The sequence below is a fragment of the Mixophyes fleayi genome, chromosome 7 (genome assembly GCF_038048845.1).
Source record: "Mixophyes fleayi isolate aMixFle1 chromosome 7, aMixFle1.hap1, whole genome shotgun sequence".
NCBI classification, from domain to species: Eukaryota; Metazoa; Chordata; class Amphibia; order Anura; family Limnodynastidae; genus Mixophyes; species Mixophyes fleayi.
Window position 1 is genome coordinate 97864888 of NC_134408.1, and position 72089 is coordinate 97936976.

Below are 72089 nucleotides of genomic sequence, written 5' to 3' on the forward strand. Positions count from 1 at the left end.
GGACCGAAATGCTAGACCGGACTAGGACCGAATTGCTGGACCTGAAATGCTGGACCAGACTGGAACCAGATTGCTCGACCAGACTGGAACCGGAAAGCTTGAGCGAATTGGAACCGGATTGCTGGACCATACTGGAACCGAAATGCTGGACCGGATTGCTGGACCAGACTAAAGTGTCTGGGCAGACTGCAAAATGCTGGGAACCTGGTTGGCTGAAGACTCAATGTTGCACTGGCAACAGGTTAGGGCTCCAGGAAGTCCTTTTATACTAACTGTTGTCATCTGATTGGAGACTGCGGTCAGCTGGGCTGAAGCAGCATTCTGACTGGCTGAGAGGAATCAGGTGACTTGATCCAAGAAGGTAGCCCCCAGGAACTGGTTTTGGAGGGATCCTTGGAGTGGAGACAGACTGGGCAGCATCCTGCAGAGTGATCTGAGACCAGCAGAGCCTGCAACTGCAGGGACAGCTTAGAAATACAGCAAAGGAATAAGTAACAGGACCTGAGAGCCTTGTGCGTGACATGAACGTCTCCTGGCATGTTTACGTAGCAGGCAAACTTATGCGAATCAATAGGCTGCTTTTTTCTTCTCGTTACTGATATAATTAGGTGATAGACTGAGTATTCAGTCCATAATACAGGTCAGGGAACAGAGCTCAAGGCTTATGAATGTGCTTGCACTCATTTTTTTAAGCAAGTGAGACTTTTCAATATTCTGATTGGCTCTCAGGGCATGTATTGGCGTAAGCACGTCAGTCGCAGATCCTTTCTATACCATATATAAAGTGGCTGAATTCATCTCACCAGTCCATAATGGAGTCATTCTATCATGATAGTCAGCCGTAGCCAGGCAATTAGGGGTGTTACCATGGCTAGCCGTTCACACACAACCAATCACAGAAGAAAACGCTGCTATATATACTATTTAACAGATGAAGAGTCAAACATTGAGCCCTGCCATATGTGATTCAAATCTATTATTTTACTGAATCCTACAGCTCCTAATTCCTTCCAATTTCGCCCTTTCTGTGTTGTATCAAGGATTTGCTTCAAGTGGTGGATACAAGGATATATGTGGGATGTATAGTACAGTGAGTATACAATTAGAGATGAGAGGTTCAGATTATGTGAAATCTGATGAAATCCGTTGTTGGGGATCCGAGTTAAACCGAGACGTGACTCGGTTTCTCCAGCCAAACTCGGATCTCAAAACGAGGCAAAACGTCATTTACAATAACAATTCCTTCCAGTTTCTCATTTTCTGTGTTGCCTCAAGAATTTGCTTTGAGGGGTGAGTAAAAGGACGGGGCAGCACGGTGGCTAAATGGCTAGCACTTCTGTCTCACAGCGCTGTGGTCATGAGTTCAATTCTCGACCATGGCCTTATCTGTGTGGAGTTTGAATGTTCTCCCTGTGTTTGCGTGTGTTTCCTCCAGGTGCTCCAGGTTTCCTCCCACACTCCAAAAACATACTAGTAGGTTAATTGGCTGCTATCAAAATTGACCCTAGTCTCTCTCTGTCTGTCTGTGTATGTTAGGAAATTTAAACTGTAAGCTCCAGTGGGGCAGGGACTCATGTGAATGAGTTCTCTGTACAATGCTGCACAATGCTCAGTGGCGCTATATAAATAAATGGTGCCAATGATGATGATATGTGGGACATACAGTCAAGTCCATAAATATTGGGACATCAACACAATTCTCATATTTTGGGCTCTATACACCACCACAATGGATTTGAAATGAAACTAACAAGATGTGCTTTAACTGCAGACTTTAAGCTTTAATTTGAGAGCATTTATATCCAAATCAGGTGAACGGTGTAGGAATTACAACGGTTTCAATATGTGCATCTCACTTTTTAAGGGACCAAAAGTAATGGGACAATCGACTCAAAACCTATTTCATGGACATGTGTGGGCTATTCCCTCGTTATTTCATCATCAATTAAGCAGGTAAAAGGTCTGGAGTTGATTCTAGGTGTGATATTTGCATTCTGTTGCTGTCGATTCTCAGTATGAGATCCAAAGAGCTGTCACTATCAGTGAAGCAAGCCATCATTAGGCTGAAAAATAAAAACAAACCCATCAGAGAGATAGCAAAAACATTAGGTGTGGCCAAATCAACTGTTTGGAATATTCTTAAAAAGAAAGAAGACACCAGAGAGCTCAGCAACACCAAAAGACCCGGAAGGCCACAGAAAACAACTGTGGTGGATGACAGAAGATTTTTTTCCGTGGTGAAGAAAAACCCCTTCACAACAGTTGGCCAAATCAAGAACACTCTCCAGGAGGTAGGTGTATATGTGTCAAAGTAAAAAATCAAGAGAAGACTTCACAAGAGTGAATATAGAGGGTTCACCACAAGATGAAAACCATTTGTTAGCCACAAAAACAGAAAGACCAGATTAAAGTTTGGCAAACAACATCTAAAAACGCCATTACAGTTCTGGAACAACATCCTATTGCCAGATGAGACAAATATCAACTTGTACCTGAGTGATGGGAAGAGAAGATTATGGAGAAGGAAAGGAACTGCTCATGACCCAAAACATGCCACCTGATCAGTGAATCATTGTGGTGGTAGTGTCATGGAGTGGGCATGTATGGCTGCCAATGGAACTGGTTCCCTTGTATTTAATGACTGCTGACAAAAGCGGCAGGAGGAATTCTGAAGTGTTTTGGGCAATATTATCTGCTCATATTCAGTCAAATGCTTCAGAACTCATTGGATCGCGCTTCAGAGTGCAGATGGACAATGACCCGAAGCATACTGCAAAAGCAACCAAAGAGTTTTTTAAGCCTAACAAGTGGAATGTTATGCAATGGCCAAGTCAATCAACTGACCTGAATCTAATTGAACATGCATTTCACTTGATGCAGACAAAACTGAAGGGAAAATGCCCCAAGAACAAGCAAGAACTGAACACATTTGCAGTAGAGGCCTGGCAGAGCATTACCAGGGATGAAACACAGCGTCTGGTGATGTCTATGCCTTCCAGACTTTAGGCTGTAATTGACTGCAAAGGATTTGCAACAAAGTATTAAAAAGTGAAAGTTTGATGTAGGATTGTTTAGTTTGTCCCATTACTTTTGGTCTCTTAAAAAGTGGGAGGCACATATAGAAACCGCTGTAATTCCTACACCGTTCACCTGACTTGGATGTAAATTTCATCAAATTAAAGCTGAAAGTCTGCAGTTAAAGCACATCTTGTTTTTTGTTTTTTTCATTTCAAATCCATTGTGGTGGTGTATAGAGCCCAAAATATGAGAATTGTGTTGATGTCCCAATATTTATGGACTTGACTGTATAACAATCAGCCACAACATTAAAACCACCTGCCTAATATTGTGCAGGACCCCTAATCCCACCAAAACTGCTCTAACCTGTCGAGGCATGGACTCCACAAGACCTCTGAAGGTGTCCTATTGTATCTCGCATGAAAACGTTTGCAGCTGATCTTTTATGTCCTGTAAGTTGCGAGGTGGGGCCTCCATTGCTCGGACTTGTTTTTTTAGCACATCCCTTAGATGCTCAATCGGATTGAGATATGGGGAATTTGGAGGCCAAATCAACACCTTGAACTCTTTGTCTAGTTCCTCAAACTATTTCTTAACAATTTTTGCAGTGTGGCAGGGTGCATTATCCTGCTGAAAGAGGGCACTGCCATTAGGGAATAGCATTGCCTTGAAGGGGTGTACATGGTCTGCAACTATGTTTAGGTAGGTGGTATGTGTCAAAGTAACATTCACATGAATGCCAGCAGAACAGTGCATAGAACATCACACTGCCTCCTCCAGCTTGCCTTATTGCCATAGTGCATCCTGGTGCCATTTCTTTCCCTGGTAAATGACGCACATGCACCCAGCCATCCATAATCGACACACATGCACCTGGCCATCCACAGGATGTTAAAGAAAATATGATTCATCAGACTAGGCCTCCTTCTTCCATTGCTACATTGTCCAGTTTTGGTGCTCATATGCCCATTGTAGGTGCCATCGCAGTGGACAGGGGTCAGCATGGGCCCGGCACTCTGATCGGTCTGCAGTTACAAAGCCCCATACTCAGCAAGCTGTTATGCACTGTGTGTTTTAACACCTTTCTATAACAGCCAGCACTAACTTTTTCAGCAATTTGTGCTTCAGTAGCTCTTCTGTGGGATTGGACCAGACGGTCTAACCTTTGTTCCACATGTGCATCAATGAGCCTTGGGAACCTATGACCCAGTTGCCGGTTTACCAGTTGTCTTTTCTTAGACCACTTTTGGTAGGTACTACCACTGCCTACTAGGAACACCCCACAAGATCTGTCATTTTGGAAATGTTCTGACCCAGTTGTCTAGCCTTCACAATTTGGCCCTAATCAAAGTCGCTCAGACTCTTAAGCTTGCTACTTACAACACAACTTCAAGAATTGACTGTTCACTTGCTGCCTAATGTATCCCACCCCTTGACAGGTGCCATTGTAACAAGATAATCAATGCTATTTACTTCACTGGCCAGTGGTTTTAATGTTGTGGATGATCAGTGTATAGTAGAGTGAATATACAATAAAAAAACTTTTTAATAATTGCTGCCTTTTTTCCTGTTTAGGATTGTTTGGTGATGGCTGCACCAGAGCAACCTGACTAAAGCCAAGGCTCAGGATCCACCTCGTTTAAGCGGAGAAAGCCCAATATCTGTGCCAGATAGGTAGAAGTGTTGGCAGAGCTAGCAGTGGAGATGCTGCATATTAGCAGCCTACTGCTTTCTTCCCCAAGTAAACAGCATGCATGGAAGGATATCAGGGTGCAGGTCAAGGCCATGGCTGCAATTAGAAGATTGGTGACTGAGGTAAAAAAACGGCCATCAATGGCTTTTTAAATTAAATTGTGCTCTGCATAGCTAGTACAGTTCTTCTAAAATTTGTCTAACCCTAAAAACATTGTCCAAGGAATGGCAGACCAACATCTTTAATTCATTTAAAAACTTGTACATTATCAATCCTATTTTGCAACTTTTTTAAGTCTTACAAAATGCTTATTTCTGGGTAGTATGTGAGCTTTAGGCATTTAAGGTTCATCTCAAGAACAAGTTGAGGGACCACAACCGACATGCTAATGGCACCAGCAGTGGTCCTTGGACCCAAGTCCCCTGGTGACCACGGAATTGGCCTGCATCAAAGATCAGTTGATCAGAAATATGGAAAGGTTTTACAAATATACACTTGCATTTTTATCACTTGTCAATTTGAATGTAAATCAAACTCCAAAATTCTTTGGACTTATACTGAAAACTATAATACAAAAAGCTACACAACCTCTTGTATAATTTACAGATTCATAGATTTATTAAATGCCAAAAAAAAATGATAAATTACATAAAAAGACTTCATTAAAAAAAGGCAGGTTCTTGTTCCATACTTTCAAGCATAATCATAAAACAGAGAGAAAATTCTTAGAATAAAATTAACTCAATATAATTTATATATCATATAAAATGCATAAGTTAATTCTAATAGCATATAAAACGGAACAGTTCAGAAATAACACACACTCTACCAGATTGTGTGTTATTCTATGGAGCAATAAAGGTATGCCATATTGCATAAAATAGTTAGTATTGTTAGTCCACAAGTCCAATCTGATTTTCATAAAATTCTCTCTCTCCAGGAACAGTTCTATTTATCTAAGTATCTTTATCACTTACAGAGCTCCGGACTGTGCTCTCTCCAAGGTAGATAGCATTACTCCTCGCGTGCGTTCTACCTCATCTTTCTGAAAAGCATGTGTATTTCCTGTTGTGAGCACAACTTCTGGTAATCGCTGTCGCTCAATTCAAAGGCCAATCAAATTGTTCCAATGCGTTTCATCACTCAAGGACTTTCTCAAGGGATTAAATATAGAATTTGATATTAAGGGGTACAATTACTAAACTGCAGGTTTGAAAAAGTGGAGATGTTGCCTATATCAACCAATCAGATTCAAGTTATAATTTATTTAGTACATTCTACAAAATGACAGCTAGAATCTGATTGGTTTCAATAAGCAACATCTCCACTTTTACAAACCCGCAATTTAGTAAATATACTGCTAAATCTAAAAGCTCTACTCTTTGTTTGCTAATATTTGCTGTAAACTTCTAACTTGTTTCTGTTGATATAATTGATGAAAATATTGTGCTTGTGGTTTACTTGTGGTATCTTTGCTGATGATACAAAATTATGTAACAAGGTTGATATCCCAAAAGGGGTAAAATAAATGAGTAGTGACTATACAAGTATACAAGCTTAAATGTTATACATCAAAATGCAAAACAGTGCATGTGGGATACAAAAATGTGAGAGCAAAGCACGAAATTAATGTTGATGTTGTGTCAGCAACATAAAAGAAATGAGACCTTGGAGTTATAATTTTATATAGCATGAAGGCAAGCAAGCAGTGCAGTCAAGCAGTGGGGAAAACACAAGCAGGAAAAGGGAGGATATTGCCGCTTTATAGGTCACTGGTAAGATCTCACCATAAATATTGTGTACACATCTAGAAGCCCTAACTCCAAAAGGCATTAATACAATATAAAATAATCAGACAACCGCTACTAAAATGGTGCATGGGCTAAATAATAATACTTCAATAATTGCACATGTACTGGAGAAAAGAGTCATATGTGACATGATAGATATATTCAAGTAAATCAAAAGTATTAATATAGTTCAGGAAGTCAATATTTTTTAAAATATGAGGATTTCTAGAACAAGGGGACTTTGAAATTAGATGGATGAACATTGAAAGGTAACGTAAGAAACTTTTTTACAGAAAGGGGGATAGCTCCATGGAATAGTCTTCCAGCAGTTGTGGTGAGAACTCATACAGTGGAAAACATCAAGGGTACATATATATTACTCCTGTTAAGACTTAAAGAATTAAATATGAGGTATGGTCACTAGAAGAAGCATCAAAGGAACCTGCAACAGATCAAATGCAAGACGAATAACATTGTATGCACTTAAGATTGTGTTCGTATTTAGCAGACTTCTGGCACTTAGCAGACCCCCTCATCTCTTGGGTATCTTGTTCCATTATCCTAGATGTAGGAAAGATGAAAAAAACACCAGGCCAGCCATAGATCAAGTGCCAAACAACGTTATTGTAGATTAAAATACAAATCTATAGCACTTTACATTTTTTGTAAAGCTTATGGTAGCCCTGAACCAGTGTCACACGCTGCTCATTTGGCTTCCACAGACAAAGACTGAGACACTCACAGGTGTCTCATTAACAGACTTCAAACCTCCAAGTTCTGATCTGCACAGGTGCAGACTGATTACCTGTCTACTTCTAATTAAGATTCCTATTGGTTCGTGCATTGGCTCCAGACTTGAAAAGGCACTTTCTTCCTTTCCTCTGGGCCTGTTGATCAAAATACCAGTCTGATTAGGTTCGTACCTATCCTGTGAGCTCTCACCTGGATCATCAAGCTGCTTGTGTTGCTGTTAAAGACCATACAGATCAAACTGCAACTGTCTCTGCTGTGTACTATTACACAGACTATTCAGATGATGCTGCAACTATCTCTGCTGTATGACACTCCACAGGTCGTATCATCAAGCTGCTTGTTGTTCTTTTCTCTGGCTGAACTGTTCATGTATTATTGAAAGCATTAAGGCATTATTTGGTTCCTGATTCATGCCGCATCTATTGTGCATATACTGCTACCTGGACAGTTAATCTCTCCTCTGATGTGGGCTGCTCAACTGTGATACCATATACCTGCTGCCTTATTCTTTCCACCTTATTGCTGGACTGTGCATTCAAAACCATATCTAATTACATGCTGATTGTTCATATTGCATATGATATTGCCGGTGGCTCCGCCCACCTTGTACTACGCTCCTAGTGTGTGTATATATATATATATATATACATATATCAAGACTTTCCTGTATATTCATCCAGTCATCATTAAACCTCTGATTGTACTTTTATCCTGCATCTGGCATCTATTGAACCTCAGGCTATCATTACCACTTACCAGTGTACTACCATATTCTCACTCCCCGAGGATCTGTTCCCACAACATCTATGAACAGATCCAGAGTCCAAAATACCAAACTGTGACAACCAGGTATATAACGGGTGACCTGTATCCAATAAGATCCTTAGAACATATTTCTTTTGCACAGTACAGTTTTGAGTTTAAGCAAATTAATTAAGATCACAGAAAAGTGCAACACAAAGAACCTCATTTGATTGATGCAAAACAACTGAGGTGCAGTGATGGCACAAGCCTCGATTGACAGTGTTGTTACTAAGTTTCCGTTAAAGTGTATTGATTGACAGAACAAGAGGTAGTAGCATTGGCCAGTGGGAGGGATTGGGCGGTGAGAGGTCCTTTACTACTAAATATGGAGTAGGCTCACTAGTTTTGCAGAACTGTGGAAAGCCAGATTATATTTTGAGGATCTGTGAAACTTTTGCTGGTCTAATGGAGTCACTTACTTGGCGTGCCATGATGTTGTGTGGTACCCCATTCGCTGTCGTCCTCCTCTTTTGCTCCTACTATGGTGTGGATGTGGCATCTGGGCTAGAACGTCTTTGAATACTCAGGAGTTTAACCACAGGTATAATGTGGACTGAACACTAGTGGCAGTGCAGTGTAGTTGAAATTTATTTGGGCGCCAGGCCATCTCAGTTCAAACAAGGCGAAAACTTTATTCAGACTCCTTCTCTTCCAGCACAATAACATAACAGTTACCATATAGTTACATTCTATATCACCAACTCCTCCAGCGCATGCTTAGTAAACATAAGACCAAACTAGCCGTTCCCATACCTGGTGTTATGGGTGTAGAAGTTTGCAGACAGAAACAATCACACATACAGGAAGACAGAGGTTTTTTCTCTCCAAAATCTAGAAGCTCTCCTTATTCGTGCACTCCATCCCCTACACTAGGGACCCTCCTCTACCACTTCAGCAGTGACCCCCCCCCCCTTACAGTATAGAAGTACCTTCCAAGGAGGTTCTCCTACTGCTGCTGTACAGACTGTATGCCAAACATCTAGGGAACTTCCTTTATCAGTCTGGTGAAGGTGGCTGCTTTTCAAGGAACACCACCAGATTGCTTTCAGACCAAACATCCCAGTCGCCAGGGATCCTCTCACTACAGATTTACAGATTATCACAGAACTCCCTTGACTGCAAGGTCCAACCATGCTGCTCTATATTATCACATCTCACCCTTAAAGGACATAATAATTCTTAGCTCACTTCCCTGGCATCTGAACAGGAATTCTCTTTCAGCATGCTAATATTTCAGTTACTTAATCCAGGAGCTATCTCTTCCTCCTTTTTACACACAATGAGCCTGATTTATTAGGGCACGTATCTGCTGATTGTGATCGTATCAAATGCAAAATCACTCTGCACATCCCCGGAACCAGCAGAAAAGGAAGTGAATGCAAGCCTTTTGCGTGCGCTGATGAGCGCAAGGGTCACTTACTACAGCCTACATTGTTTGAGAGTGGTCGGGTCAGGGAAGGGGTATATGGCCGCTGTGAATGTACATTGTGGGCATGCCAAACTTGATCGCACGCAGCCACGGCCGTAGCAAGCTCTAGGACTAGTCTAGTCTAACTTTAGCCAGCGGGTCGGGCGGGATTACAGCTCCAACAGACACAAAGTTTACACTGTAGGGGGTTTTCCCACGCTGTCATGGTTTTTCCATTCTGCGGCAGGTGATCTTCCATAGAAGATCAAAGTGCGGTTGTTCTTAATGATTTCTTGTTTTGCCAAACCAGATCCTGTGGAATATTTTAGGAATTTTTTTAATATTTAATATTTCTATGACTGAAGACAAGATTCTTTTCAAGCACATTTGGAATATTTTTGGGGGTTTATATTTATTTGACTACTCCAGAACCTGGAATGTTATTTATTTGGACAGCAACAGAACCTTTGGAATATTATGGTTTTTGTTATGGTTGGTTTCAAGCATTATCGGAGTAAAAGCTAGCAAGATTGAATCGTTTACAGATAAAGACATCAGATGGTAAATATATGGGAATGTATTATTTCTAATAATTATATGGGGTTTAAACAAGGTGTCTGGTTTAATTTAGTGGTTTTATTAATTTTATTAAAGTATTGTGGTTAAAAAGATGATTGTGTGATTTATTTAAATTTTACCTTGTGGAACTACATGACTCAACGGGCCCTGAGTGTCAGGGCATGGAGGCACTTGTGGTTCTCCAAGTGCCAGCATGGCCTGGCTGCCATGGATATGCTGGTACTTGTAGTTCTAAAAGCACCAGCATGCCCAGATTGTTAATGGGGCTGGCTGGAACCTGTAGTTCCACAAAGTAAAATAGTGTTTTCTCACTCTTTCTTTCTTTTCTTTAAAAGCCCTGCATATTTGTTTTGCTAACATCATTCCCTAGGGAATTCAGCCCTGTGCTGAACAGCCTGGGGATAGTTTATCATTATAGCGAGGGACCCCTGCCACATGCACCCTCTATAGTGCCAACAACTCCGGCTGGTTGACCTAACTCTGGTTTTTGTGAAATCGAGGGAACCCCTTTCTTCTCCCGATTTTGCGGCAACCTGCACTAGCTTGGCAGCACTAGGGTTAATACTGTTTAGAAGTGGGATCCCATAAAAAAAAATTTCTCTTTTAAAATAATAGTCAGTGGGTCGGGCAGCTGTAATACTACCAGACCTGCAGGCTACTACAGGCACTGGCATGTACATACATACCTGCAGCACCTGTGTATTAGAGGACAGAGCAAGCGGCCCTGCGCCCAAATTCAACATGCCACGGATCTTGAGATCCGTAGCTTGATAAATTTGGTCGCACACAAAGCTGAAATCAGTACAGCAAATACTCAGCACAGGTAGCGCTCAGATTGCCTGCCCTAATGAATCAAGCTCAATGTTGTTCTGTGGCAGCCGTCAAACTCATGCCTCTCTGGTGACTTCTTATTGGGAATATCTTCCTTCTCAGCTTCTATTTTGCTCCTGGTGAGCGTCCTCTGGGGCAACTCAGTGGTGGGAATCCCCCCTCCCGCTGCCTCTACAACTCTCTACTGTGGGGCCTGAATCTGCTGTGCACCCACCATTTTCTGCCTCCTCTGGCTATTATATTTAATGGGGTTCTCTTCCCCGGCCCTTTATCCATATAGGTTCTACTAAATATTTATGCCTCGCGACAAGAGCCGTACACCCCCCTTGCTGTAGACCTGGGACCACCCTCCTCCATCCCAGGTCCCAGCTTCTAAAATTGATGTTTCCTGATTAGATGCAGGAAACTGCAGCCAATCACGCTCTGTGCTTTCGCAGCTGTCATCACCGTCCATCTCCCATCAAGAGGCTTTCTCCTCTTTTACAATAGTATTCCCCCAGTGACCTCGCCTGATGTCACAGGGAGGAGGGGGCATCTATCAGTAATGCTATATGCTTTACAGATCAAGGTTATTAAAATGAGATAAAGTGATGGAGAAGAATATTTTTAGGGTTATTCCTTTCCTTGCAGAGGGGTGCATGCCCATTTTTCTTCAGAAAGACATTTGAATTTTCCACAAGCTTAGAGCTTTCATTTCTAAGTAGGGGTGTGCACCGCCCACTTTTGGTGTTTTGGGTTTTGGGTTCTGATTAGTTTTGCCAAAACACCCCACGAAAGGTTTTGGTTCTGATTTTGGGTTTTGGGTTCTTATTTTTTTTTAAAAAATCATAAAAGGTGCTAAAATCCATATTTTGTTTTTTTTCTCCACTCCTACACTATTATTAACCTCAATAACATTCATTTCCACTAATTTCCAGTCTATTGTGAACACCTCACACCTCACAATATTGTTTTTAGTCCAAAAGGTTGCACCGAGGTAGCTGGATGCCTAAGCTAAGCGACACAAGTGGACGGCACAAACACGTGGCCCATCGTATGTGGCTGTGTAGGCTTGAATGGCCTTTTGCTGCTCCTCCATCCTCTGCAGCATATAGAGGGTGGAGTTCAAGCGCGTCACTACCTCTTGTTTTAGTTGATGGCAGGGCAGGTTCATGCTTTTTTGATGTAGCAGGAACAGTGAACGTAGTTTAATATCTGATACTAATATTTCTGCACTGCAGGAACAGTGAACGTAGTTTAATTTCTGATACTAATATTTCTGCACTACAGGAACAGTGAACGTAGTTTAATATCTGATACTAATATTTCTGCACTGCAGGAACAGTGAACGTAGTTTAATATCTGATATTAATATTTCTGGACTGCCTATTGAAGTGGAATTTCGGCGGGATTTGGTACCGGGGACACAATACCTCCATCAACCCTCTAAATTCCACTCCACTGATGGCGGACACCGGACGCACATCTAACACCAACATAGCTGTTACGGCCGCAGTTATCCGCTTTGCAATAGGGTGACTACTGTCGTACTTTGTGCTCATGGCAAACGACTGTTGGACGGTCAACTGTTTGGTGAAAGACGTAGCGTTCTTACGACTTCCCCTCTGGGAAGATGACCGACTACCAGCAGCAACAGCAGCAGCGGCAGTAGTAGGCGTACCGCTGCAGGATTCCCCGGAAGAATCCCGGATTGAAGAGGACTCAGTCATGCCGGTGACATGGCCTGCAGGACTATCTCTGATGGAGATCGTGGAGGAAGTTGACGAGGATGGTGGTGTGTATACAACAGGACCAAGGGATTTAGGTGTCCCTGGACTGCTGACGGTCCTAGCCACAGGTCCTGAACTAAACACTGAATTATGAAGGTTCTTCAGGTGACGTATAAGGGAGGATGTCCCTAGGTGGCCAAGATCCTTACCCCTGCTTATTTGAGCTTTACATAAGCTACATATGGCCATACATTTGTTGTCCGGATTGGGATAAAAATAACTCCAGACCGAAGAGGTGCATTTTTTGGTCTTCTGACCAGGCATGACGATGGGCTTTTTCATCCCATGGACAACAACTATTTCCCCCACTGGTGCCTCATTTAAGATAACCACATCAGCATCCTCCTCGTCAAGTTCCTCCTCAGCACCAGCTACATCAATATCCTCTTGCCGGTGTACAACATTCACACCTTCATTAGCCAAATCTGTAACTGGACTGTGGGTGACCCTTCCAGCATATGCAGAGGGCGTGCTGCAAATGGTGGAAGGAGCCACCTCTTCCCGTACAGTGATGGGAAGGTCAGGCTTATTTTTGTATGTTTTTTTTAATTTTTTTATTTTATAACTTTTTAATAATTTGGAAATAACTATGCCCTTAGCAGAACATAGCACAGGACACAGGCAGCACTACTGGACTCACAAAGGAGAGAAACCACTGAAACCAAAAGCAGGACAGGAGCTCCCTAACTACAACCTCCCTCACGAGTTTTCGCAGCCAGAATGAAGATGGCGGCCGCGAGCGGTGAATTTATGACGTCCGAGTCTCGCGAGATCCGATGCGAGACTTGGATGTCATAGCCTCGTTTCGGATTTTTTTCCCGGGCAGAAGTACCCGAACAGTGCTCGGATCCCGTTGGATCCGCACTGTTCGGGTGGGCTCGGATTAGCGAAATCCGAGCCCGCTAATCATTATTTCTAAGTGCATTTCTGAGCACACTTTTAACAATTCTAAAGAAAAGAAGAATCGATACATGCAAAAGTATCACATGTCATAAACAGTCCAAATGTCTCCTCACTCTCAGCCACATGATTAATTTAATTCATAAAGGAGGATATACCAAGCAGTATTTTTTATTTGTTTTTTTATTTTTTTTGTAAAGAACTATTTGTTTCCGGAGAAGAAATTATAAAACAACAGGTGCCAGTAATCAAAATGACAACAATTATATAAGCAGTTAAATATGATACACAGTTAACGGGTAGAAACCAGATTTTGGGTTTGGTAACTTAAGATGCAGCACAAAGTAGTGTCACAAGTACGTATGTTTGTGACCGGCTTTAATAAAAAAGGCAAAAGGAAGTTGAGAAGTTATAGGGATGGGAGGGAAGGGAGGAGTGGGTAGAAGGCCGGACCCCTGGGACCCACAATTCCGAAAAGCTTGTACAGGCTAAAAATCTGCTATAAATTTTGAAACTTAGTTTTGGCTATAAGAGTAGTTCTAAAAATCCCAAATGAAGGATCTCTTTTGGGTGAGTGAATTGTTGTAAATAGACATTGACATTCACACAAAATTTGTGGATTTATTATTTCAGTATGCAGACATTTTCTCCATCATTGCCAGGTGTCACATTTTATTAAGGAACCTTTGCTGAGAAGGTGAACATGGCATTTTCCATCAAAATGCAATCAGATGCCTGGTTACATTAAGGATTTGCATGGAAAGTTTACCAGAGTTCTTATCCAACCCACCCAGATAGAGGCCAAGGAGGAAAGACCAGGGACACTTAGTAATTGGAACTTTGGTAATGTCGCTGATAAGCCTGGCAACAATATCCCAGAACCAGTCTTGAGGCTGGACCACCAGATGTGTACATAGGGGGGTATTCAATTGTTAGCGAGTTTGGAAGTTCGAGCGTGCAAAGTCATTTTTTTGCTATTTTACCTTATTTTCGAGCGCGAAAACTTCTCACGCAATTCTAATATTTATTTATTTTTACCGAAACTGTGTTATCGCGCTCCAAGCGTTTGTCAATGTTAAAGTATAGGCTGGCTGCGAACCCTTAGCGGAAAAAGCTATTTAATTGTTTTTTAACGCCGAGTGTGAAAAAGGCAAATATGCTGTTTTATCTCGCACCTCCATGGTCTGCTCAAAGAAATTTTTTTTTTTATTAAGTTAAGAAAAATATACATTAAACTGAGAAAATAGGTGTAAAAGTTCATAAAAGAAACCTAAAAAAAGAAAAGTACTTAAAAAAGTGTATAATAATTAATAATTTTTGGAAATTTCCCCCTTTAGAAAAAACCATAGTGGTGCATGTATTTAAACTTTTTTATATTATTTTTTTGTTTTTAAGGGGGGGGGGGGGGGGGAGTTGTGCCAAAAAGTATCATGTTTTTTTTATATTTTTTTTTAAACGCAAAATCGTTTGCTCCCCACTCTATTTAGTCTTTGTCCTAGTGCTGGCAGGCTATTGATGTGTGAAAAATTTGACGTAGGGTTTCCCCTAATTTTATTGAACCAGCACTAGGCAAACCAGCTGGGGTGATAGGCACTATAACAGGGGGGGGGGACGCAGTTTGGGTCCCACGGCCATAATGACTAAACACCCACAGACTGTTCAGCGCTGGCCTGGATTCCCTAGGGATTGTGGTCCGCTGAAAAATGTAAGCGGGCCACCCCCCTAGGGACACCCAGACCAGTGCCGATAGCACTAGGGCTCTTCCTACTACCCCTGGGCTATGGGTAGTAGGGTAATAAATGGGGATTATGGATAAAAAATAAAATTTGATTTGTGGAACTACATGTCCCAGCCAGCCATGTTGTCCGAAATAGCGTGGGCATGCTGCTACTTGTCTAACTACAAGCACCAGCGTACCCATAGCACCCAGGGCATGTTTGCACTTGTAGTAGAACCACAAGTGCCAACATGCTCTTAAACCCACGGCTGGCTGTGATCTGTAGTTCCACAAAGCAAAATGTTAAATAAAAGCACAACACCCTCATTCCAACCACAAATCTTTATTAAAAATAATAAAACTCCAAGAAATACAGTAAACACCCTCATGTACACCATAGATTTTTATTGAAAAAAACAAAAAACAAAATGCTCACCATGGACGAAATCCTCAGTTTTATGATGCTTTACCTACACACACTAATTTACGCAAAGTCCCAAAAATTATTTTGTACCTTCAAAGAAATGTCCGGCTTGCCCACTGTCCCACAAATATTTGTACCTTACAAATGTCCATGCTTGGCCAGTGTTCAAGAAATGTTTGTAAATTTCAAAAAAATTACCTCCTTGTAAAATCTTTAATTCTGCTGTACCCCCCCCCCCCCCCTGGCCATTGTTGCTTGCAGTGCTGGGGCCCTTCTTGATTGCAGTGTAGGGGCCCAATCTCCTTTGCAGTGCTGGGACCATTCTTGATTTCATTAATTTACTTTTATTTTTTTATAGTAAAATGAGTGCCTTAACCACTCCTCATTTCAAACTCGCTAGGACCAATAATAGAGCGCGAGGGGGTGCATGCAAAAAAACAATTGAATTGAGGGTTTGTTTTTTTTAAACGAGCGCAGGTTTTTTTTTTTTTTTCGAGCGCAAAATTTTAACGCATCTCGCTAACAATTGAATACCCCCCATAGACTCCAGTCTTGCTGCAAATTATCCAATACTCATCTGAGGCCGTACCATGGATCGTCTTTAATATTTTGGGAACCAGATGCCACTTATAATACACCAATAGGCATTTTACAAAAGCAGTGTTTAGGAAAAAAAACGGAAACATTTAATTCAATGAATGAGGGTGTTCTAAAGTGGTAAAGAGTTGTGACATTAATATTTTTGCACAGTTCCACTCTTCAGTTTTTGGCTAATGACGGTATGAATTTTAAATGTAGATTAAGACTGACAGTCTTTTTGAGCTTATACATATTGCCATCCACAATGCCAATGAGTATAGACACCTTAATACAAGTCCTGCTTACGTTGTATGTTATGAGTTATTTTTCCATCTCTAGATCCTTGTGATCTGTATTAAAATACAGCTCACCTCCACACCCGTGGTGATTAATGGCGAGTCACTGTTCTTGAAGACTAAAGTGTTCTCCCTGGGGACCCTACAGGTTGATAAAGAAATGAATCTGTTCGATGAATAATTCCCCGAGTGGAGTTTTTTGTTTAATAACTCTTTTGTCAGTGATCGATCGGATAGTGTTGGTATGTGTATGTGTGTGTGCGCTGCATATTTCAGTGAATAATCTTCAGTTAGCAGCCAAGGTGGGGGAAGTAAGCCCGTTTGATATTAATACACTGCCACTCTTTAGCACTCAGGGAACACAATAAATCAATAAATAAAACTCAAGATCACTTAATCTTTTTCTTTACCTTTTTGAGCAGAAGCTGATTATACGCAAATCAACTGTGAGCATTATTTTAGAAACATTTATTTTTGCACCTTCAGGATCCCCAATCGTTACGGGGGAGGTGAAAATACATTTAAGAAAAGATGGCAATGCATTCATCAACAGAAAATGTATTCATGGTGTATGTGTGTTTGTCTGTGTGTCATCCACAAACATTTTTCTCTCTTCAGTGAGAAAGAAATTCTTGATTATTTGCATATAAACTGTTAACCTCCATATAGCAGAAGGTATTTTTTACAATAATTATGATAATATTAACAAACTGAGGAGGATGAAAATTCTCCTGAATATTTACCACTGTGCTCAGATGTTGCAGATAGACATCAATTGGAAAGAGACGCTAGGAATGTAATACAATTTCAACAATGCAATGTGCTGAAATAACTGGCTGTTGAACTTCCAGTATATTTTATATAAAGTCAAATGCTTCATGTACAGAGATCAGGGGTTAATCTAAAAATTGCATTCAAAGCATTATAGACAATTCATTGCATAGATAATTTTATAATATATATCATACTTGCCAACTCTCCCAGAATGTCCGGGAGATTTCCGCATTTCAGGTGAGTCTCACGGACTCCTGGGAGAGTGTGACAATCTCCCGCATCTGCCCACTTCCTAATTAAGTGGGCAGAATTGGGCAGAATTAGGGCCAAAATGCCGCAATTCTCGGGGAATCGCTGCATTCCGTCACGGGGGCGGGTTTTGATAGAGTGAAATTAGTTTTAGATACATTTTAACACTGTATCGTATAATATAAAACATATTAAATGATGCAAGGCTATCCACCCTGTGTCCCCCACCTCTCCTGTGTCTAATTACCTTTCCTCTGTGTTTCTGACCAACATTGTTGTGTGACGGGTTCATTTAGCTTATGAGTCACTTTTACCTTTGCGGTCTGGCTGGGCCAAATTGCAAAATGTAGACTTAACCTCATGTGTCAATCTCCCATTGTCCTATAGATTGTAAGCTTGCGAGCAGGGCCTTCTCACCTCTTTGTCTGTTTTACCCAGTTTGTTTATTAGTTTATTATGTTTGTCCCCAATTGTAAAGTGCTACGGAATATGTTGGTGCTATATAAATAAATGATGATGATGATATCATGCACTACCAGCTAAAGACCAAGTTTTTATTAAGTAATTACATTTTTTTTCTGTACATCTGTTTCAACATTATTCTTTGAGCAGCCACAACATGTTAAAAGAGAGACAATGTTTTGACTAATCTCTTCCACAAATGTATAATAAAATGTTCATTTCTTTTTATAGTGCAACATATAACATTGATTGCATTTGGGCTTGTCCTGGAGAAAGAAAGGAGTAGTTTACTAAAGAGTGGTTTTGTATGCAAACCACCACACACCTCATGTGGTTTTCAGAGCTGAAAGCTGAAGAATTTATTATCCAGCAGCTTGGAGGCTAAAAACTCAAACCACACGTGATGTGTTGCAGTTAACAAACCCCTAAACTACATGAGGTTCAGGCCAAAACGCATGCGGTTTAGGCCAAACCATATGTAAAACCGAATGGAAAAAATTCAGTTTTACTCTTTCCATTTTCTCAAGGCGCAGTATTACTCAGCATCAGGGACGCCGAGAGGGGGGAGCGAATACTATTTACCCGGGCCCAGACATGCCAGGGGGCCTGGCCCAGGCCCTCACCACTGAATTTTTTTAAAATTTTTTACATTTTCTTTATTTGCAATTTTTTTTTCACTTCTTTTTTTTCCTCCGGGGGAGGGGGTTGGGTGGCTGCAGGAGTGTCTTTGACCCATTCGTTGGTGGGGGGAGCTGGATGATTAAAAAAAAAAGTTACATACTCACGTGATCGCGGCGCTGCCATTCCTCCTCTCTGTTCCGTTCATACTGAATGACGGGCGTGACGTCATCAAGTCACGCCCGACAATTAGTGAGGAGCGCCGCAGAGAGGACCAAGCAAGAAGAAAGAAGAGAAGACAGAAGAGAACAAAGAAGCTAACAAAAGGTAAGTAAAAGAACGGATAGGCAAAGGGAGGAAAGCGGAGAGGGCACAGAGTGATAAAGAAGGGGGGAAGAGAGAGGCACAGAGTGATAAAGAAGGAGGGGGGAGAGAGGCACAAAATGATAAAGAAGGAGGGGGGAGAGGCACAGAGTGATAAAGAAGGGGGGGAGGCGCAGAGTGATAAAGAAGGGGGGGGAGAGGCACAGAGTGATAAAGAAGGGGGGAGGCAGAGAGTGATGAAGGGAGGAGAGAGGCACAGTGTGATATAGAAGGAGGGGAGAGAGAGGCACAGAGATAAAGAAGGGGGAGGCACAGTATGATAAAGGGGGAGAGGCACATTGTCATAAAGAAGGTGGGGTGGCACAGCGTGATAAAGAAGGGGGGGAGAGAGGCACAGTGTGATATAGAACGGGGAAAAGCAGCATGGAGGACACAGTTTGATCATAAGGCACAACGTAGTCGTGATAAAGGGGCACAGTAATGTGTGTGTGTGTGTGTGTGATGGCACGGGGGCTTGTGGCAATGTAATGTTTGTGAGGTAGGTGGTGTCTAATTAGTGGGTGCTATTTTGTTTGTGGGGTGATGGTGAGGCAATTTAATAGTGGGGACTATTAATTTAAGATGGGTTGGTTTGGGGGTTATTGAATGTGGGGGTGTGTTTAGGGAGAATGAGGTCTCTTTATTAAATATGACAATGAATTATTTAATGGCAGTGATGGTTGCGGGAAATAGGTATATTTCTGAAATGTAAATACTATTAATTTATTGCTGGGGCTGTTTGCAGGGAGAGAAATAGGTTTATTTATTAAATGGGAATACTATTATTTTAATGTTGGGGCTGGAGGAAGGCCTAATTATTACTCGTGGGTGCTATTGATTTAACATTGGGGCTGGTTGTAATTTTCTAAATGTACCAATTTTTTTTCCAAATAGGGCCCCCAACATTCCAGTATCCAGACAAGTCGCAACTAAAGAAAGCAGAAGCCACAGGTGGTGAAAGTGAGAAGAACAAGTATAAGAGAGTAGAAGAGTGTGTGAAATATTGTGATTCTAGTGGGACAATCCCAATTTTTGGTGAGTGTTCTGCCCAATGTAAGGGGCAGGCCAAGACTGTGAACTGTTTATATTAGAGATGGGCGGGCTTGGTTCCCCGAGATCCGAATCCATCCGAATTTCGCCTATCTGAGTACCGAGCCGAGCAGGCTCGGTACTCTCCCGCCCATTCAGAATCGAAATCGAGGCAAAACGTCATCGTGACGTATTCGTATTTCTGAGCTCGGTTCTCGCGAGATTTGAAAAACATAAATACCAGCCTCCACAGCAATCCATCGCCATTTGACAGAGGGAGAGAGCAGGGTTAGGTCACAGGCTATATTAGCGCAGGGACAGAGCAATAATTGGACACATAATTGTTTCTATTCTATTCTATACAATTGTAATATTAATACTAGTTGTATTAGCAATTGTTAGAGCAGTAAGAGAGGAGGATAGAGAAGGCTTTTTTTTAAAAATTTTGGCACTCCAAGTGCTTTTGGGGTGTCCCATATTCCCCAGTGTGAAACACTAATTTTTCTGGCTGTTAAAAGTCATATTTGTCAGCAGTATCTATCTAATACAGTTTTGGCACTACAAGTGCTTTGGGCTCATTAAAATGGATTCAAAGCAGTCCACATATGAGCAGATTCAGCAACCCGGTTCTGTCACCAGTCCTAATAGTAGTGTTCCCAGTACGTCATCTGGGAAAGGCAATGTCAAAGTACATAGTCTTTTTAAATCGGAAAAAAACACACACCAAAATTTTTTTTACCATGTTGAAGCGAAAAAGAAGTGTAACTGAGGAAAAGTGCAGATAAAAAAAAAATTGCCAACATGCCATTCTACAAAAGCAGTGGCAAAGAAAGAATGAGGCCTTCGCCTTCCTCTATTAGTGGCAGATCCAAAAATGTTACCGAGCCTTCTTCTTGTACAGTCACTCGTGACCAAGCAAGACCAAGTATTTTGGAGTCTAAAAGTGGTGCACAACTACTGTTAGGCGTCAAAGCCGAGCTACAAGAAAACAGTCAGGCATTAGAGGATAATGTATGCTCTGAATCAGAAATGACACCAATCCCGGTGGAGAGTCCATCCACCAGTGGTATGTCTAATCGTGAGCATTCTGTTAGTGACAGTGTACCCATAAAGAAGGGTCCTTTCAGCAGTTCTGCTGATGTGTGCCTTAACAGCCCGAGTGTAGCCGGTGATACACCAATTGAGGATGCCACTTTGGAATTAGAAGAGGATGAGGGGGAGATTTGTGTAGGCGACGAGGGCACTAATGATGATGTTGATGATTATGATGCAGACAGATACCAAATTGCCTTTCTCAATTTCTATTTATATTCTAGACTCTGAATAACGGCTGAATAGTTTTCTATTTTACTCCTAGTGGAGAGGGTGTCTGATGCAGACAGAGACCAAACTGCCTTTGTCCATTAATTTTTATAATCTAATTCTATAGTCTATGCAGGCTGCTTTTTTTTCTATTCAACTACAAGTGGAGGAGGGGGCACTGCACCCTTGTGTTAATGGTGTACACAACAATGCAGGGGATTTTTTTCACCTGCCCCAATGATGCATAGCAGCACCCCAAAAGCATGACCACACCAACATAAAAAATTTTGCCGCAGCAGACCAGCGGCGCAAATGTTTTTAGCTATAAGGGGTGCCCCATGAAGTTGTTGTGCCCTGAATTCCTCTTGGTAGCCCTGCTCAGCATTGGGTCTGGTCCAGGGCTGGACTGACCATCAGGCACTTCTGGCATTTGCCGTTTTGATTCCCTGCGCTCCCAGTCATGCAGCTTTTTTTTGTTTTTTTTTACTTGCGCGGCCACGCAATGTGACATCGGTCTGTTGAGGGCGCAGAGTGTTGAGGTAAGTTGGTGTGCTCTTTTTCTTTGCATTCCGTCCAGGGGATAGTGACAGGTACTGCAGGGGTAGAGGAGAATAAGTCAAAATAACTGCACAGGGGAAGGGGGGGAGTGATTGAAAATGTCTGCAGGGAGAAGGGGTGTGATTGAAAATGTGTGCAGGGGGAAGAGGGGTGATTGAAAATGTCTGCAGGGGGGTGATTAATTATGTCTGCAAGGGGAAGGGGGGGTGATTGAAAATGTCTGTAGGGAGAAGGAGGTGATTGAAAATGTCTGTAGGGTGAAGGGGGGGGTGAGTGAAAATGTCTACGGGGGGGTGAGTGAAAATGTCTGCATGGGTAAGGGGGGGTGAGTGAAAATGTCTGCAGGGGGAAGGGGGGTGAGTGAAAATGTCTGCACTGCATGGGGAAAAGGGCGGTGAGTAAAAATGTCTGCAGGGGGAAAGGGGGGGATGAGTGAAAATGTCTGCACTGCAGGGGAAAAGAGGGGTGAGTGAAAATGTCTGCAGGGGAAAGGGGGGGTGAGTGAAAATGTCTGCAGGGGGAAGGGGGGGTGAGTGAAAATGTCTGCAGGGGGAGGGGGTGAGTGAAAATGTCTGCAGGGGGAAGGGGGGGAGTGAAAATGTCTGCAGGAGGGGGAAAATAAAAATGGCCAATGTGTGTGGGGGACAGTATATGACTATAATGTGTGTGGGGGACAATATATGACTATAATGTGTTCTATTAAGTGAATGTGGGGCTGTTTGGGGAAAATGTGGTCTATTTATTAAATGTGATTATGAATTATTTAATGCCTGGGATGGTTGTGGGAAATGGTTACTTTTATTAAACATAAATGCTATTTAATTTCTTGCTGTGGTTGTTTGAAGGGAGGGAAATAGGTTTATTTATTAAATGGGAATTCTATTAATTTAATGTTGGGGCTGGTTGTAGGGAAATAGGTCTATTTATTAAATGTATATACTATTTAATTCCAGGGATAGTTTTATGGAAATAGATGTATTTATCAAATGTGCATACTATTATTTTAATGTTGGGGCTCGAGTGAGGCCTTATTTTAAAACGTGGGTGCTATATTGATTTAACACTGGTGCTGGTTGGAGTTTTCTAAATTTCATGTACCCATTTTTCTTCCCAAATAGGGACCCCAACATTCCAGGATCCAGACAAGCAACAACTAATCTAAAGACACCAGCAGCCACAAGTGGTGACAATGACAAGACAGGTAAAAGAGACCAGGACTGTCTGACAACTGTCCTGAATTTGGTGGGTGACTGTACCGCTTTGTCAGGATTTGGTCTGACTGCAAGGACAGTTGGGAGGTATGTCCTACTTCACATTGTACTGCTTGTGAAGACAGAACTGTGTGCACCTAACAGTAGTGCTCACAGTATTGCCTGTGTATTTGTTGAAAATGTGTCTAATAACCATATTACATCATAGAAGCCCCCCTGTCTTAAGTGCCTAGGGCCCGCAAGCCTTAATCCAGCTCTGGTTAGCAGGAGGGAGCTACTTCCAGTCACTAGATAGGACACAGCCTGCAGAGCAAGCCAAGGAGCTCTAAGTCTCATGAGATTTATTAATCTTGTGAAACTAAGAGCTCACACGATTAATAATGTGTTGTAATGTGTTTCTGTGGTGAGGGGTGGCATGATAGGGATGGCTTGATAAATGTAATGTTTTATTATAATGTATGTATCAATGCCCCATGTTGACCACGCCCCCAACATAATGTGGCCACGCCCTTGGCGGCGGCGCTGCTATGCAGCGGCACACAGGTTTTTTTCCTGCTCATCAACAGAGATGGGCCTGCATGCTTGAAATGCCAGGCTGATTTTTAGTCCCAGTTCAGCCCTGGTCTGATATACGTAAGGGGTCTGCCTAGAGAACTTCAACCCAATGTTGAATAGCCTTAGGCTTCTCTTGGTAGCCCTGACTTGTGAGTAACAGGGTAAAAATTTCAACATAGAGTGCACCAGTGCATCTTCCACTTTTAGTGCCACAAAGCATGCACTTTGTCGTCTGTTGTCCTGCCCTGTCCCATTAGTTTCTAAGAAAATATTAGTACCCCCAGTACTTTGAAATTAAAGTTTATTGCAATTTTACACAGTGCCATTTAAAAAAATGTGCTTTCGATGTGCGGTTTGGCTTTAGCAAATTGCATGATTTACAAACCTAAAAGAGCATGAAAGTAACCCTCCCCAAGGGAGAGAGAAGAGAATGTTCATGGGTGCTCTTTAGAAATTTAAAACTATACTGGGTAAATAAAGGACATTTGACAGATCCATCTTTGTCACTGTCATGGTGGGCAAATTAATTTAACTTTCTTTAGCCAAGTTAAATCTAGCTACAGCACTGCAAAGCGCTTTCGAAATGTCACTTTTGGCAATGAAAATAATTTGTGAAGATCACCTTTTTCTAAAGTCATCCCATCTTCCTCAGAGTTTAATGACCATGTTCTCAGCCTGCAGACTCAGAGCCCAGAGCACAACCCATAACTCACTAGGTTATGGCCAGCATTTCCTGCGTATCATTATGTGTAAATGAACTACAAATGCCTCTATCTCCGGTTAGAGCTCTATTGAGCTCTATTTCTTATGTAATTTGTGCTATTAAATAGAGAAGCACGTGTGAAAACTAAAGAAATAATTTTATAACAAGTACTTCTGGGAGGTAGAGGTTCAGCCAAAGTTTGTTCTGGGGCTTAAAGTATAAGATATTACATATCAACACAAAGGAATACCAATAGAATGTCCTATTTTTCACTAGTTCCAATTCACCTGCTAAATAAAACCTTCATGCCATATAGATACTGAAGGCTGACGTTGTGCTAGATCAGTGGCTGTTTTTGTCTGGGATCCAAATTATGCCTGTGAATTACATTTGCAATGCATGGTTTTGTTCTAAATTAATAATGGACTGGCTTTTAATTACCCTAATTTTGTCTACATACTAAATAACCACTAAACACAAGGAAAGACCAATTTAATATAAATGTATTTGTTGCAATATATTAACCTTTCCATCTGCACCTACCACCATGACATGCTGAGGACACATTGTAACCAGAAGGCCATTTTTGCCTTTTGATTGAGAGTTTCCAGAGCTAATTGTATACAGTATTCTCATCCTTTTTTGGGGGGGTTGAGGAGACTGGCTTTTATTTGGTTTGGTGACTCCAGCTAAAGAAAGGTTTCCAGGCTAGAAATGAAAAACAGGCCACCCACTTCCTAATAAGCCCCTGTACTACAATAGGAACAGGTGGAGTGTTAGGTACTTTGTGAAAAGTGTTTAAAGTTAGTATCATTTTTGTTTAAATATAATAGTGTTCAATTATAAGTAAATTACTATTTTGAAACAATATGAACACTATTTGTAGGTAGTCAATGCATTTGTAAAGAGAAGGCCATTTGGATCCACGTTGTTAGGCATGGTTAGTAATGTTTTGAGGTTAAGAGTACCTGTACTAAGGAAACAGTAATAGATACTAGTGACATCCCAGCCTGACCTTAGAGACTTTATGTAAAAACTAGATGTATAGACACTTTAGTGTCTTGTTTACATATCAGCAGTAATTCATTTTGAATTAAATTTACTTACACCACTTTTAAATTCTCTCTAGCTTCTGGTGCAATGGTCACTTAAAGTTTTGTAACTAAGGATAGATGTGGTCAAAGTAGATCTACCATAATTTTATATTAAAATCCTGATAAACCCGTCTTTTCACAATTCAAAGCATCACAGAATATGTTTCGTAAAGTACCAGTTTGTTTTATATTAATTTAAAGGTTTCATTTACAAATGGAGATCTCTAGGATGTTTCCAGCACTTGAGTCAGTGTTACATAGTTAGTGAACATTAAGATCAACCTTTCATAAATTTAAATTGTGTTGATCCAAAATAAAGCAAAACTAAATGCCCAGTAAAACAGTTGCCAATTTAACCTCACTAGGGCAAAACTCCTAGGGCTAAATTTACTAAGCTGCGGGTTTGAAAAAGTGGGGATGTTGCCTATAGCAACCAATCAGATTCTAGCTTTCATTTATTTAGTACCTTCTACAAAATGACAGATAGAATCTGATTGGTTGCTATAGGCAACATCCCCACTTTTTCAAACCAGCAACTTAGTAAATCTAGCCCCTAGTCTAACTTAATATACATTATTAAAGGAATATTAAACTAAACAAGGTTGTTGTTGTTAATTGTCCTCAACAGTATAAATTTGTTTATAATTAGCACAATAAAAATATTTTTGTATTAGTACCATATGTTGTCCAAGAACATGCAAATTTGTAGCCCAATGTCCATGGTCCATGTTTTTTACCAGCACTACACTCAATCTATGTACAAAATATTGCAGTTACAATGATGTGCCTTCATAACTAAACAAGATAAAAAGTGGCAAAAAAGCCTTTTTACACCAAACCAAATAACCATTTATAAGTTGACTAGATCATAGCTACAAAAGACAGCATTTTCAAGTAAAAAGTGGATGAAGTATGTCAACAATCAGTGTTACCATGTTCCTTACCATTGTATATTTGTAAATATCAGACATGATTCATTAAGGAAAGTCAGACAAAAAAGGAGTTTTCTCCTGGACACTAAACATAAAAAGAACTAAAACGGCGCTGATTGGCATCCAAAGCTTCAATGGAAATATTAATTAGTATACACCTAGCTGTAGCTGCTACTCCAAGAATGGCAATCTACTGTAATTGCCATATAGGATAAAGTGTAATGTAAAGGAAGTGCTGCTGCAGTATAGGTATTTATTAATGTATAAATATATAAAGACAAATAATACATACATGATGATAAATGATAAAAATGGTAAGGGTATTTATGATACGCACTATACCGGTATAGGGGTAACCTGCAGATATTGTATGGAGTCACATGAACTCATGTAATTAGCCTACATAGTGTACATACTTTCCAATTTGTTCCTCATGGAACATAAGTAAATAGTCAATAAATCAATACTGATGATACAATATATATTACAAATATCAAGCCAACTTGTTGAGATTTGTGCATAAAGATATAGCTACTGCGCTATTAAAAAAATAAATATAAATGCACTTTAGTGAGCGCTCACAATTGATAATCTTAGTAGACAGGCTTATGAAACATGCAGTAATGGTGGACTTGATGGATCCAACTTAGTTTCCAAAATAAACTGTGGGTCTTGTGTAGACCAATAATCGTAGATGAATAGTCCAAATGTCAATCAATTAGAACTGATGCATACATATATGTCCAATGCACTGATCAAAAAGTATGTAAAGATCCACCTTTAAGTGAGTTATCACAAATTGGCATTCCTAGTGGATTATCTAGAGGCGGAAAAACGCGTTTGTGACGTCATCACTACTGGCTACTGGTGTTCCTGCATGCTGCCTGTTTTACACAAGATAAGGATTTTTTATACCTTCTTTGGGATTACACTGAAATTTAAAGTTGATCTAGGACATGCCCTACCCCAACTATAAAACTGTCACACATTTTAACACACATTTTAAATTTACCTCCCCTCTAATGCAACATGGTTTTGCCAAGGTGCACAGTTACTCCTTTTTTTGACTTACTCTTCTTAATGAATCAGCCCCATCTAGTATGTTAAAAAAGATATATATTAATGCTTCTACTAACAAATGAATGAAGCGCTAAACTGAAAATAAATATTTCATATGTTGTAGAGGGAGGTAAACTATATTATTTACCTTATGATGAAAGTCATAACAGCTCTGGTTAATTATAAAACGAATAAGAAGTTGCTCTCTGAGTGATATCGATAATTGTATGCGTTTGTAAACGTCGGTCCCCAGTTTTGAGTCACTAAGGCTTATTTCCATACCACAAAATCTGGGGATTCCTTGTATGCAGAAATTTCTTGTCTGGCTTATATCAGGGTGCATGCCTTGAAAAACAACCACATAAAACCTGCGGTTAGTTTTTCAGGTGGGCTGATGCCCCAAAAAAGGCTCTGGGTGGAAACGGCAAAAACATTGCACCAAAATCTACCTGACAACCACTTTAGGACCACCCCTTTATTCATTTTAGCGTTGTTTTTCTCCTAAAATGTTACTTGGTTTAGCCTTGCTTATGGGTTAAACTACTTTGGAACAAAAAGATCAATTTGCCATTTATTTCCTCGAAAAAAAATTCATTTTGAAACCAGAAATAGTGATATTGTGATTGCTGTCTTTGCAGTTATTGTATTTTTCTACTTTTAAAAAATAATCTATACGGATTATGACAGGTGTATATATCTTTTAAATGCAAATCTATACAGTTTGGACATTAATGTGTAATTTTGAAGGAAAATATTTAAAAATATACTTTAAATGACAATTTTGATAGCTATAAATGCACAGTACACAACAGTGAAAATGTGGTTAGAGCAGAAAAAACAGGCTGTAAAATGAAAAGTAGTATATCAAGCAAAATAATAATGTCTGTAGCACAATATATTAATATTGCTAGAGGGGCCACAATGCATTATGGGACAGTAATATATATAAATCGAACAAAAGAGTTTAAATGGTGGTAAAACCTCAGACAGGATATGTCAGCTGTACTTCTAATTTATAAAAAAAATACATGTCTCCTTTGTCTTGCTGGTTTTGTTCTGAAAATAATGTCTCTCACTTGCAGATAGTCACACAGGTTGACCACAGACAGCTGGTTATATATTTCTTCACTTAACCCCAAAGGGAAAACAACTGTTTCTCTCTACAAAGAAACGTGACTTGGTGCAGGCTACCCACCCCCTCCAGGCAGCAGCCGTATCCCCTTCTAGATCAATCATAGCCCTATTAACTAGCTGATCAGACCGCTTATGAAGGACCGATCCCATTGTCCAGCAAAGCCTGACAACTGCATAAAAATGAAGAATTTCACACTTCTTTCCTACATTTCTCTTAATCACTTAAAGAGCGGATTTCACATTTTCTTCTACCTTCATCAGAAATATTTCATTTTATCTGTAATTATTCCATTTCTTTCTATATTTACCATTTCAAATAAGAAAGAAACACCATCCATTTTTTGGAGGATTTAAAATATTGTGCTTTTGGAGAGTATCTAAATAAATGTTTGATATTTGTACTGTTAAAATGTAATTCTAAATTAACTAAAATACTCCAATGTCCTATACAGTATTAATAGATGCAAAAATCATTTTTAAAAGTACACACATATCTTTATCTCCAGATCATTCCTGTTTACCCTGATTTGAAGTAGACAGACACAGTACAACAGATCGTCAGTATGTTCACTGCGGCACAGATTATTTCAGTGACATGTATGTGTTCAACTTGTGGGTGCCATTGACTTGCCCACTTATTTGAATATGTTAGGGAGGATATGACTGCATGCAATGGGACAATGACATGATCACAAACTGAAAAGATTATCTGTCAACATACATTTAGGAGGTCCAATCCACCAAGACCTTTCAATTTAATAGACATTTCATTCTTTCTCTAAAAATACTGGCTTAGCCTTATTTATGCCTTAAATAAATCATTGGGAATAAAATAGACCCCAGGTACAGTGTACTGCTTAAAATTAATTTAAAAAAAAAGAGATAGCAACCCCTCTAATCCTCAACCAACTCAAGGTCCACATGCTATTGTGGAACCAGTTCGAGGCTGGAAAGTGCCTCTACAAGACCTGCATTGTGTTAACCAGAGTAATTAACAATTGGGACTCCTGAAGTTGCAGCTTTGCTATCTCAGTGGTCCCAATATAATGGACAGGGGTTCGTAAAACCCCTGCACATTATACAAATACAGTTAAAAAAAAGACTCATTCACACTTTTCAAATAAACTGTATTAGAATAAATGTCTTCACTAAACTCTTGTTCTTGCATCGCAGTCTAAATGGAAATTAAATTCTTCTTTTCTTCCTTCTCCTTTATTGATCCATCATAGGGCAAATGGGAAATAAATCCTATAAAAGACCCACACACACATGCAATGACTGATCTACACAAAATGATCAAAGCTAGAGCTAAACAAAATGATCAAAGCTAGAATTCACCAGGACTTCACCACTAGCCAATCACAAGCACCATCTCGTCCCCATAGAAACATCAGCCCTATGCTGGCCAGATTTTGTCTGATTTTCACTATAGCAGAGGCACCCCATGCTCATGGTCTCTATGTTGTAATAGAAATTGTTGCCAAGCCCTGGGAGTGGTTGAGGTTTTGGGGAAGTGGCATGCCACTCATTTTATTTTGGTTTTTATATACTGCACCGTGAATGCCTTCACTCATCCCAACTCAGCCCATCTCCTCTCTTCTATCTGTGTATGTTTCTGCTCCTCTGCAATTGAGGCCATCTTGCTCCATAAACATCTGCACCCTGGCAGAACTCTAGATGCACTTGTGCAAATTGAGGAGCACAGCAGGTTGAAAGTTACATTTGCACTGTTGAACTGCTATTTTGCACTTCATAATTTATAAAGTACAATGGATTTAATTTGAACTTTTTTCTTTATAAATTTCCAGGAACACATATAAAATATGTCCTATATAATAATCTTATTTCTCTTCATATAAATGGGAACATGTTGTTGGCATTGAACACTGAGATATTGCAATACACTCCAATGGAACAATAGCACCTAATAGCTATATTATTACATGGCAGAACATTTGTTTTGCTTTATTAAACTTTAACTTTTGTAACATGTTCAGAAACCCAAGTATATGTGTCTTATTAACCATGATGCACCAGTAATATCTCCCTGTAAGTGAAATAAAGGTCACCAAAAGAAACACACCCTTGAGAGGCTTTATCAGGTCATTGCTGACATAATCTGTTCCTTAAAATGGCTATGCTGTACATCCATTTATACATTACGGGCCAGATTCATTAAGCACACAAATTAACACAAATTGTGCTTTATTTTAAAACGTATATAAATTGGCCATAAACACATCTCTATTCAACTACAAATGGATCTGAACAAATGTCTCTAGTTGAATACAGGTCTAGGGGTGCTCTGGTTTGGCAGACACAATACACTGCAGGATATGTCTAATACATATATGGAACACAATGCCCCAGCAGAACGCACAGAAAAAAATTAATAATAATTATTGTCACCTGTTAATAATAAAGTCATTAATGATAACACATTAAAAAAAAGGATTTTTGTTTTTCATTTGTTTTCCCCATGAAATTTAAGTATCATGATGTCATGAATCTCTACAGTACATAAAATGCATTTTTACAGTTGCTCCTGATTGCAAACACATGGTCTAGAATGCATAGGTTACTGTCATCATTATCAGGGCCGCCGAGAGGGGGGGGGCGGGTACTTATTACCCGGGCATGCCAAGTGGCCTGGCCCGGGCCCTCGCGCCGACGTTTTTTTCTTTTTTCTTTGTTTTTTTTTCAAAACTATTTTTTTTGTTGTTGTTTTTTTTTTTTTTGCGGTGGGGGTGGAGGGGGGCTCGGTTGTTGGTGGGGGGAGCAGGGTAGTAAAAAAGAAAAAATTCATACTCACGTGATCGCGGCGCCGGCGTCCCTCCTCTCTGCTGCTCTGTGCTCCATTCAGACTGTCTGAATGCCGGGTGTGACGTCATCATGTCACGCCCAGCATTCAGTCAGTCTGGAGCAATGGAGCACAGAGCAGCAGAGAGGACCAAGAGAGAAGAAAAGGAAAAGGTAAGTAAAGGGAGGAAAACAGGGAGGGCCTGTCATAGAGGGGTTAAAAAATGAGGGGGGGCTGTCATAAAGGGGTTCAAAAATGATGGGGGGGGCTGGCACAGAGGGGTTAAAAAAACGACGGGGGTCTGTCGTAGAGGGGTTAAAAAGAGCCTATTGATTTTGATGTGTTAGCCACGCCCCAATGGCGCATTTGCCACGCCCCCAAATGCATGACCACACATCCGAAAAATTTTGCGCCGCCGGCAGGCGCCGCAAGATTTTTTACCATACTCCACTAAAAGGGGGGCCCCATTAATTTGTTGTACCGGGGCCCTGAATTCCTCTTGGCAGCCCTGATCATTATCAATAAGCAGTTACACATGCCCTGTAGCTGGAACAAAAGATACGTCTGAAAAACAAGTACTTTTAAGATGCCCAGAGCTTGGAACGGATGCTGTTGTGTGCACTCACGATTGGCATGCCGTTATTCTGCATTTACTACGGGAAAGCGCCCCTTCCCCACCCCGCTCACTTCTTGAATTCATATGCTTTACTTTGCGCTCAAAGATGAATTGAATCATAAAACAGTGTGAAAATCAAAACAAGCAAGGTAAGTGCATTTTTACATGGCTGGATCATAAATATCAGCAAAAATAATCTGATGCCCGCTCAGCTGAAATTCCTATGAGTACACATAGATACAGCAAAATACAAAGCATCAGTGTCTCAAGACAGATTACAAACGATTCAACAGTTTGCTTATCTAGTCCAATCACAGTTGTAATTCCTACTGAGAGAGTGTTTCAGATTTCTAGGAATGCTCTCCTCAGCCATAGGTGTTTTTCCATGGGCTAGTTGGCACACAAGGAAGTTACAACTAGAGCTACTCCAAGCAGGGGGCATAGCATGTGCCAAACAGGGGCTCCGGGTGGCAGAGAAAGATGGTGAGCACTGGCATTGACAGACTTGTCATGACTAGCAGCCATTTTATTTCTAATAGACAGTGCAGAAATTAGGCATTTGTGTCATTTGCATACATTGCATTTTGTGGGTGACAGCGGGAACTCCATCATTGCTGTGAACAACTGGCCACTCACTTTATCCAGAGGGTGAAATCTCTTTTTATGCACAGCAGCACAGTGCACATGCTAGCCCCATGACTTCTGCTCCTCCTCCACCACCTTCCTGAGGACCTCTGCTCCTCCCTCTGCTTCCTTGACTGTGCCACTATACGCAATCCACCCTCCCCCAGAAGGTATATTCAAATTACCCTTGTTTTTGACTCCACAGTCTATTTGCCTCTCTGTATGTGCACCTATCTCCCCCCATGTGTACCTCAGCCCCTCCCCCCCTTTGTGTATATGTGCATATGTGTCTCGTCTTTGTGTGTGTGTACCTGTCTCCCTCTTTGTGTGTCTGTCTATAATTTTGTTTCTACATGTATGTCCCTCCACCTATCTCTCTTTGCTGTTTCCCCATTGTGTTTATGTGTCTCTGCAATGTGAGTGTCTCTCCTTTTCTTTTTTCCTTTTTGTGCCCGTCTCCCTTTACCATAGGCAAACCGAGGAGGGGGGATTTAGTGCCTGGAAACCCCCTCCAAGCCTGGGGCACTGTATAATTGAGGTGGCTGGACCCTGCTCCCGCTTCACACGGCTCTGCTTGAAAAGGGAGAGCTGCGTATACCTAACAGTAGTGCACGTAGCATTGTCCTTGTATATTATGGGGATATGAAGAGTTGGAGAGCAGCCAAGCACTGTCTAAAAATTATAGCCACGCCCCCATGCATGCTGGTCACACCCACTGGTGGTGTGGTGTGGAAACCTCCCTCTACAAATCCTGCATTTGCCCCTGTTTACCCCTTTTATTGTATCAAATCTCAACCACCTTCTTCTACCATGCCGCCCACCACCCACTTCTCCACCTTTTCTCTCGCAACCCACTTTACCTCTTGCCCTGCACTTTCTCCCACATCCCTCCATCCCCTCACCCCTTACCTTACACTGCTGGTTGCCGATCAGAAGGGATGTGGACCAACCTGGGGATGCAGGTCAGCACAATCTTCTGATTTTAATAATTTTTACCCTATTTCTCTGCTATCAACAGTGGAAAGATTTGACGGCTGCCACCCGGGAAAGGTTGCCCCAGGCAAACTGCACTAGTATTATAGTGGTACATGCTGCAATCACAATGCCTTTTCTGTTAACAGATAAACAGATTAAAATAATTTAGTCATTTAAGAAAATGCTTTGCATTTTTAATGTAGAAAGTTTTTAAAATATTTTTTACATTATTTTAAAATACATTTTATCTATTACATCTTTGAAGTGGAGAATAATTCTAGTTTAGACAAACGGTATCAAAGTTACTTTACTATAGTAAACAGTAATAATCATTAATTCCTTTTTTAAAATGTAGCTCCACTGATGTGTCTTTTTTTAGCATAGTAAGGGACCTTAAAATATCAGTCTTGTGAGTACATAGCATTTTTACTTTGTATGGTAATACAAGCTTTCCATGTTAATAGATTCTGCTTCCCTGCACTTCTCCAGAGAAGTTATAGGGGTGAAGCAGGCAGGCCAGAAAACAAGGTGCAATGTTAGTGGGCCCTCAGTCAGTGACACTTTACTTTTATCAGTGCCTCTGGCTCTTCAGTGTGGTGTAACTACAAAGCACAGTATGTCCTGCCAGAAGACTAGCTGGAACTTGTCATTTCCAAATAACTTTAGAGCCAAAGGATACAGCCAGCCACATAATACACAAACACTGTTTCATTGTCAAATTGAGTCCTTCAAACCTTAGTCTGACACTGCCACTGCTGGGTTTTTTCCACTTAAACTTGCCCCCCATATAAAGACCACACCCCTCTCCTGCCTCCTACATTTTGGTCACTCCCCCTATCTCGGCTCCACGCAACACCTCTGACTCCAACGATGAGTTTGCAATCCAAAATCTCAGAGGCATTTTGTAAGACTTTAAACACCTTAAGGTCTCTAAACTGGTGGCAAGATCCAACATTGAATGAAAGAGGAATCCTCTCAGAACCAGAATAAATGGTGATAACAACAGATTCAAGATCCAAAGGATGTGGAGCAGATCTGAGCATAGAAATTCAGTACAATAGTAGCATTCATAAAAAGACAATAAGGCACCAAGAGCAAGGGTATGATGGCAGAAATGTAGAGAATGATGACATGGGCACAGAACAACCTAACGTCCCCCTCGGTATTTCATGTAGCAAGGAAAGACAACAAGGTGGCAGATTATTTCGAGCTGATATTAGATCCATTCAACAGAATGAACATTGAACAAAGAGGCATTTCAAAGAATAAAAGGACTGGGATCATACAAATAGATCTAATGGCAACAAGCCAGAACACCGGAGTACAAAGATTTTACTCTCGTCCCATGGATACACAAGCATGGATGCCCTATGAAGACCTTGAAAGTTCAGATTGGGTTATGGCTTCCCCCCTATTCCTGTAATTGCATGTACATTGAAAAAATAAAGTAGGAAGCAGTGGAAATTATAACATTTCTTCCATTTTGGCCTCAAGAAACATAGATCTCAGCATTGTGGAAAATGCTCTTAGAACAACCATAGCCAATACCAAGTCGATCAGACCTTCTACATCAGGGATCAGTTGTTCACCCAAATCCTCAGAGTTTTTCTCTGATGTTGTGGTGACAGAGGGGTCACTCCTGTAGAGTAAAGGTGTTTCTGACAAAGTGGTTGAGGTATTATTACAAGGAAGAACATAAAATTGTTCTATAGCAAATTACAGAATATGGAAAACATTTATTGGATGGTGCAAATCTACAGTAATCAATTCACTAGAATTCAATATAATAATGGACTTTCTTCAAAAAGGTTTATAACATGGACTTGCACTTATTATATTAAACGTACAGGTGTCTGCATTAAGTGTGTTATTGGACACAAGATTAATATCAGCTAATCTAATAAAATATTCTTTCAAGTTCAAAGAGAATTCAACCTTATATAAAATCAAATTGTGGTAACTAGGGACCTCAATTTTGTTTTAGAGGATCTAACGGTAGAACCCTTTGAACTATTACTGAAAGTATCACTCACAATGCTCACTCTCAAAGTAATAATTTTGATCCACCAGAAGGGTAGGATAAATTCAAGCATTGAGGCACAAACTGCTGGAAAAAACATACATTTCCAAATTCCATATGAAGCAGGACATACTTCCTGCTTTAATTCCAGAGACTCTGGATTTAGTAACACCAATATCCATGTATATTTCCAGAATAAAGAATGTCAGATTAACAGAGCATATCTTTTTTGCTTCCTGAAGGTCCAAAATAAGATCAAGTCCCTTCTAATATACTGGCAAGATTCATCACAGAAGTTATAGCACAGGCTTATAGGAATAAATGGTGCGTGGTGCCCAGAATATTGAGGGCACATTCCAGAAGAGCAGTGGCAACATCCTGGGCCAATAAGCCACATGCATCAGTAGAAGATCTTTGCAAAGCAGAAGCTTGGCCATCAATTCATACCTTTTGCTATACATTATCTTCTGGATATTATGACTTCTACTGATGCTCAGCTTGCCAGAAAGATTCATCAAACAATAGATTTATAAAATCATCTTTTCTTTGCATAAGTTGATCATTGTTGATTTTTTTATACTACCATGGAGTCTGATAAGGAAAATTGAATTAGTGTACCTGATCATTTCTTGGGGCAACCATGGAGTTCTTCCTTGAAACCATGGTTGCCCCAATTTTCCACCCTTGTGTTTTGGAGATATTTTTTAGAGACAGTTTGGGAAGATATTCAAAAGATGAGGAAGGATAGGAAGGGATGGCAATGTTTATTTCCTCTCAATGCTCATCTGACTAAGGAACTAAACCTATATATGGGCTGCCATGGACTTCTTCCAGGGAAATAATCAGGTACATCATTTGCAATTATTTCAACACCTAAATAATAATATTAGTGCAAGTGATACCGCAAAGGTATTTATTTAATCTTGATGCCACTTTCATACTTACTGTCAGGTCTGCTTCTATTACAGTTATTAGCAATAATTTCTCATTTCTATTTTGTTGGTGCATCTGCTTAGAGATGTTTTAGTTGCTATATAGTCCTCTCAGCAAGATGTACTATAAAATAATCTCTTGAAAGTTTACGTAGTAGAATCTTTATTGACTTACAAATCTTCAAGCTCAGATTCAATGTTATGTACTCTATGAGCTGCATGAAGATTTGTCACCATGGTAGTCATAGAGATGGCACATTCTGCCTGATTAGATAATTGTCAGGACAACTCAGTGGGTTAGAATGTAGTCATTTTTATCAAAAGGCTCTTCATAATGTAAGTTTGTGCTATAATAGTCACAGGCCCCTGAGATCAAAGGCTGCACAATATCCGTGCCCACTCTCTAGCTTTGTGGACTTTTAGTTGAACTCTATTGAAGCAAAAAGAAATTAATATAGTGAAGCCAAGAAGAGGATAAATAATGAATCTTGGTTAAAGTTGGTGGGGGGGATAAAAGTGAAGAGAGGCTAAACTTTCTAGTAAAGCCCTTGTCTTGTAATAAAATAATAAAAACTTAAGTCGTAGGCTACATAAATTTGCAAACATAATCAACGAGTGTAGCAAAATATATGTTAGAATCGAATTTACCAGGAAATCACCCCAGCTCTCTTGGCAGATAATAATTTAAATTTTTATTGTGTCCCCTTAATAGAAATAAAAATTATATTGTCCACATTCACGGCTGCCCATAAGAATTAGGGCTCCTGAGAAATTTTGATCCTGGCCTTTACTTTCCTTGAGAGATGAGTTTATCTACTTTCAAAAATTCAAACAAAAGTTTAATAGTAAGGAGTCTATGCCTCTGAGCCGCATGCAGACTTGAATTAAAGAGTTATGGTGGTTAATATCAAAGATCAGAGTTCCCTTCGGTCTGTCCACCAGACTCTCTGATTGTAAATAAAATGCATGCACCTGGGTATTTACCAGGGACAAGCTGGGCTAGGGGACAGGGCTGGTCCTATAATGGGCTGGGTCACTGGGCCACCTGTATTTTTTTCCTTTAATATGTTCCTAATAGGCTGCTGAGTCGAGTCTTGCCCCTCAAGCTAAAATTTGCTAGCCCTCCCCTGTGAGTTATATAATATGATGAACCTGGGCATATGCTATTGCTATTTACTGCAAAATACTTTGGCCATGAGGCTTGCTGTATTTTTTTAAATATTTGATCTATTCGGTATAGGTATAGGTTCAGTATGTATTCTAAAGAAAATGTAACCCAAAAGTGTTATTTAATGCATAATTTTGCAAAGTGAACTGCTACAGGTCACGATAAAGGGTGTGAGCTAATTTTATCACAACTGTAGTTGCTGACTAGCTAACTATACTATTTTTTATAAATTAATTAGAGCACTTTGATAGGAATTTTGGGCTTTAATACTTATTCTTTAACTGTCTACATCATTGCCATGCTCTAGGGTCTGGAATAACCTGTATGGTCTGCTTGAGTTGATGCTACCCTCCAAGAGGTGCAGAGTCTAGCGGAGAAGGAGGCATTCCCCCAGGACCCACGCAAGGGAGTTTGGACTTTGTGGCTCCCTAACCACAGGTTAAAAACTATGGGCCTGATTCATTAAAGAATGTAAAGCAGAAAAAAGAGTACATTTGAACCTTGGCAAAACCATGTTACAATGCAAGGGGTGCAAATGAGTTTATTATTTTGCGCACTTTATTTTTCCACTGACATTTAAAGTTGATCTAGGACATGCTTTACCCCAATTATAAATCTGTCCTCACATTTTAAATTTACCACCCCTCCAAGACAACATGGTTTTGCCAAGGTTCAAAGTTACTCGTTTTTTTGCTTTACTTTCCTTAACAAATCATGCCCAGACTGAGCGCATCATGTGTTTGTTTTAAAAAAAACATAAAAATTGGCTCTGAGCACTCCAGAATTTAACAAGGAACGAATCTAAAGATACGTGCACTGATGAATTTGGATGTAAATCTGCTGTGCACGACTACATAAGACACTGCAGGAGCCATCCAATGCCTAAATCATCATCATCATTTATTTATATAGCGCCACTAATTCCGCAGCGCTGTACAGAGAACTCATTCACATCAGTCCCTGACCCATTGGAGCTTACAGTCTAAATTCCCTAATATAGATACACACAGACACATAGGGCTATATTTACTAAGCTGCAGGTCTGAAAAAGTGGGGATGTTGCCTATAGCAACCAATCAGATTTTAGCTGTCATTTTGTAGAAAGTACTAAATAAATGAAAGCTAGAATCTGATTGGTTGCTATAGGCAACATCCCCACTTTTTCAAACCCGCAGCTTAGTAAATCTAGCCCATAGAGTATAAATACACATAAAAAAAAATATAGAATTAATGTCACCAGTTAATAATAAAAGCATTAATGATAAAACAGTATAACAAAGAAAAGGTTTTTAACATTTATTTTAAAGATGAAATATATTAATTAGGAGGTTATTAATGTCTACTGAACATAAAACTTATTTTTAAGTTGCTCCTGTTTGCAAACACATGTTATAGAATACATACAACACTGTCACCACTACTGATCAAGACTTAGGGCTAGATTTACTAAGCTGCGTGTTTGAAAAAGTGGGGATATTGCCTTTAGCAACCAATCAGATTCTAGCTTTCATTTTGTAGAAGGTACTAAATAACTGAAAGCTAGAATCTGATTGGTTGCTATAGGCAACATCCCCACTTTTTAAAACCTGCAGCTTAGTAAATCTAGCCCTTAGACTAGCCCTGTAGCTTTAGCATTGCTGTAACTTGACTACAGCAAAATGCCCCTTCCCCGCTCTGTTCATTCCCTGAAATTGTTGGCTGTAGTAAGTGTCCTTTGCGCTCCAAGACGGAGGGACATGACTGTGTTTACTATCATATGGTCTGGTTCTGGGGATGCGGAGAGTGATTTGCATACAATACACTCAAAATCGTCAGATATGTGCCTTGATGAATCAGACCCTATCTGTTTATTTCTTTTATCCTTTGTTTAACAACAGTACAAGAAAGCCATCAGTAGGACTTGCAACAATTTCAGATCCAAGTTGTGCTCCTGCTCTTAAATCACCACCACACTCACTCATTTATGGTGCGTCATTGGCTGGGCTTTCCTTCTGATGCTCTGGTTTATAACTAGCACCATAGACAATACATTTCTGCTTTGGATTCATGGACAACACAAACAGCTGCACTTTGTCAGAATTTTTACTTGTTTTCAAAAGAGGGCGATTAATGAGAGAAAAGGGATATTAAATGTCCAGGGAACCGGACTTTGATTCATAAGGTCTTCACAATCTCTCTCTCTCTCTCTCTGTTTCTTAGCTCTGCCAATGCTTCTTTGGATATTTCTTATTGGCTTATTGCTTTTTCTTTTTTACCCTACAGGCATTCAAGGAATAGGACACGACTTATACAGTATTTTCTTTCTAACTCTCTATTTAGTTCTATTCGATGATTCTTGCTTTTTCAAATTTACCACAGAGCAGTATGTAGTATGTAATTTTCATGTATGCCTCACAGCCAATCAAGGTCAAGAAATGTAACTAATAAAATCACTAGTGCCTATTTACAATCGCGAATTCTGTCTTTCATTCTCCATTATATTTTATATACATATATAACGGTAAATCTTCTCTGGTCCTATTTCTTAATACTTCTTCCTCTCATACTCCTTCACTCATTATACACACCATCTCCTTCCTTTACTCGACCACTCACACATAGCCACATGTCCTCCAATGCAAACATCAATGAAAACTTATAATGAAAACATCCTTATGGCCTTCGTTACAGTGCTGACCAACAAACACATATTTCATTTTGTCTCACCCAATACCAGGAGCAAACAAGGAATTTTCACTGTGATCAGACATAGTTGTAAACTGTCCCTAATTTCCAAGAAGGTACATTTGGCCCTGGATATATTCCTATTTTTCAATATTAGCAAAATGCATAACAAAAAACTATTTTTTCTTCAAGGTAGATGCAATTTTAACCTTTATTCTCTGGAGCTCATAAATTGATATTTATTGAAGAGGCATATTAGAAATGCACAATCGTAAATTAGAATTAAATTGAGGAAGCAAACATCCTAAAACAGTATTGCGTGGGATGTGCTTAAATGCACTGGCTCAGCTGCAGTGTCCCTGGAAACTATTTTAAAATGTTGGCAACTGTGGTTCTGGCATGTAAAAGGTATGTAGGCTGTAGACGCATTGATTTAGAACCACACAGGGCTAATGGCAGGTTTTATCCACAAATGTGAAACTCACAGTTGGAAAAGTCTTGAATGCGGTATGACACAATAAATGTAATTTTACTGCATTTATTATTGATGGAAGAATACAGTGGAGCAACATAAAACACAAAACATACAACAGCAAAGAAATATCTAAACAATACTAAAAAGAGCAACACCACAGCCATAGTTGGCAAAAACAAATCTAGGGATAACTTTCTGAGACAGTATAGTAATACATGGCAAGCTCCAGTCTGAGGACTGATGAGAAAATAAATGGGTGAGGCTTGTTCACTATTTGCATATAACCATTCAATGAACATGCAGAGTATACTAAGGTAGGATATTACACCTAGCAATAATCCCCTAACATACACGCACACACACTGAGAGAGACTAAGGTCACTTTAAAAGTAGCAATTAACTTACTACTATGTCTCTGGAGTGTGGGAGGAAACTGGAGCACCTGGAGGAAACCCACACAAACTTGGGGAGAACATACAAATTCCATACTGCTGTGAGGCAGAGGTGCTACCCACTAAGGGGGAGCAGAATGGCACAGTAATGAAGGAGAGGGGTGGAACAGCATGGCACAGTGAAGAAGGAAAGGATGGGAGCAGCATGGCACAGTGATGAAGGAGAGGGGGGGGAGCAGCATGGCACAGTGATGAAGGAGAGGGGAGGAAGCAGCATGGCACATTGATGAAGGCGAGGGGGGAGCAACATGGCACAATGATGAAGGAGAGGGAGGGGAGCAGCATGGCACAGTGATGAAGGAGAGGGGGGAGCAGCATGGCACAGTGAAGAAGGAGAGGGGAGCAGCATGGCACAGTGAAGAAGGAAAGGATGGGAGCAGCATGGCACAGTGAAGAAGGAGAGGGGGGAGCAGCATGGCACAGTGATAAAAGAGAGGGGGAGCAGCATGGCACAGTGATGAAGGAGAGGGGGGATCAGCATGGCACAGTGTGATTAAGTAGAGGGGGAGCAGCATGGCACAGTGATAAAAGAGAGGGGGAGCAGCATGGCACAGTGATGAAGGAGAGGGGGGAGCAGCATGGCACAGTGTGATTAAGTAGAGGGGGAGCAGCATGGCACAGTGATAAAAGAGGGGGAGCAGCATGGCACAGTGTGATGAAGGAAAGGGAAGAAGCAGCATGGCACAGTGTGATGAAGTAAAGGGAGAGCAGCATGGCACATAGTAATGAAGGGGAGAGGGGGCAGCATGGCACAGTGTGATGAAGGGGGAGTAGCATGGCACAGAGTGATGAAGGGGGGGTCAGCATGGAACAGAGTGATGAAGGGGGTGGAAGCAGCATGGATAGTGCAGTGTGATCATAAGGGGGCACAGCGTGGTGATGATGAAGGGGCATAGTAATGTGTGAATGATGGCACAGGGGGCTTGTGGTATTGTGTGTGTGTGTGTGTGTGTGTGTGTGTGTGTGTGATTGCACAGGGGGCTTGTAGCAATGTAGTGTGTGTGAAGTAGGTGGTGTCTAATTAATGGGTGCTATTTTGTTTGTGGGGTGAAGGTGGGGCAATTTAATAGTGGGGACTATTAATTTAAGATGGTTTGTGGGCTATTGAATTTGGGAGTGAGTTTGGGGAGAATGAGGTCTCTTTATTAAATGTGACTATGAATTATTTAATGGCAGTGGTGGTTGCGGGAAATAGGTACATTTATGAAATGTAAATACTATTAATTTATTGCTGGGGCTGTTTGCAGAGAGGGAAATAGGTTTATTTATTAAATGGGAATACTATTATTTTAATGTTGGGGCTGGAGGAAGGCCTAATTATTACTCATGGGTGCTATTCATTTAACGCCGGGGCTTGTTGGAATTTTCTAAATGTACCCATTTGTTTTCCAAATAGGACCCTTAACATTCCAGGATCCAGGCAAGCCGCAACTAAAGCAGCAGCCACAGGAGGTGACAGTGACAAGAACAGGTAGGAGAGAGCAGGACAGTCTGTGAAATGTTGTGATTCTAGTGGGACAATCCCAATTTATGGTGACTGTTCTGCCCAATGTAAGGGGCAGGCCAAGATTTTGAACTCTTTATGTACACACTGCATTCTTTATATACTCACGCTCCAGCGAGCGGGCACTGCACCCTTGTGCCAAAGGTGTACACAACATGTTTTTTTTTGTAGCTCTTTTCACCTGCTAGCTCTTTTCACCTGCTAGCCACGCCCCAATAATGCATAGTCACGCCCCCAATAATATGAACACTCCCACTTTTGCACCGCCACCCAGCAATGCTCACTATATGGGAGCCCCATGAAGTTGTTGTACTGTGGCCCTGAATTTATCTAGTCAGCCATGGCTCCACAACTATAAACAATTAAAAAATGTATAAGTACCACACCTAAAATAATATTTTCTTTCTATTTTATAAACCATTAAGTAAATGCAGTTGTTTAATTTACTTTCCTTATTTACTATTATAAATTAATATATTCAAAAGCAACAAGATGCATTATTAAGTCCGAGAGTTTAAGTCAAAGTTTTAGTTGCAGAGCTACAAGTGTCAGTCTCCTCTTTCTGGAGACCTACAGGTTACCTAGGTATAAGAGATGCTTACTATCTATACCAGTGGTTGAAATGGAAATTCAGAAGTGGTGCCATGGAAAATATAATAGAATGAAATTTTATAGCTTTTCAATGAAAGCAGTAGGAAAAGCGGCAGTATGGCAGGCCACCTTATACCCACCCACTTCCGACCACTGATCTATAAACATAACTTACGTTATCAGATATACTTCGTGTACGCAAAAAGAGACATGGCCTCAGCACAATGAAGGTGTTGCCACATCAAAGTGGAAGTGTGAATGGCCCTTCAGAATTACTACTCATTACCACACCCATCAGAGACAGGTGTACGTCTCACCTGGCAAAGCAGGGATATATCGCTCAACATTCAGACTGTCAGTACAAAAGTGCAGACGGTCAGGGCGGTGGGACAGACTCCTAACATTGGGACAGTTGGGCGTTATGTAGTTACAAAAGTCAAATGTAAATTGCAAACACCAACCACCAGAAGCTGGCTATATCTAGTGTGATAAAAATCAATGTATAGGAGCTGACCGCTCACTCTCAGTATAGAGACTATAGGACAGTTGAACAAGGTAGCGTTCGCATGTCCAGGACTATGAAAACCTGGCTCTGTCTCCATTTCTTATAGGTCTGAATACAAACAGGGTCACACAGAGGGGTCTTGGAAACCCGGCTCTGCTCTAAATAACTCAGGGACAGCACTGCTCATGTTAAACGGGGGCCATCTCCCTAAAATCAAACAACAGCAGAACAGAGATACAAATCTCAGGACTATCACAGGAAATGCTGGACAGTTGACAACTATGCACTACAATAGCAACACATCAAAAACACAAATGCTGAAAAAAATATCCTGTGTATACCTTTTAGGATCATGCTATAACAAATGAAAATGAAAATCAAACTTGTAATTGAACACTAGGTGGCAATCTAGTATTTCAAAAGTAAGGCTTTATACCACATGGAATGTCCTTATATCCTATTCCAAACATGGCCTAGTCCACTGGAAACTTTGCTCTGAATTTCTATCAGGGAGGGGATTTCAAAATAAGAGGAATTGTTACAGGATTCTTCTATTGTGTGTTAAAGCAAACACAACATCTGGATGTAATACATCAGAGAATGTTTCATTTCGGCACGCACTGGAGACTGCACAGTATTTTTTTGTATAACAAAACAAGACAAAATCCATAGAACTGAAATCACATAACAGTTTCACAGAAAAATAATCATATCAATAGAGTTCAAACAGCTGTTTCTTTCAGGCATTTGAACCGAAGAGCTTTTTGATGGCAGAGCACTGTTTGATTTTGAGACCTATTTCTGTGATCACATTAAAAGACTGTATTATTAAAAGAGGTGGTCAAACTGCACTACACTGAAAGGCAGATCTCTGTATTTAATGTGAATGGCTGCCTGTGACACTCTTCTAGGAACAGCAGGGCATTCCAAGAGACGGTGGCAGGTGATTGGACACTGCATGCTTCAGCACACTTATGTCAATTAGACTAGCACCGCAGGGCTCCATTTGTCTAAAACACATGCGTTCCATCTGTGCTGCTGTATCTCTATTCAATGTTTTCCAACATCTGAAGAGTCGTTTTTACTATACCTTCTAATATAAGCTCCTTATAATTATCTGTATATATTATATCATCTGTGGTGTAGTGCAGAGAAAGCAAGTAATACAAGTATGTAATTTCACTGCTGCATTTAATCCAAAAAACAATGTTATACAAACGGTTAATGAATATTCTTTTTAGAGATTCATATAGAGAAAGAGGAAAGAGGTTTGATTACATTGCATTTGGTTCAGACTCCAGAGAAGATTGCTGATTCTGATGCAAACTGTCCTTGTCAGGAGTCAGCAAGGTAGAGATTAACACACATGCTGAATAATACTCTGCTAATAGCTTAATTCAAATAATGTTCAGCAAACCACTAGGGAAGAGAGGAGAGATTATATTGAAATTCAGACACGGCTATTACAATAGTATCTTGCTTATTAGGTAGGAGTATATTGCTTACGCCTGATGCCAACTTTAACATTGTCCAGTGATGCACAGCCCTGTGATTTATTTAGGACTGCAGGTCATATATACCATACAGTGTGTGTCCAGTTTACTTTGCTGACTGGTGAATCCTGGAAACAATCACAGTCCAGATACACAAACATAGTTTCTAATATGACTCTTTTCAACCTGTACAGAATTGTCTGCAACCATTTTACCCATTAATTTACAAGTACAGGTTTAAATAATTAATTATAGGGCTCTTTTTATATCCATGATTAAATACAGGCAGTCCAATAATTCAATTATGAACATGTCATAAGTTACAAGTTGCATGTGACATGTGACAATCCACAACAGGGCTGTAACTCTGCATCGCTGGGTCCCAGTATTACTGGGTAGAGGCTCAGCGATGTAGTTATAACCTCCCACGCTCCTCGCATGGATGTTAAAAAAGTAGAGAGGGGGCCTCATCTGAGCATGTGCATTCTGCTGCCTGCGAACACTGGAAATGCACCTTTCAGAAGAGGATTCAGCTCTCTTTTTTCTGGAGTGATGTGGGGGTTCAGGGGAATGCGTGTGGTCTCCCATGGGGACCTTGGTTGGGAGGCGGAGTGCACCAGCATTGCCCATCGCTTCTGGGCTCCATAGTAGCCACAACCCCTGCACCCTCGGGTAGTTCCATTATTGATCAACAGCATTGCCCGATCAGTATATCTGTAACTCAGCTGGAAGCACAACAAAAACATAAAAACTTGCACTCTGCAAAAACCAGTGTACTTAAGCACTTGCAGGCTTGGATGGCCCATACAACAGTTTTTGCTATTGCACCAGAACTGTCAGCGGAACAAAGGGAAAAGCTGCGAAATAGAAATTGCTGAATCTGGTCTGGCTATTTTCAGTTTTCTGCTTTATGTGACTCAATCTAAACAGAGATAACACTTTAGCGTGGACAATACAATGCTGGGAATCTAGGTGTTTGACTCTGCATAGCTGTCAACTTTGATTCATTTCACAGGTTGATAGCATTCTACGCTTGCTTTTTCATTTGCAGTAAATTGGACAGAATTTATTAATTGGTGTTTCACCATAGGTGGTTACAGATGGACAATGGGAAAAGTGGGAACAGAATATAATCACACTGTAAAAGGGCCTAAGTTGGAAGGTATGACAATACATGCACTATATACCCTGGTTATCTATTTAGAGTGCACATTTACATAATGTGTATTTATTTTAGAGATGGTCACTGACCCCCGTGTTTTGGTTTTGGATCTGGATTACCTTCGGGTTTTGGTTTTGGCAAAACCGCCCTTGCGTGTAGTACTTGGTCTTGCTTGGTCACGAGTGACCGTACAAGAAGAAGGCTCAGTAACATTTTTTGATCTGCCACTAATAGAGAAAGGCGAAGACCTCATTCTTTCTTTGCCACTGCGTGTGTAGAATGGCATGTTGGCAATATTTTTTTTTATCGGCAGTTACACTTCTTTTTCGCTTCAACACGGCAAAAAAAAAAATTGTGTGTGTGTCTTTTTCCTTGATTTAAAAAGACTATGTACTTTAACATAGGCTTTACCAGATGACGTACTGGGAACACTACAATCAGGACTGGTGCCAGCACCTGCTTGCTGATCCTGCTCATATGTGGACTGCTTTGAATCCATTTTATTTATCCCAAAGCACTTGTAGTGCAAAATATTCAATAGATACTGCTGCTAGATATGACCTTTTTACAGCCAGAAAAATTATTGTTTCACACTGGGGAATATGAGACACCCCAAAGCACTTGTAGTGCAAAATATTGTATAGATACTGCTGCTAAATATGACTTTTTGCAGCAAAAAAATTATTGTTTCACACTGGTGAATATGGGAAATCCCAAAGCACTTGTAGTGCAAAATATTGTATAGATACTGCTGCTAAATATGACTTTTTGCAGGCAGAAAAGTTATTGTTTCACACTGGGGAATATGGGACACCCCAAAGCACTTGTAGTGCAAAATATTGTATAGATACTGTTGCTAAATATGACTTTTTGCAGCCAAAAAAATTAGTGTTTTACACTGGGGAATATGGGACACCCCAAAGCATTTGTAGTGCAAAATACTGTATAGATAGATACTGCTGCTAAATATGTCTTTTGGCAGCCAGAAAAATTATTGTTTCACACTGGGGAATATGGGACACCCCAAAGCACTTGTAGTGCAAAATATTGAAAAAAAAATGCCTCCTCTCTTCCTGCTCTAACAATTGCTAATAGATTTTGTATCAGAATTTAAATAATAATAGAAAGAATAAGGTATACAATTATTGCTCTGTCCCTGCTCTAATACAGCCTGTGACCTAACCCTGCTATCTCCCACTATCAAATGGCGATGGATTGCTGTGTAGGCGGGTATTTATACATTTCAAATATCGCGAGAACCGAGCTCTGAGATCCGACTACGTCACAATGACGTTTTGCCTCGGTACTCGGATAGGCGAAGTTCGGGTGGATTCGGATCTCGGGGAACCGAGCCCGCCCATCTCTAATTTATTTGCTCATTATATAGCATCCCTTTTGTATACTAAGGGCCTTATTTATGAAAGGCACTGAATGTACATTGCAAAAGGCCTTGATTTTGCCCTGGTACACCTAGATGGGCACCTACACTTCAATCTCGGGACATGCCTTTGCAAATCAGAAGTACACATAAGTTTGTGGAGAGGTGGAAAAATCAGAAGAAGAAGCACACTGTACAAAAGTGTAAAAGCCATATAAAAAATATAATCTTCTGCCACTTTAAAAGCACCCCTTTTATTAAAATAAAATTCAACTTAATGTTATACTCATTTATGGCTTAAATTCATGATGACAGTGAAAGAACATAGAGAATGTATTTATTACATATGGCGTTATTGTGAGTTTCAAGCTGTAATTTGGCATTGGGCAGGGTGCAGGGCCGTCTTTCCCATTGGGCACAATGGGCAGGTGCCCGGGGGCCCTGCAGCCCAGGGGGGCCCGTCGGAGGCAGCAAAAAAAAATAAAAGCCTGGGAAAAAAAAAGACAATACTTACCTTGCGGTCAGCTGGCGATCCGGCTCCCTCCATGGTCTCCTCCTCCGTGCGGCGCTCGCAATGCATGTCGGGCGTGATGTCATCACGCCCGCCCGACATCCATTGCGGAATGCGACTGAGGAGGAGACCATGGAGGGAGCCGGACCGTCAGCTGACCGCAAGGTAAGTATTGTCTTTTTTTTTTCCAGGCTTTTATTTTTTTTTGCTGCCTCCGACGGGCCCCCCTGGGCTGTAGGGCCCATATATATAATCATTAATTTTTTTTGTATATATAGGGGCCCCGGTGCACTGCTGTGCCCGAGGGCCCAAGATGTTCTTAAGAGGGCCCTGGCAGGGTGTGCCTAAAAATATGCTACTTCCCTGAAGTGCACCTATAAGGTGAAAAATGTGGCCCTTTAAAAGTTTAGGACAAGACCTGGGAGTATAATTATAACCTGCGGGTTTGAAAAAGTGGAGATGTTGTCTATAGTAACCAATCAGATTCTAGCTGTCATTTTGTAGAATGTACTAAATAAATGATAGCTAGAATCTGGTTGCTATAGGCAACATCTCCACTTATTAAAACCTGTAAATATACCCCCTGATCTCCCCCAGATCAGAGTTTGTGCAAAATTGAAGTCTTTTTGTGGATTGGAATTAGCTGTGCAACTCTTGTTCTCTCTCCATCCAAGTCATGTCTATATTCTTACTTATCCAAATAAATAGTCATTATTGCACAGTTATGCAAAACTAGAAACACTGTTGTGTTTACACTGTACATTGTAAGGACCACTCTTATTCTGCACACCTTCTCCCACCAGCCAGTGCAAACATCTGCTCCTCCGCAAAAGTGCTACTAAGGGAAATGTAATGTTTCTCGGACGTTTTGTACTTTGTATATGAGGCACTAATAGATATATAATAAGATATGCAAAATACATTTTGTGAAAATTAATTGCTACACTCTCCTCTGGCAAGCAAATGTTTTGTTTTGTGGGACGTTTTTTCATTTTTTTTCATCCAACTTAACCTCACATAGCTACCCTTTATTAACTTTCCAGAAAATGTCTTATGTATCTATCATTCTTTTGTATTTTTTTTGTGCCTTGTTTTCCTTTTTTCTGCTTCTCTCCCCTCACTCCCTTCCCCTTGCCACTTGCTCCACATCCTGCACTAATAATGCCAGTAATCACAGTCTGGCAGTTCACCCTCAGAGCAGTGCTGCAAAATTGATGATCATTTTTCATTGTGAGTTATGACTCAGGGGCCTCACCTCACCCCTGGTATAAAGCAGCACCTGCCAATCGTGTTAAAGTAACAGGGAGGGGAATGAAAGGCCTGCAGTATCTGGACAGCTTCCCTGCTGATTCTAATTACCCAGTTGAGGATTTTTACCATTCTTCCCCATAGCTTGTGTCTAAGTACTCCTCAGCAGTCTGCAGGTCTTGGCTGTCTTTCTAAGCACACTGCGGCTCACTGGATTGGATTCGTAATGGCTCTCGATGCTAATAGTTCACATGGTACAATTTGGTCACTTATTTAATTGTTTGGGGAGTTGGTCAGGAAGGATCGTCCATCTAACACCCTTCGCCTATATAAAACTAGCTATTTAACCTCTTACAGTTTCAGTTCAGTCTTGAAAATAAGCCATATTACTGCATCCACAGAAAAAGTTTACTCGAGAGTTAAATGGCAAAAGTGGCTCTTAGTTGATGTGAAAAGTACAGTCATTGTGTAAACAGCTGGCCTGCCATTTAGAAACTATTGTACAGGTGGTTGGCCTTATTTTCTTTATAGACTATTAATGACTTTATGGTAAAAAAATTTCAATGTCTATTATACACTTTTACAGCAGTTCTCCAATTTCTAATATGAATAGTATACCCCAAAAGGTACAGTGTAGACAAATCTGCATAGTACAGACACAGAGAGATCTGCATAGTAAATAGCTAATCAAGAAATGTATCCAATATGAGCACCCAAATGGAAATGTTTTTCTTTAAAGTATTCCCCAATCTCCGAGGAGTTCTAGCCCACAACCCCAATACTTATCTAAGTGTGACAATTTAAAGTGGTTGCTCTTTCATCTACTCTGAGAACTGCCTGAATTTACTGTGCATTATCTTCCAGCTTGGAATATTGTCTTGTTGAAAAAGTCATTTGCACATGGACACATTGTACCAAGGGGAGGGCTGGAACATTTTAGCCCTGGGGAGACGACTTGACTTAGAAGCCTATTTTAAAAGAAAAAAAATTGCAGGTGGCCCAGTGACCCAGCCTAAGGTAGCCCACTATGGGAGCAGCCCAGGGGGGCAGATGCCCTCCTGCCCCTGGATGTACCTGATTTTCAACAATGTTCAAATATTTAAATACTGCTCTATTTGTATAAATGAACCCATTAAATCATGACATCACACCACACACAGCCACCAAGCATTATGGGTCCATGTACTTATGCAGTTCTCAAATCATAGCCCTTCCATGAGTGTGAATTAGAAGTAAAATAATTTTCATCATATGAGGAAATATTTTCCAATGTATTTTTAATTCTCCAGTGTCTGGTATTTTGCCTAATAATGCACTCTAAATGCACAGTTTTTGCTGACAGAAGGGGAAATTGATAAACTGCCCCATACCCCATTTATTTCAATGAACATTGAGTTATCCTTTCTGATAGGTCACATTTGTTCTCAGTTGTAGACTGACCATAGTTTGTCTGTTACTTTGCACAAGGCATCTTTCATCATAGGTCTATTTCTGATAAGAGGGTCAATGTAGTCTGAATGTTTGCTAGTTGGTAGTCTATTCTCAGTAAACCTGCAACATTGTCTTGTGTGGTAGCATAATCATAGTATACTGTTTCTGATATAACTATGCCACTACTACTACTATTTTTCACATCACACTACTATTCCTCATTGAAGGTCATGTACAGCTTCTGTCTTACCCATTACCACAATTCATTGGTAACTGTCACTGATTGATTGGTTATTTACATGTGAATGGATGGTGTACCTAAGCGCTATGTCCTCACACATTCATACTGCACCCTTAATATAATTATTCCCTGACTTTTTTTGCACTATAAAAACAGCACTCCATTGTTCAGTATTAATGTTTATTTGTTCCCATACCCATGCTCACCTCACGTCACCCATTCTCACACTAATGTTTTATCCACCCCTTCTTATATATCAGTCCTCTTTTCCTTTATTTAAACTCTGTTCACATATTTTGTTTACATAATAACACTGCCATTGTGATTCTTGCATTCACATCCACAAGTGGGATAGAGATGGCACCTGTTTTATATGTTTCTCTACTGAGTTCTTCCCTCCCATTCTCTTCCCTATCAGTAGAGTCCCCTCCTATTGGTTTGGCCTGTTCTCAAACAAGCTTAATCTCCACCTCTCCCCCTCTTTCCAATCAGACACTGCATATTGTTTTCCCACCCCCTATGACAACTATAAAGGCAGGTCAGTTTTATGTCTGAAGAATTGAGTGGGTATACCTGCAGAACTTTAGATTTTTTATTTTAATGCATCGTTTATATTTTTTCTTAATGATATGTGACTATAGTTAGTCAACAATGATCTTTCAGTACTTTGTTAAATTAACTTTTACATTTTAAAATTGACATTTATACCCATGGGTACAAGGGAAAATCCCCAGTATTGCTCCACCGCCTAATTGCTCCGCCCCTTACCATAGGGCGCCTGCTATCATTTTCACTCTCAGTGACAAAGCACAGTGGTACTTAGCTCCCTGAAACATCGTGGACATTCATTGATAATGTTGTCACTCTGATGACCCAGCAGGAGCCAGCAGCCAAGCATAGAAGAAATAGAAGCCGGACCACATGCGAGGTAGGTAAACTAAATTATTGCAGGGTGCAAGGGTTGTGGGGAAAGGGTGGAGGGGGGAATCTTTTGTTAATATGGAGCACTACGCTCTGTCTTCCATTTTGGTAGTGGTGTCCGCTGTAGACTAGTGAAGACAGGAAGTGGAGCAGCCTCCAGCCATCCACATTGCCTTGCTGAGCTTGCACAGCCATGAAGTTAAACTCTCAGCAGGTTCATCCAGTGGCAGTTGAACTGTAAAGATGTTTATAGCTGGAGCTGCATTCTTTTGTTTTCTCTTACTTATATATAGATATACAAAGTAACCATAGGTACAAAAATATATATGAGCAACCTGTTCTCTGACATTGCCCACAATATAAGCTTACTACCATCTGCATATATGAATGTACTATAATAGAGTTAAGTACATTAACTGCCTAAACTTGTCATACTGCCTGTCTGTTGCAGTCAGTATCAATTGTGAGCAACTGTATATATGTATATATTAATTGTTACAAGTTCTCAAATAAAATCAACAAATTGGTTAAGTCTAAAAACTTCTTGTGGTTTTACATCTACCACCAACGTCGCTGACACCTATTACATATAACAGCACAAGTGCCCAGATAATAGGTTTCCTGCCAATATCTTTATATCTAAAGACCAACTAAGGCAACAAATTAAATGTTTGACATTAAGTATAGTTTTATTTTTTCTTAGCACATTAGATTTCTTGAGCAAAACACTGACATTATCATTAAAACCTCAGATGGACCAGTGATGCACTTTTCCCTCCAACCGCAAGAAATATATTTATTTTATCATATTTTGTCCTTTATCCCTAAACATTGCACTTTGCACTCAGTCACATAGATGGCAACTGCATTCAATTTACCTTTGAGCGCAAAAGACACGAACGGGGAGGTGGGGAAGAGGCGCATGCCTAGTCAATGTACAGCAAGGGCGGGTTAAGCTCGAGCTCATGCAGCAGCGTCCGATTCAAGCTCGGGGCATCTCTAAGGTATTTGTTTTTCAACAGTATCTCTTGATCCAGCTACAGGTCTAGGCTAAGTGCATATTACTAGTGATGGCAGCTGAGAATGTATGCTAGAACATGTGTTTGCAATCAGGAGCAACTGTAAAAATGTATGTATAATAGACAATAATTACATAGAAATAAATGGTAAAAAGCAAACAAAAAACCCTATAAAAAACTGTATAACTTTTATAAAATGTATTTTTAATGCATCTTATTTAAATGAATAAAGTTTCTTTATTGTTTTGAAAATTGTTAATTGTACAGGACTGTAGCTTACCAGCGGTGCGCCTCTACTTCAACTTGAGCGACTGTTGTCAAATCTTCCACTTCCTGGCTGATGTGATGACTTGTTCACTGAAGTGAGGCAAGCAGCATGGGATTTGTAAAAAGTGGTTCATGTGGAATAAGTGGAGGAGCTTCAGTGGCATCCGTACAATTAAAAAGTACCAAATGGAATAAAAATCTTAAATTCTATAGACTGACCATGCCATGTCAAGTTCTGACACACGTATACTATTTCATGGGCTACCACTGCACTCCCTGATATATTCTCAATTGTTTTTGAAGAGGATGAGGCTCTCTTACCACCCACACCATCCGATTCCACATTGGAAGCATCCGCACACACTCTCCAACTCATGCACTAGTATCTTTTTTTTTATTAAATATACTGCATGTATACATGAATATATGTGATGGAGCAAATCACAATGAAGCAGAGAAGCCAGGGAGCCCTATGGAAAAATATATTAGCAAACTCATAAAGCTAATTTCATGAGGCTATAAACCGGAAGCTGAGAGACATGCATGCTCTGAAATTAACCTAGTAGGGAAGCATAAATGAAACATAGCATCATTAGAGGGAAGTCTAACATTTGTTTTAGGAAGAGGAAGGATTGGCTGCAACTTATTTACCAATCTTTGGTCATGTTCAGAATAAATCCATGCACCAAATTTTTAATCAATTACATGAATACAGGGAAAGTCACATTTTCTAATACGTTATGTAAACAATTATGGTCATGCAGAGTCAGGAAACCAAGAGAGTAACATTGTTATTACAACATAATAGACAGTCTTATACGACCATTCACACTGATTTTTTTTCTTGTTCGATTAATATTTGCTTCATTCTGCATATGGGAGCGTTTCTTAGGCAGAATCTGGCTTATCTCTTTGTTCTCCCAATCACTTTTGTTCTGCCTGGAATTCCTGTATTATTTTTGTATTATTTTTGCTCTGCCTGAATTTTTTCTTAACTAATATAAGATTATTATTATTATTAAATCTACGATAACAATATGATACCCCACCACACCACAGAACACAATTAATTGACACTGTTCTCTCTGTTCTATCCATAGTCTATAGTATGCTTTCCACAGACTTTACAAATACAGTGCTGAATGTCATTCCATGGAAAGGAGAAGTAGAAGAGGAACTTTAAGATTATCCCAAAAACTTGTATTATTGTTACTCCACCTGTGTGAGTGCTAGATACCAAACCAAGGCAGCAGTTTTTAAAGACAAATACAATGTGAAGGACAGAGAGTAAAAAGTAGAATCAAAACTGCCTAATGATACCACTAATATTTAATGTTTGTCCATCAGTTTGTAATTTCTGTTCTTGTCGCTTATGTTTTTGAATAGGTATTTAGGGTAATTTTGCCAGGATCCCAGCACACAAAATACTGTTTATGTACTATTCATGTATAAATAAACTATCATTTTAACTTTCACTGGCTAAACTACAAAGTGTTAATGTCTCCCCTGTCATGCACCCAATTCTCCTTTGTATGTTCAAATTCATATTAATATTTTAGTATCATAAGAGCCCCATGGACACAAGTTTAAATTTGGCAAAAAGTCACAGTTTATTAAAACATAATTAAATATATATGGTGGCGGCGAGATCAACGTAGGCTGCTAAAACGAATCACTAAGCCAAACAGTGGAAGGTCAGATTGCCATTACACCACTGTTCCCAGGATATAATCCTTTATGATTGGCCGGTGCTACATTTGGCATCAGCGTGCCTACTTCCCTTCTGGACTTGACAATGACGTGCTCACACAAAGCAGGTCAAGGAATTCTCCACACAAAAGGACAAAGAGTCAGGTTGCTTCGGAAGGGCCAATCAGCGGTAACAGTGTATTAATTAGTCGATGACTGCAATGTTCTCCTGATAACTGTGCGCCCTCTGTGACAGGGAAAGAAATCTGATTAACAGTACATCAATGCAATACAATCATTACAGTAGCAGGGTGGGAGGGAGGTATTCGGTGCAGGAAACCCAGAGAGATCCAGCATCCACTGGGGAAAAAGTATATATGGTATCCTTGGTCCCTCCCTGGGAATCATACTGGCTGAGGATGCAGGAGACTTAATCCCGAATGATTTTAAGTGCATTCAGCTTATGGTCTCTCTTGACATTTTTTCAGAAACAGGTTACTTTATCAAAGGTGTTTTTTGGAAAGAATAAACCACAGATAACATAATAAAACTTTGATAAAAACACAGTTAAGACTCTGGGAGAGCTAAGAAACACAAAAAATTGGGCTGTTAAGATCACACAATGAGATTTATTTACTAATATTAGTAATTAGCTTTTATCCATGTAGTGCCACTTATACAATAAAGACACATTTCTGTGCTCAAGTTTACACCAGATTTGCACCTTTGAACAACATTAGAAAATAACCCTCCAGGTGTTAAAACAAATCTGCATAATTATTCGTTCATTCTATCAATCAAAACACTTTTGTTTGTTTGTTTGTTTGTTTTTATCACCTTGTCTTTTTTCAGCTCTTTTGCTTCATTCTTCAGTGCCATTTTGGCATAGACTGAGAGATTCTCAAAGGAGAGTCTCTTATATAAACTCTTGTCTCAGCTGTGATTGGTTCAATTGTTCAATTATTCAGAGTTTTCCCAGTTCTGTGATGAAATAGAATGTCAGTAAGGAGCAGAGCCGGATTTAGACCTCATGGGGCCCTATGCAAGAGACTGGTTGGGGGCCCCCCCTCTCTGAAACAATCCATAGCACTATGTTTTTTAGCATACCATATACCCCTATAGATGAGTAGAAGGAAAGCTATGTGCTGCCGCGCAGCAGCGGCGCACCGTCAAAGGAGGTGTGGCCATATCATTGGGGGCATGACATGCATCATTGGGGGCTTACCTAGCAGCAACAACCAACATACCTAGTAACAACATAGCAGTTGTCACTTTTGTCCCTCCATCACTTTTGACCCTTCACAATATCACATGTGCCCCTTCACATCAACTCTGTGCCCCTTCATAATTTTTTGGGAACAATTTGTTTCCCCTTTTTCATAGTGTGTCATTGTACCTCCGTTAGTTTGCTTACCTTTATATTGCTTGCTTCTCTTCTGTTTTCTCATCTTCTGTTTTCTCTCTTGCCCCATCGCACACGCTGCTCCTCTCCGCTCCTCTGAGTCTTCAGTGAATATGCCATCGGGCATGATGATGTCACTCCCAACATTGAGTGGAATGCAGCTGAGCAGGAAGGAGGAGAGGAGGCTGCCGGGAGCCGCTGCAATCGTGATTTTTTTTTTTCCCCTCCCTTGGACACAATTTTTTTTTTTTGCTGGCGCCTCCACCACCAGTCAGGCCCCCTGGCGACCGCTGGGCCCTAGGCAAGTGCCTAGGTTGCCTAATGGTAAATCCGGCCCTGGTAAGGAGGGATACAACAAACATCAGTGACATCGCATTTTAATATTAAATGAGAGGACAGAGCAGCATGAGCTCACAGAACTGTTTTGTGCTGCTGTATCCTTACTGTGAGTTTACACAAGTGCATACTTAACATTTTACACTTCAATATCTAAAAAATGGTAAAAGTTAAAAAAATAATTTAAATGAAGCACATAGCTCAGTGCAACAGCTTTACACATGCCAAGTTTCATGGATAATGTTTCTGTATATGTTTAGTTTTCCAGTGACAAAATTTTCAATTGGGAATTTTTCCGAACAAATCTTGGAATTGGCTAATTGGATTTCTTTGCATCTTTCCGAGAAAAATCACTTTACCAACATGTCTCTGTATTTCATTTGCTGCGCGGAATAGATAACTAAATATAAATGATGATGATGATAATTAGAGAAACCTAGACAAAAATTAGAAATATTTCCTTGCTAAGCAGGGTGCTTGTTCAGCCAACCAGACATTCAGCAAGCAATAGAAAATAATATATTGTATTTATCTAACACTAGGTATCCTCCAAAAATATCTCTAGTCTTAGTGGTTTGACTGATATTTATATTATTACTATTTTAGCTGCAGTTGTCATGTTTTCAATTAAAAGGAATTTACATGTAGTATTGTTGGAGAGACTACTACTTTTAAGAAGCAGAGAGGTTGTAGATAAGGGAGGCTAGACAGGAGCAATATATCCATAAATAATAGGTTAAACATATGTAGCCATGACACGTCTTTGGTGCTAAGCTTTTGCCCAGTTATAGATATCACCTCTTCTCTATACACTATCATCAATTCTCCTGTGAACACAAAAGGCTATTGGCACAGCAATAAGGGAGGTGAATGTGACAAACACTACACCAGTAGAGTCAGTGGAGGAAAGTCTACACAAATATCAGAACTGTATGACCTTTCAACAGGATAATTCTAAAGCTCAACTATGAAAGTTCTTTATCATACAAGGGAGAGTAGAAGGTAGACTTATAGTAATAGCACTTCACCATCCATTATTGGATAACAATCAAAAGTGGGATACGTCAGGATGAGGTGCAAGTGTTGCTTGGTAAATCCCCATTTAAGTGGACATGGTAGTGTATCCTTTATTTTGGAAGTAGGCCCAGATATGCTGCCCCCTCATACATAGGTGTGGATGTCCATCACAAATATCTCCAAATGTGGAGTTTGACTTTATGATGATTTTGAGAGTGAGCATGGCTTCTGATAACAAAGAATCTTGATAAATTAAGCAAAAAACAGTGATACAGTATTCCAAGGATATGCCTGACAGTGATCCAGACTAAACAAATGCAAGCATATGTCTGAAAGACAGGTTTATATAGGGCATGATTAAGAAAACCAAGAATAACTGAGCTTTAATTAGCAATGCATACAGTGACAGCACAAAGCTCACCTAGGTGAATCACGTCAGCAGACCATTTATGGAGTTGACTGAGACGCCCAAGAAGAGGTTGTCATAGATTAGCAGCATCCCAGCAAACAGGTGCTCTACACCTAAATCAGTGAAACCTGGAGACTCAGGTTTGTTACAGACCTGAAATTTATTGCAATGAGTTACGGTCAATCAGGATGTTACTTGGAAAAGTGAGAAATAAGAGAGAAAGGAAAGTAAACTACCCCCATTGAACTCAAGTGCCAAGTGTACCAGACCAAAATAAATAATCTCAAAGTAAGTTTACCACTGCATATAGCAAGTTCAACCCGCACCTCTCACCTACTATAGCTTTTCGCTCTCTCTCTCCCTCTACCTCTCCCCTAGCTTCCCTTATACACATGAACCCTCTCCAGACACTATTTCCCAGTTATCTGGTGTTGTAGTTTCCACTGTATAAGGAATAAAGTAAATATTTTCTCATCTTCTGTTAATAAGCCATTTCCTTGCTTCAAAAAAAAAAAAACATGTGACCAAAATTAGTAGTATAATTTACACATCAACTCATTTACTTTTTACACAACTGATTCATCTCAATGTATCTACAGCATGGTGTTTATCTTTAAACTTCAAATATACACTGGACAAAGACCAGGTTACTTTTGCTTGTATTATAGAATTTTTATTTAACTTATTGAATCATAAATGATTTTTTTTTTATATAAATATAAAATTATTTTTTTTCATTTATTTTTTGCACTTCAAAACTGACAGTAAGCAATTTTAATTTAATCATCATTGTCTCTATATTTTCCCCAAGAAAGTTGTATAATCACAATGGATCTCTGTTCCCCTTTAGCCTAGCTCCCATTGTTTAACTACCCCTGAGAGCACTGTATAGCCAGAAGGAAGGATAATATCCTCACTTGGAAATTCTATTAAGGATATTCTTCTGGTTTTCTAAACCCTGAGATGAAGACATCAGCTGCATCGATGTAACGATGCAGGTAGGAGATGGGCGTCACACATAAGGAAGCACAGGAAAACAAAAGCACTGGGATATGACCATTTCTTTTAAATAATGTGTACAAATGACGTTTTCTGTAGAGAAAAAAATATGTACGTCTTTAATCTCTTTGTTGATTGCACTACAGGTGTAATACACTGAATCTAACCATTGAACTGTGAGCTAATTACAGAAAGAAACAGATGTTGCCCACTAATGAGGAAGAAAGATACATGGAGCTCTGTGCTGGTTACTAATGGCTCAGATTAGGAAAAGAAAAGAAATCGTATTATCAAGGTAGTCACTGGGATATCCCCCAAACCTTCTCAGTCTTTTTGTGCTTAATCTTTTGAATTCTTAAATGCATATTGATTTGTACAATTAATGTGCTTTAAGAGATCTGTCTTATCTGACTGTATAGTTTTTTTTTCCCATTTAGCCTCTTGTAACCTGCATCTCTCTTCTGGTAATACTTCATCACTCAGCTTTTAGCTGGTTATCAGGTAAATTGCTAAAGGGCAATCCTCATGGGCCCCAGGGTCCCAGGCTGGGAGTGTGCTCCCAGCTGCTGCCTCTGACTATGTTAAGAAGCTTAGTAATTAAAATGTTTTTCTATTTGAAAAAAAAAAAGCGGAGTCTAACAATTTCCTTTGATAAATGCGCAGAGTGGCTGCTGCGAGTGTCCAACAGATAATGACAATGCAGAAATAATTTATGCCAGATAGTAAACATCTATTTGGATTATTATTTTTTAATTTACATGTTTCTCTCAAATTTAAAAAAGTAGATGAACAACACCAAGATATATTTTGGGGATTTTGTTTTGCTCTTTTACAGTACTTTACTTTGGAAAAATTCTTGTGCACAGCAGTATACAAAGTTGAAGGCACTCAGGACTCACACAGCCCGTGCTCATTTGCATTTGTAAGGTCCAATCTGGGTAAATCACTTAAAAAGCAAATTGACAGCCTGTCAAATGGCTATTTTCAGGAAAATATTCACACTATAAATTGTAGAGCTAAGTCAGTGTTTTCCAATTACAATCCTCAAGACCCCCTAACAGTTCAGTTTGTAAGGATGTTCATGCTTGAGCACAAGTGGTTAAATCAAAATTACTGAGACACTATATGACCTGTACTCAAGCAAGGATAGCCTTAAAACTTGGACTGTTAAGGGACAGAGCTGTGGGATCCAAGAGGATCATATTTGGAAACCACTGTGCTAAGTCCATCTGTGTTATTAATACTGCATATAGAATAAGGATATTTTTTATTTAGTACATTCTGAGCACTGTTTTGGAATATTTGCACTATACTGTAATTATAATTTATGAAAAACCCCCAAGGTGGATTTATGCCAAGATTATTAAATGCAAATAGTTTTGCACCACATTTGTATAAACAGGACAGCGATAAAATAAAATTGAGGGGCTGCATGAAATTATATGATTTTCTGTTTATTTTTTACTAGTTGATAACGTTCTAAAAAGCAGTAAATAGTGGAAATGAATGTTCAGCGCTCCCTATTAAGAATATCAGTGGGTAAGCAGCCACCTGGGAGTGGGGGGATATAGGGATAGCTCGACCCTATTGGAGGATAAAATTGGTATAACTCCCTGGCGCTTGATCAGAGGGGATAGCGGGTATTGTCAAGGGTCAATACAGGGGTACCAACCTACACTTGTATTTACTTTATATTAATATATGCCTTTGGCACTTGGAATAATGGTCTGGTATAGATTGATCCAGAGAAATTTATTAACGTCAGTTTTGGTGGGTAACACCATCCAGTGTTAATAACACTGACATAATAAAATATGGCACATACAAAGCTGTAAATAGCATTAGGGCAGACAGGAAAAGGTATAAAATTATTAAGTGCGGAAAACAAAGTCCATATTCGCCATACAAACACGATTCTCTGATAGGGCTGGTAGAGTCCACTATGATTGCTACATCTGTATACTACTGACTTTGTTGTATCTCTGTATCTAGTGGACTCTACCAGCCCTATCAGAGAATCGTGTTTGTATGGCGAATATGGACTTTGTTTACCGCACTTAATAATTTTATACCTTTTCCTGTCTGTCCAAATGCTATTTACAGCTTCGTATGTGCCATATTTTATTATGTCAGTGTTATTAACACTGGAGAGTGTTACCCACCAAAACTGCCATTAATAAATTTCTCTGGATCAATCTATACCTGACCATTATTCCAAGTGCCAAAGGCATATATTAATATAAAGTAAATACAAGTGTAGGTTGGTACCCCTGTATTGACCCTTGACAATACCCGCTATCCCCTCTGATCAAGCGCCAGGGAGTTATACCAGTTCTAAAAAGCAGACTGTTTTGTGGGCTACACTAATATTCATGAACATGATGTTTATTAAGTCTTTAGTAATGCAAAGTCCCTCATACCTTGGTGATGCCATCAGTTCCTAACGAATCCATACTAAATATAGATTCAGACCCCTCCTCTGCTGCCTCTACTGGAGGGTATTTACATAGTTCTCGCAATGTGTGCCACAAACAGTTTTGAATTTGCACCAACATGGCTACCTGGACCTCATAGTGCACATCAGGGTGTGTACCTACCCTTCACTCTCAGGAAATGCCTCCACAACCTAAAAGTGTGCCTAGATGTGTGGAGAATCACACAGCATCTTCCACCTCCTACAAGTCCAGTATCAACTCTTTCAATAGAATAAACATTTCTTCTATTTTCCTAAAATACTGCTGCAATTTGGTATGATATATGGCTTAAATTAATCATGAAAGTTCGGAAATATGGACACAGTCTTAATTACATGTGGCCATTTTATGTATATGAAACTTTTTATTACATTGGGTGGAAGGTGCCTGGAAAGTGCTTCTCTGCTGAAGTACATCATGGCAGGTAAAAATGAGTCCCACTAAAAGTATAGAGCAAACATAGGATTGACAATCTTGAACTAGGGCAATATTCAAATCATGTTCTGTAGCGGAAATGTCCATGCACCCTACTGCGTAGCAAGGAAAGTGCCTAAAAATGTGTCATCCCGTTATTTAATTTTAGTAATCCCACTCTGCAAAATAAAATCTTATTTTTGCACTGCTCTGGAAAAGCTTGTAGTGCACCTACTTTATACTTTGCATAGACCATCCTCACTCCACCTAACTCCTCTCTGCTAGACAAACGTCTGCTCCTCCACAAAGTCCACCATCTTGCTCCGGAAGGCTCCCGAATTTGAGGGAGTTCTCCCGGACTCCCAGAAAAGTAGGCACGTTCCCGAATCGTTATAGGGCAAAGCTTACTGATGCAATTGCACCATTAAGCCCCGCCCACTATGTGATGCCGTGAATTTCGGCATTTCATAGCAAGGGGTGGGGTCAAAATGCTGCAATTCGTCGATCCCGTCACCACACACTCACCTCTTCCCCCGGAACCCCCGTAGGCCAGCTTGAAAAGGTTGGCAAGTATGGACAATTTATTCTTCATAAATTACCTTCTATCTGCTTTAAATTTTTATTTGCAGGAAAGTAAAATATGCTGCACTGGAGGATTTCATGTTAACAAAGCAGAAAAGGGTTATAAAAGTTCTAAACAATTCTCTTCAGAAAACACAAAAAATCTTACTTTAAAAAGCTACAATAGGTAACAAATGTCTTTTTTGTCAATTAAATAACTTTCAGTGCATACAGTTAAAGTTTCGATTTATCTTATACATTTTGTGCAAACATTTTGTAGTGTGATATTTATGTTTCATTCATGATGGGCAGCACAGTGGCCTAGTGGTTAGCACTCCTGCCTCACAGCACTGGGGTCATGAGTTCGATTGCCGATCATGGCCTTATCTGTGTGGAGTTTGTATGTTCTCCCTGTGTTTGCGTGTGTTTCCTCCGGGTGCTCCGGTTTCTTCCCACACTCCAAAAACATAATGGTAGGTTAATTGGCTGCTTTCACAAATTGACCCTAGTCTCTCTCTGTCTGTCTGTGTGTGAGTGTGTGTCTATATTAGGGAATTTAGACTGTAAGCTCCAATGGGGCAGGGACTGATGTGAGTGAGTTCTCTGTACACCGCTGCGGAATTAGTGGCGCTATATAAATAAATGATGATAATGATGATGATGTTATTGGTGTAAATATTATTTACCAAGTCCAGGATGAGCAGATTGGTATACTTACTAATGGTGTTTCATGCAAATGTAATTTGACTATCTGGGAACAATTTGTTCCTTATGTTTATGGATTGTCCATACCACACAAAAGTATGTTGTTTTGGGCTGACATAGGCATCCACGCTACCACACCCACAACTAATTTCATGAAACAGGTGAGATGCTACTGTAGCCTTAGATTTTATGCCACAACCGAGCTCTTTGCATGGTATACATTTATTGTTTGCCATACATAATCATAATCAGTTTAGATATTTATTATCTCCATTGGGCTTGGGACACCAGTTTGGCATTAAGCCACGTTGGATCTTAATTTATTATTGTGCATTGGTTAGTGCTGTATGTGATAATTAATTGAGACAAGACAAGTTGAAGACAGACAAGAGGAGCTTAGGATAGTCCTGTATTACAGATACAAGTTGCAGGCCCAGACCTGGGAAATTTTGCAGACAGGTGATCTGTAGACCGTGAGTGGGTATGCGATAGACATACTCACATCGCCGGCAATTGAATCTCCCCCTTAGAAACAGTTGAGAAGTAAAAAAGAAACGTGTAATAGTTTTGCTAAATAGCCATCATCTAAGACAGTCAGCCAGTCTCAATGCAAGCATATATATTTATACTGTATACATTAAGTGTAAATCTATTACGGATTACTTTAATTTATTTGTTCATATATGCCCTCCCAAAACTTTCTACTAAATGCATTGCTTTTGTTTTTCTAGCTTCCTTCTGTGCTTTTCAGCCCTGGCTTTAAATCACCAGACAGAGCTATTTATTTTTGTTGCCTTAGAAGATGACACAGAACTGCTTTGTATATACAATTTTATGCATCACAGCAGAGATGTGTTTTATCCCAGGGCAATAAAAATAAGAAACGCTACATGATAACTCTTTCTTGTACTAGCAGGCTTTGATATCAGTCCCATGCTAAAACTGAAGCAGAAGGATCAAAGTCATTACGTTCATGAAGGGCTATTTAGCCAGAGAACTGTCCATTAGACCTTCAAGTTATCTAAGCATTGGGCGAAATCCATTTATGTGATTTAGTTCCACAAACAGAGATCAGGTTGTCATGCCACATTCATTTTAACAAAGAGGAGTCCAGATGGCATCTTGCACTGGATCACAGGACCTTAGGTCACCACTTGTGAGGACAGTGTCATCCCTCTACAAAAGCAATGTTTAATGTTGTGTACGTTTGACCGTTCAAAGTTTAGTGTCTGGTACATTGACCTCATAAGTTCCTTGTTTCTAAAAGGAACACTTTACATGATTTATATTGTATGTACAGTATATGTAGACCTTTTCAAAATGTAGACCTTAATACATTTGGAATTGTTTGATTATATGGGGGGATTTCAGTTTGGTGCACGTCGCCTTGCACTACCTTTATATATGTCAAATACTAAGGGACCTATTCACTAGAAGTGTAAGCAAAATTTAGCAACGGAGCCCTATTTCCAGCTGCGATGAGCATCATGGTTGCCAGAATTGAATAGCTGCCCTTATTCAGAGCGTATAAATGACATATGAGGCAATTTGCGCAGAATTGAATCGTCCCTCTATGTGTAGAGCAGGAAATTTGAGCGGTCCTTACCCCATCCACTGCATTATTTTAAAATATTGGATAAGTTTCTTAAAATAATTTGAAAGTTAAAACAGCACAATTTAAGGAAAGTAAAGAACTTCACTTTACTTACAGTTGTCATATGAGCTTTAAAAATTTTAATTAAAATAATATCCTCCTGTTCAGATTCTTCCTTCAGAAGCTATTATTCCAAATAAGTTTATATGCTGATCATATCAATTGGGAGTTAAAACACATGTTTTTCTTCCTGTATATTCAACTTAATGCTATTATAACTGCTGTCCTGTACAATGTGTTAGATTGCAGTCATTGTTATTTTATATTATGTTTTTTTCATAGAAAATAATAGACCAGTATGTCATATTTGATGACCTTTTTCTGATGATGCCCACATTTTATTGGTATTTTTTTGCATTTGTAGGCCAGTGTACCGTTGTGAGAATAATTCCACTTTCTGGATTCATGGTGCTTGTGACAGACTGCACTGACCTACTGATAACTCTGCACACAGACCTCATTCGCAGGCTTCCAATCCCGCAGTGCAGATAATGTGGGAGCAGCTGCCAGCTCAATTCATGGGGTGAGAGCGCTCACTGTTCGGTTCATGTACAGTATCTCATTTTAACTGCATCTCAGGATGGATTTTAAACAGCAGGAAGGCTGCCACATTGCCAGTGGCAAAGAAACAGTAGTTAGCATAGCTGTCATAACTCAAACGGTAGGGCTGTCTCTTTTGTACATAGTGTCTTGGGGGTTTGCTGCTTGCATAGAAGAGTGACGGACAATACCACCTCAGGTAGATAGATAGACAGATAAATGGATAGGCATGCATTTAAAGATTTTCTATTTGCCTCTAAATTACATACAAAATTCAATGTATGTCTGTTTATTATCTTATTATTTGTTGACACATTTTTTGTTTTTTTAATGCCTCTGTCCCAGCCCCACCTGGCATTTCTGTAATTACCCCAGTGTGTAAGAGGATGCAGCATACAGCCTGTGTGGCACCTCCCAGCTCACAGTGAGATATATATATATATATATATATATATATATATATATAAAGTATCCTGCTGGTGGAGAGACGCAATGGTACCATGAGCCACTGATGTGTGCTAGCCCCAAGGCCAGACGTTTCTAAACCTCACCTGTTCTCACTCTTTCTTCTAATAAGGCAAATCATATCACAGTTATGTTTTTCACATGCATGTTTTTCTTTCTGCACAATTACTTTCTGCTCTCCCCATGTCCTACACATTTTCTTCTCTGCCTACCCTGAAAAACACTTTAACTCATCGTTAAGAAGAATCTACTACTACTAAAAGCACCAGGGGATATGTACTTGGTACAGTCAAGCATTAAATTGTTTTTTTCTTTACTTGCACAGCAGCTGCAAATTGCAGGGCATAGATATAAGCACCCAGTGCAAACAACCTTTTTCGTTCCTTCTGTCAGGGGAGAAAGTTATGTCACTTAGGAAGTTGCAGTTGTACAGTCATGGCCAAAAGTTTTGAGAATGACACAAATATTATTTTTCACAAAGTCTGCTGCCTCAGTTTTTATGATGGCAATTTGCATATACTCCAGAATTTCATGAAGAATGATTAGATGAATTGCAATTAATTTCAAAGTCCTTCTCTGCCATGACAATGAACTTTATCCCAAAAAAACTTATTTCCACTGCATGTGAATCTCTCGTTAACACTGGTGAGAGTGTTGACGAGGACAAGGCTGGAGATCACTCTATCATGCTGATTGAATTAGAATAACAGACTGGAAACTTTAAAAGGAGGGTGGTGCTTGAAATCATTGTTCTTCCTCTGTTAACCATGGTTACCTGCGAGGAAACATGTGCAGTCATCATTGCTTTGCACAAAAAGTGCTTCACAGCCAAGGATATTGCTGCTAGTAAAATTGCATCTAAATCAACCATTTATCGGATCATCAAGAATTTCAAGGAGAGAGGTTCAATAGTTGTGAAGAAGGCTTCAGGGCCTCCAAGAATGTCCAGCAAGCGCCAGGACCGTCTCCTAAATTTTATTCAGCTGTGGGATCGGGGCACCACCAGTCCAGAGCTTGCTCAGGAGTGGCAGCAGATGGGTGTGAGGAGAAGTCTTTTGGAGGATGGCCTGGTGTCAAGAAGCCCAGTAAAGAAGCCACTTCTCTCCAGCAAAAACATCAGGGACAGACTGCTATTTTGCAAAAGGTACAGGGATTGGACTGCTGAGGACTGGGGTAAAGTCATTTTCTCTGATTAATCCCCTTTAGGTTGTTTGGGGTATCTAGAAAACTACCATAAGTTCTGTGTCATGCCAACAGTAAACCTTCCTGAGACCATTCATGTGTGGAGTTGCTTCCCAGCCAAGAGAGTGGGCTCACTCACTTGTGTAAGAACACAGCCATGAATAAAGAATAGTACCAAAACAAAACATCCTCCAAGAGCAACTTCTCCCAAACATCCACAAACAGATTGGTGACAAACAATGCCTTTTCCAGCATGATGGATTACCTTGCCGTAAGGCAAAAGTGATAACTAAGTGGTTTGGGGTTTAAAACATCAAAAGTTTGGGTCCATGGCCAGGAAACTCCCCAGACCATTGAGAACTAGTGGTCAATCCTCAAGAGGCTGGTGGAGAAACAAAAAGCCACAAATTCTGAAAAAATCCAAGCATTGATTAGGCAAGAATGGGTGACCATCAGTCAGTATGTGGCCCAGAAGTTGATTGGCAGCATGCCAGGGCGAATTGCAGAGGTCTTCAAAAAGAAGGGTCAACACTGCAAATATTGACTCTTTGCATAAACTTAATGTAATTGTCAATAAAAGCTTTTGACACTTATGAAATGCTTGTAATTTTACTTCAGTATACCATAGCAACATTGCTTGCAATGTGTATCCCTTTGTGATCAATCTAATATTAAAAAAGGTTTTTTTCAGCATATGGTATCGTAAATTAAATTTATATGTTGCCTTATGTAAGAGATGTGTGTAATTTTGTTGCCGTTTCAGGCAACAATATCTGTCCACTCACTATCCTGAATTTAGGAGGAATGCTAGCTGCGCTTTAAAAACTGCAGAGTTGGAATTGAGTCATTGGCCCACACAGCTTACTCACTTCTTGGAAACACCAGAACAAGGACTCATTAAAAGTGTGATCGTTTTGTGGTGTTCCCAAGAGGCCTTTAATTGTTTTTTTTCTGAAAAAACTTTGACTCGCCCTCCCCCCAATATGAGAGAAAAAGAGAAGATAACAGAAGATGTAAGCGTTTGTGAGTGTAATATGTTTATAGTGGGTAATCAATGTGTGGCTGTTTATTTTCTTTTTTTAATGTTTGTTAATAATATGCATTTGTGTATCTAATTGTGGGTGTGATTTGTATTGTTGTGGATGTATGCAGTGGATGAAGTGGAAATTTAGAAGTGGTGGTATGAAAACTGTAATGGGAATGTAAGTGAATGGAATTTGATAGTTTTACAATGAAGGCAGTAGGAAAAGTGGTGGTATGGCATACCACTGTATACAGCCCCACTTTGACCATTGATTGTATGAATGTATAATGTGTGTTTGTAGTGTGTATTTGAAAATATGTGTAATTTTGGTGGTGTTTTTGTTATCCCAGCCAATAGGATGTCCTTGGGAGGGTTCCTAAGAATAGTATATAACTACTCCCAGGGCATGCTTGATCCTCTTTCTCTATTAAAAAATCGCTGGGAAACACTATCCAGTGGTGGTAGTCATTTTCTTGGCTCTCAAGATCCCGACACACCTTACAGCAACATTACAATAGCGAAGACTATAAGAGGGACAATCTGAAAATATAGACTTACCATCTAACAGACAGCCCTTATTTCCCCATCGCCGAATGACTGGCATATGTAAAATGCGACTTTCACAAATCTTTCCAGGAACAAATTACGTTACTTCTAATGGCCACATGAAAATGACGGTTTTAAAACCATGGGTTTTTCAGTCTCTTGTGCCTTTTTAGAAGTTTAGCTCATTCCGGCACTGGTGTGTCAAGGCAGAATGGGTCACAAAGTTATTACTCATTACCTGGATGATTTTTGTTTTATAGGTCCAGCCAACTTGTCAGCATGAGAGGTTACAATCAGGTTAGTCCAAGCTCTCTTTAAAGTGCTAGGAGTCCCAGTACCTCAGGAGAAGACAGAAGGGCCCTCCCCCTGCCTTGCATTTTTGGGTATTGAAATTGACACAGTTGCTGGTTGCTGTCGTTAGACCGAAGATAAAGTAGCCAAGTTTCAGTCTCGTCCCAGTCCTCTCGGAAGCTCCCCCTGCAGGAAATAAAGGCAAAGCTAGATTTATTCAATTTCAAATGCAGGGTAATTCCCATGGGCACGGTTTTCTGCAAAAAGCTACACACAACCCCATAGTTGCATACCTTTGGCAGACGAGATCAGAGGAGATTAATATATAAGATATAGATTAATCTGGACCCCTCCCCCTCTCCGGTCATGGCCTCCCCCTCTCCAGACCTCTTTCTCCTATCCAGTCCCGCCTCCTGTAGGCCCTGTGCACTGCAACACCATGTCTCACAAATTAATGTATTTTGGAATACAAGTCGGTCAGGTTATTCTGTGCTTTAGTTTTGGTAAAACACTATATAGCTATAAAATCACAACAATAAGAGCAATAAATAACAGATATGTCTGCCACATCATCACACTGCTCCCCCTTAATCACACTGCTCTCATTTCATCACACTGTGCCATCTTCAACATACTGTGCTTCTTCATCATAATGTGCCCCCTTCATCACACTGCTCCCATTTCATCACACTACACCATCTTCATCACACTGTGATCCTTCATTACACTGTGCTATCTTAATCACACTGCTGCCCGCTCATCACACTGTTCCTTTTTCAACACACTGCACCATCTTCAGTGAGGAGGGTGCAGGAAGCGTACACTGCCACCTTCATCGCACTGGAGGTGGCAGTGACTTGTAGTAGTTTATTCATGCTGGTTCAGCTGTGTGTGTATAGGTTGGTCCAATGAAAACATTACTGATTGACAATAAATTAAAACCTTTAGAAACAGGTGGGACTGTATTTCTTCATTGAAATTTAAAAGCAAAAAAATTCAATAAATCCTTTTGTGTTTCTAATTGAATAGGTGTAGTATTTAAATCCCTCATTCATATTCATCATTGTATTGATACATTATTTATGGAGTACAGTATATTAAAGTCATTTTATTGTTTACCATTAAAACATTGTCCAATGCAATTGTTGTGGTTCCAAAGCACAAAGATATTTAATTGCAAAATATAGCAGGATTTACAGCAAGCCATCATAATGCATAAAAGACGTTACAATCAAGCAATGCACAATAATATAATCAAACAGGACAGAATAAACATAAACCGAATACATTACATGTTAAGTAGTTCTTCAACCTGGCCCATGATAAGATAGGGTCATGTTGTCTGTAGTCAGGCTAAGTGAGGCAGAACAATGGCCAGCATGCTTATATGTAGCTTCAGTATAGAAAAAACACTGATGATGTCACTATGTATACAGATAACACTTAGTGAGGTCTTCATTGGTCCAGGCTTAATGATATTCCAGTTGCCTGCTGGTCAGTTCATTTGATCCTTTCAAAGGGTGAGGGGCAACTTCCCCCAACTATTGTCCATGTGTTTTCACTTTAAATAACCAGTTCAAACTGACCCTCACACAAAGTAATTTTGAGTATTAATCTCATATTGCTTGTATCTTGCGATCGCTACGCTAGATGCAATCACTACTCTGTGCAGACCGGGATAATGCTGGTGTAATAAGTTTTAATGTGCGACAAAACTCTTTACCTTTTAAAACATCTGAACCATAAATATCTTTTACTATAGTATTATCTATGCATAAATAGTCAATCTAATACATTTTACTAATAAATAAATGTGGATTGGAACCTTAATAAATGTGTATTATTTACAAGTGTAAGTGCAAATGTAAATGTGTGTGTTATGAACCTGTGCAATTGCATCATAACACATGGCGTATTAATCGCAATTGCACGGTAAAACAATATTATTAATAATATTATCAATTTGGTTTACTTCATCCAATTACTTGACTTCGACAGCTCCACTCTTTGAGAGTACACCTAACACTCTCACCCTAAAAATTTTATTGCAGGATCTCAGTATTACATTTAATTTTTCTGTGATGTTTGTCCCCCTTTACGTATTACCACATTGTCTGTGGATATCAGTCAGGTTACCATAAAAGAGAGTCACAATCATAGAAATCATTTTCTTTTCCTATGGAACAAATACCTTTGGAGCTCGGAGATAACCTTTTGTATGCCCTTCACCCACACATGTAATACATTATCTCGAAGGATACGAGTTACGATAGAATATGTAGCAATAATATAGAGTATCCTACTAACGTTCTTCATGCCTAACATGGTCATCTGTCTTTTAGCTTAGATGACATTTAAATAACACATGTTCACCAATAGCATCATCCAATTTCTATCAACAATGTCCTTCATTCTTCAACCTGTGTTAATAAATACACTCTAATAATATCAACGGGTTTTTCATCAACATTTGTGGAGCGGGCTATTGTCTGTTCGTTCTTCCCAGTCTCCCAATACTCAAGTTTCTTAGTATGTGTAACGGTGATCGGCCTGCCGAATATTGGGAGACTTCAAACTAAGGGACCTAGCTGTATTACCTTTCCCCTACTGGCCTCCCGCCCCATAATTCGGGTACCTCAGAAATATTTAGTGGAGAGAGAATTAGTCCTACTTGATATAATCTCTGAGGCACGTGAGAGCACACCTAGCGCTCAGTTTGGTCTAAAACCTTACCCAGGAATGATAATCATTCTTAAGGATGTCCACTCAAGTCCGAATTA